Here is a 72,089-nt window from a genome sequence, read left to right as displayed (position 1 = left end):
TGTACTAGAATTGTAGTGCGCTAGCTCTAGCTCCATCCCGGATAGTCAAGTCCTCCCACCACAGGCCGTCGCTCTAAGCTGCCAAGCCCGCAACCCGAGTGGGGCTCTTCTGTGGGGAATTGTTGGCGGCACACAATTAACACAGCTGTGTACAGCTGCACACGGCGAGTCGTTGTTCGATCGCTTGCACGGGGTCTCGCCGGCGTACTCCGAAGAAACCTGTCTCCTACCCAGAGGGGGAGGGGGTGCGGTGTTCTGTAAGAGTCCACCTAGTGGACTGTCCATTTCGCCCGCTGCTGATTGGCTAGGGCCGCTCGTCTCCTCCTCTCTCGCACAACTGCACCCACTAGGTTCATCCAAAGTCCACTAGGTGGACTCTTACAGAATGCCCCCTCCCCCCAGGTGGCTTTGGGAATATAAACCCGCTGGAGCCACTAGGGCTGAAACCCCGCAACACGAAACCCGAATGCTACCGCTGCCTTGCCGTTGCTGCAGCCAGTCTTGATGCACATTCCCCTGACGTGACAACAGTTGCGTCCGCGGGGGTCATTCTTAAACAGCTGCTTGTCGTTTTATTCGAAATCCTGAATGTCTGCACACTCCCACTTTGTTACTGTCGCTGTTCGACCTTGCTTGCTTTGAGGCATGCCAAAATAAATTATGGGGTTTTACGTGCCAAAACCACTTTCTAATTATGAGGCATGCCGTAGTGGAGGACTCCGGAAATTTCGACCACCTGGGGTTCTTTAACGTGCACCTAAATCTAAGTACACGGGTGTTCTCGTATTTCGCCCCCATCGAAATGCGGCCGCCGTGGCCGGGATTCAATCCCGCGACCTCGTGCTCAGCAGCCCAACAACATAGCCACTGAGCAACCACGGCGGGTGAGGCATGCCTGTGCTTATAGCAATTCCAGCGGTAAATCTCGCAGATTAAATCCGTACACCGTGTTTCCGTTTAACAATCTCCTTCGAAAGAGCGATCGATGCGCAAATAGCAGCAAAAGTGCAAGAACTTCTATGCTTTCTGGTAGATGAAGCAGATTTCACCTCACCACCATGCAGAAAAGTATTGTGGTGTCTGGTTTGCTGCTGCAAAGGCGCTTGCAGTAACATGCGCTTTTTAGATTAGTGCATGCAAGGTATCTGATAACACACGCGCACGCACACACACACACACACACACATACACACACACACACACACACACACACACACACACACACACACGCACACACACGCACGCACACACACACACACGCACGCAACGCACGCACGCACGCACGCAACGCACGCACGCAACGCACGCACGCAACGCACGCAACGCACGCGCGTCTGTCTATGTACCGTTTGATTTAATGAGTTTGGGGGTCTGCTTCTATTCACGCGGCCCTGGTAATATACCACATTGTGTCTGCTCATTAATACTCCACCAACAAGAAGTTGGCGTGATAGAATACTATACCAGGAAAATTTTCTTGCGTGGCTTCATGTGAAAGTTCGGTGGCTGATGTGACAAAAGAACCAGTCACTTTTGCAAAACAGTGTTGAAGACAGCAGTTCACCGAACTAAAATTACATTTGGTATCGATCATGCGCACACTAAAGTTCATGGGTGCTTTAAGGAGTCGTGGGTGCAGTAAAGCAAATAAAGACATGAAAGAAATGGCCTGTGCGAACTTCAAACAACAAAAATTGTGCGTTCCCGCAACGATTGCGCGATCGCTACCATAAGGTACACTGCAGAATGACATCAAAATTCAATATGTCGTAGTGTATAATCCTGCCTCAGTATATATACGCAGCAAAAGGGTGTAGATATGACTCAACAGTTGAAATAAAGCACCATTCTAAGAGAGCACATGCGCAATTGGTCACAGTGCCTGCAGCGAAAGAACGCTGAACATGCCGCGGTGCGCGTCTCCGCCCCACTGCAGTGCGCTCGCAGCGCCCTCGCACCAATTTTCCTTCAAGCGGTGCCTCTGTGGGAGAGCGCTGTCTGGCCCACTCAACCTTATTCCAATACACTCTAGTTCATATATACAGGTCTGTGCATAATTCGCTTAAAGTGTTCGGGAAAATATTTTGCGCTTACCGCTGCGCTGTTCTTGTGCAAATTTAGCAGAAAGATTGAATTCGGTAGTATACGTCATTCACAGTAACACGTATGAAAAAGTTCCACGAAAGTTTATTCGGGAAGAAAGCAGCTTACATTCATTTCACCGACAGCACGTGCGAGCAACTATTCACCATTTTATGAAGTCGAACTATTCATCATTCAAAAGCACTCAAGAAATATCTACACAGTGTAACCCGAGTTGAAAGATCACATTGGCTTCCACAGTTTCGCGAGTCAGCCGGTCACGAAGCGTACAAGCAACAGTGCAGGCATCAAAAGGAGTCTTGCATCCGCAGCTTGTACAATGAAGCGCCAGCCAACCATCATGTGTATGTTTCACATTATTTGCATGCTCATGTAGGCGATCATTGAGGCAACGATTCCTCTGATCTGTGTACAGTTCATCACATGAACGTGATACCTCGTAAACCTGGTTGTAGATAGAAACCTAAAGTGGTCTTCTCTGCGCCGTGCAAACTAAGCCAGTAGTCCGTTTAAGAAACTGTTTTCATGGCAAGAGAATGACCCGCCGTGGTTGCTCACTGGCTATGGTGTTGGGCTGCTGAGCACGAGGTCGCGGGATCGAATCCCGGCCAGGGCGGCCGCATTTTGATGGGGGCGAAGTGCGAAAACACCCGTGTACTTACATTTAGGTGCACGGTAAAGAACCCCATTTCCGGAGTCCTCCACTACGGCATGCCTCATAATCAGAAAGTGGTTTTGGCACGTAAAACCCCATAATATTATATGGAAAGAGAATGTGTAATAAAAAATACACGGTGCAGGTTGTTAGTTGTATCTACAACGTGGTTTATAAGATACCGCTATCGTACGGTAAGCTGTATATAGCTCAAATGGGTCGTTGCCTGAATGATCGCCTCCGTGAGCAAACAAGCAATAGGAAAATGCATGTGATGGTTGTATGGCGCTTCAATGTACAAGACGCAATGCAAGCTGTCTTTTGATGCCGGTACTATTGTCCATAAGGTTCGTGACCGGATGACTCGAGAAATTATGGAAGCCAGTCTGATCTTAGAACTCGGACCAGATTGTGTAAGTACTTCTTCAGGGCTTTTTACTCATAAAGAAATCTACTTCCTGAAAAGCTGAATAGCTGCTGTCACTGCTGTCCCTGAAGTGTACATTAGCTGCTCTTTTAGCGAATAAAGTTGGTTGGAAGTAGGCGCCCTGTCTTTCGTTGTCATCTGCCCAGGTGCTCGCGCTATTCAAATTATTTTACCATGGTATACCAACAGGCCTAAATTTCTGCGGTTGTGAGTTTCATGGAGGGCTGCCAAGTCTTCCAGAGGAGCGGGCAACACACGGCAACCCTGACTGGCTGCTTTTTCCTCCTCCCGGCAGGTGGCACCACAAGTAGATGTTAACGCTCTCGTGGCAGGAGCTTACATCCCGAAAACGAAGGCAACATTGAACTCGTTTCTTTTAAATACAGGCAAATAACTGTGCCAAGTGTTACACTAAACCACGTAGACTCCAAAATGCGATCTATGAAAAATTTGAGCCCGAATGGTGCAGCGATAACCCAATATTATTTCATATCACCAAAGGTCTAAGTCAGCGGTTTTTTGCCCGTTGCTGTTCATGGTGTAGACGGTAAGGATGGAAACGGCGCCAGCAGGAATCAAATCGGGTTTAATATCTAATACAAATAGGCGGGCACAATAGAAAAGCAGCAGCTTCCAGGTTTGTTTCACGTGGATGATGGTGTGTTGCTCGCTAACAAGTGACATGTAATATGCAATGTCTGGATAAGGCCTGTGGACTGGAATGTGAGAATTTCGGATTAAAATTTTGCCTTAAAAATCAGGTTTTATGGTATTTAATGAAAACAGTAAACACACAGTGTCAATACAGGGCCAGGAAATACCTCGGGAAAAAAATACAACTGCCTTGGTGTTCGGATAAACCAATGTAATAGATATATGGAAACACAGAAAAAAGCACTAATGGCAAAGGAGAAGTGAAACACGGAACTTTATAAAAATACTGAGGGTAGCAGGTGCTCCAATGTAGGTAAAAAGGCATAATGGTTCCAGCACTTACATTTCGACATATGATTGCTTGATGGCAACCAAAGGTGAGCGGGACGCATCGCATTGTGCGCTCATAGGAAGTGTACAAATGAAGCTGTGCAGGGTGATATAGGCTGGACAAGTTTTGAAGTAAGGGAAGCTCAGACTAAAACTGATTTTGTTTGAAAAATGCCTGAGGAATGAGAAAGTAAAGGGGTTGTGAGAGTGTTCAGTATTTGTACAGGAAAACAGCTCAGTGCCCTTCCACTCGGTCAAGAAGGATGACCAGCGAAGCGGCGTATGTGGGCCCCTTAATAGTGAACTGGACCTCCGCCGCAGGCCGGCCCACCATCTAAATATCTTCAGGGATCGGCCCACGTATGGGGAGTGCTTAACGCCTACTTCGCTTGCGCCGCGGGTCGGCCCGGTATTGTAGTATGTTCGAGATCGGCCCACGTATGGGGAGTGCTTAACGCCTGCATCACTACCACCGCGGGTCGGCGCGGCATTGTACAATGTTCGGGATTTTTTTCTGCACGCGGAAACGATTGTGGGGAAAGTAGCCCTTATAGGGCCCCTCACCAGGCTATGTACCAAATTTCGAATATAAGCTGGAAGCTGTTACGTGTCCTCTTGTTCTGCCGCGAAAATGTTTGATATGAGCTATCAGCTGTAGCCGAGATAGAAATATTTCAGTGCTGCGAACCCATCATTTCAGGAGGCGAGCTCCACTGCCAAAGGGGACACTCTCTCCACTTGCGCCGTCTAGCTTCCGCAAGCGAAATTCCTTCTCTGCGTTCTCCCATACCGGACCTCGAGGATCGCGTGACGCATACGTCAGAGGCCCCACCTTCATTTTTTTTTCTCCTCGCATTTTTTGTGGCGCCGCGCACTTCCGCTGACGGTATTGCGCGCGAGCTTTTGTGATTGTCTCGTTTCGCGCAGAGCACGATTTTGCGCGCTGTGCACGTGGACACCTGACTAGAGGTATAAGTTTGTGCTACACGAACACTGAGGCAGACACAAATGAATCACAAAGCATGATGCCGGGCTGGAGCATGGTAGAGGATGACATAGTTTCGCTGTCTGCGCGCGCGACTGCACGACGTGCGAACAAGCAGACGAAACGGAAGTACATCTCTCTTGCTGTGGTGTGAAGTAAAATAAAAACATGCAAATAATCAGTTTGTTTGTTTTAATATGTCCCTAAGCTTTAATTCGTCTATTCTAGCAAAATGTTACACAAGTAACAGATGTTGGCTTGAATAATTCTCAATGTCAGGTGTCACCACGAGCGACGTCACAGCCCTAACGCGTGTATGTAGGCGCATTAGCATCTGTACGTCATCTTCCGGCAACGAGCGCGGCGGCGGCGAGAAGAGAAAACAGTTCGGTTTGAAATTGAAGACTTTTCCGCGACGCGTAGCAATGTAATACTTTGCAGACACGATGGTTATCACGCACTGTATGCTCTGTGCTTTTCAGCTCAGAATGGCCAGACCTGGTGAGGTGCCCTTTAACATCTTCGCTTAAAAAAAAAAAAAAAACCTTTGACTCACACTGGAGGAAGAGAACTAGGAAGCTTACCAACAAGTATATTATGCGAAGAGTATGGTAAGCAACATGGCAAGAAAGAATGTTAAACGCAAAATCTGAGAGGCTGAGACAATCTCAAGCAATGAAAAAGAAACCTGCTATGAGTAACTACCTCCGAGGAAAAAAAAACGAAATCAGGAAAATACAATTAATTATTGAAAACTCAAAGGGAATATCCTTACTTTTTGAAGCGAGATCAGAGTGCCAGAACGCGCGGGTATAACCCGAGGCACACCATGGAAAGGCGTGTGCTTGCTAAGGTAAAGATAGGGAAGCGATGGAACATGTTTTGCTAGAATATGACAATATCTGTCCATATTTATGTTTTGGCTCCTCTTGCCTCCATGAAGCCCTTGGATTTAGGAATAGCAGGGCGCAAGTAAACATCCCCGCAAAAGATATTAGGAAGAGGCGATCAGAGGTTTGGTGACATAAAAGTAGGGAGACCGCAAACAACGGAGGCGTACAAAAACAATGTTTCCAATAGTGGTTCAGAAAGTTTCATGCTGGGGATAATTTGTTTGTGTGGTTTTTTTTTCTAAGAGAGATGGGTAAGACATTAGGCAAAATAAGAACAAGAGCTTGGTTGCGCCACCCACCACCCCATTTTAAAGGGAGCGCTGATAGCATCCATCGATCTATGCACCATCGCGGCAGCAGCTTGCATCCCCGTAAAGGAAGGCAACTTTGCTTTTATTTCTTTCATATAAGGACAATGAACTGGGCTAAGTGTTAGGTTAAATGACGCAGGTTCCAAAACGCGATTTTCTTGCAAAATTCCAGCAAGAAGAGTGCAGCGGTAAGCAGGAATTATTTTTCGAACACTTTACGCGAAAAATGTAGATCTCTGCAGTTATTCGCGTTCATAATGAAAGGAAACATGCCTCTAAAATTTATATGCATGCTCGTCAGCCCTAGCCTGCCGTCTGTGTCGAGTTAATGAGCCTGTGAAGATTCTGTGCAGCCAAGGAGGTCGTGCAAGCAATGTTTCATAATGCAAAGAAGGGGTAAGGTGTGCAGACACGGACACAAAAGAAGAGAAGCGGACAACACGTACGCCGACTATCAACTGAAGGAAGCACTAAGGCGAAATAAGAAAGAAGACACAAAACTCATCTGCGCATGCTCTGGAATGGTAGCGCCAGGTGTAAATCGGGTACGCGTGCCCGATTTACGTGAGAGGTACCTATTCAGGTATTTCATCTCTTCCTTATATAAGCTAATCGAAGGCTGACTCACGCATGCACTTCCACCATTATTGATATGCCATGCCCCGACCATAAGACGCCTACCTTCATTCCTATGCATGAACAATTTCGCGCATTCATCTAACTTAGGCGTGCAGATAAAATCTTGGCAATGTAAGAAAAGGTTAAGAAGGCAATGCACCGGTTAATGACCTTTTATGTTCCATTAGCCTCTGATTAATAGACCGCCCCATTTGCCCTACGTAGAAATGGACACAGCTAAAGGGTACTTTATGTACCACACCCATACAACAGTCAGTAAAATTGTTGCTCTTGATGTGCTTTAATAATGGACAAATAGCTCTTCTTTTTCTGCCTTCCACCTGCTCCTTTTTCCTCTGCACGGCGGCGCATATCTTACCTAGCTTATTGAGAGCCGTGAAAACAACATTAACACCATATCTACTTGCAACATTTACAGCGAAGCTGTATACCTCCACCGTCTAAGGAAATTTTCGTGTCGTTGGCGTCATAAGTAAAAAAACTCCCCATACGTGGGCCGACCCGTAGATAGTGCAATACTGGCCCTACCCGCGGCGGAGGTGAAGCAGGCGTTAAACACTCCCTATACGTGGGCCCATCCCGAAGATAGGGCAATACCGGCCCGACCCACAGTGGAGGTGAAGCAGGCGTTAAGCAATCCCCATACGTGATCTGATCCCGAAGATGTGCAATGCCGGGACGACCCGCGGCGAAGGTGAAGCAGGCATTAGGCACTCCCCATACGTGGGCCGATCCCGAAGATAATGCAATGCCGGCCCGATCCGCGGCGGCGGTGAAGCAGGCTTTAAGCACTCCCCATAGGTGGGCCGATCCCGAAGTTAGTGCAATGCCGGCCCGACCCACGGCGGAGGTGAAGCAGGCGTTAAGCAATCCCCATACGTGATCTCATCCCGAAGATGTGCAATGCCGGGACGACCCGCGGCGAAGGTGAAGCAGGCATTAGGCACTCCCCATACGTGGGCCGATCCCGAAGATAATGCAATGCCGGCCCGATCCGCGGCGGCGGTGAAGCAGGCTTTAAGCACTCCCCATAGGTGGGCCGATCCCGAAGTTAGTGCAATGCCGGCCCGACCCGCGGCGGAGGTGAAGCAGGCGTTAAGCGCTCCACATACGTGCGTTGGTCCCGAATATAGTGCATTACCGGCTCGACCCGTGCCGGAGGTGAAGCAGGCGTTAAGCACTCCGTATACGTGGGCCGATCCCAAAGATAGTGCAATGCCGGGCCGATCCGCAGCGGTGGTGCTGTCTGTAATCACGTCCGTTCCCCTCGAAATCGACTTCTTTAGGTGTTCAGCCACCGTGGCCACCGCTACGCTAGGATACCCTGCTTCTAATAGGCGCCGTACCTGTGCATTAAAACTGGCGCTCATTTTGTGCATGCACGATCTCGTGAAAGAAGACTTCAAGCTCGGCATGGCAATTCCGTTTTTTACTACTGAGGAATGCTTCGATTGAAAGTATAACAATGGCTTCAAAGATCTAGGGGCTACTGCCAACACACTTGATTTTGTTCGAAGACTAAGGACATGTCTAGAAATTGTATTACGCGTCTCTGAGGAAATTCCTTTAACTTTAATACTCTTCTATCAAGTTCAAATTGCTCACTTAATGAGGTGGCAGCGGAATCAAATTCGTCCCTACTGCAGAAAATCAGGTAATCACAACGTACCAAAATACCTTAATAACACAATCGTCCAAGGCCTTCTCTAAGCAACAGTCAATCTTACTCAGGTAAATATCACTAAGAATAGGGACAACCTTTGAACCAATGCAGACTCCTGATTTCTGCAGAAATACGCCATCTCTCCACCCAACCAGCGTCGACTTTAGTACGTACATTGAAACAATTTCTAAAAAAGCACCCGTGGAAACACACCATCTATCTATAAAAGCCGACTCTCGCACTTGTTTTTTAATGCACTCATTTACGGAGTCATGCGGTAAGGTGTAATTGAACCCGTCATGTGGTAAGGTGTAATGCAAGTCTACGATATGCATACTAAAAGCTCTACAATCACCACAATTTTTCTTTGTCAAAAATTGAACTAATGCCTGAGAATTACGCAAGCTGAAGGGGTCTGAAAAAACTAGTGATGCTTAACACTTCTGTAGGTAACTAGCCACACAGACCTGCCATGTCCCTTGCTCTGACAGCATAGCACGAAAAGGAATCTCTTGCTTATCGGTCTTCGCCGAGAAAAACAGTTCTAAGGTGAGCGATTTTTCATTTTTCACAATAGAGACAATCTTATCGAGATGATGTCTTGACAGGAGGTCAACAGCACAGTTGCTTAACTGCCGAAGGCTTGAGTTTTCCTAGCTGAAAATTCTTTTCTATAGCTGTCATCGCTTTTACTGAAAACGTGTCATCATACATAATAACGAAATAACCTTCCTTGTTTGATATTACTGGTCTAAGTTTATGCTCCACTAGGTAATTAACCAACGGTTGTGCAGGGTCAGACGTCTAAGTATGAATATTCGTTTGTTTAATGTTTGCAATGCACTCTAAAATACAGCGCGAGCGTTCTTCCGGAACAAACCTGTATATGCAGCGCGGTAGGCTTAAAACGTCAACGGATTTATGTTAGACTTAAAACAGTGTTTAGGACCTAAAGCAAGAGTTTTGCAATGCGTGTCACTTATGACGGTGTCTCTGAGGACCAGTAGGTTATTTTACGGTGAATTATTAGAAAAGGGTTTCCTTTTACTTTGTTGAACGACTGGATGTTTCATCCTCCACAAGAAGTCCGCGTGCTGCTCGGCTAACCTTGGTACGGCCAGCGTACCAATCCTTACCAACCAGCTCAGCTTTCAGTCGTTCTAAGCAATGTTTGCTTGTGCAATCGAGGATGGCGCAAAAGCAGCGCACGGCCGTAAAATTTGCTGTTTGCTTCAAATACTGTGGAAAGCACGCAGCGATGACCATGAATATTCACGAAATGCTGGAAAAGATACCGATTTCGGCGTATGAGCAGCGTCGCATAACGCAAAGATCAGCTTGCCTGAGCTGCCGTTCTTCGCAAATGGCTCTCACTGCTGAGTTTGATGCAACGATGCAAAGAGTAGTTCAGTTGATATCGCTATGGCCAGCACTCAAATACGCGGAACGCGGGCGACCAAATCAGCGCCCGGTCACTCTGGCGTGACAGGGTATTGATCTCAGGCCCACAGGTAGCGAGCACGACCTCCTCGGCCGTAGGTAAGCTCTCCGCTGCGAATAATTTACACAGGCTCGATAGCCCAACATGGATGGCTCGCAAGGTCTGGCAATGATGCAGTTCAAGTTCAGAACTATTTTTGCGTTACTTTTGAGCACGGTTAAGTATACAGGGTGTTACAGCTAACTTTAGTCAGAGTTTAAAAATATGCGAATGCCACGCAGCTGAACAGAATCAAGGTAATGTTGTTCGCCATCGCTTGGAGATACTGCAATTACATTTTCATTCGGCCTAATTAGATATATAGCCTTATTTAATTAATGAACTTCTAAACTATTATATTTATACCAAAAGCGTCAATGAGAAAATTGTGGAGCGACATGAAAAATTCCCGATACAGCTTTCTGCTGCTCAATACGTGCCATGTAAAAGTATTTTTCCAAGCGTTAAAGAAGCCCGCCTATACACGCAAAGTGCCTCGAGCGGCCTGTCGCGCGGCAATTCTGCGTGTATTTGCGGGCTCCTTTCACGCTCGGAAAAACACTTTTATGTAGCACGTATTGAGCAGCAGAAAGCAGTATTAGGAGTTCTTGTGTGTTCTACAATTTTCTCCTTGACACTTGTCATCTAATTATAATACTTGAGAAGTTGATTTAATAAGCCTAATTATCTAATTAGGCGGAATGAGAAAAATAACTTCAGTATCTCTAAGCGACGGCAAACAACATCACCTCGGTTCTGTCCGGCTACGTGTCATTCGCATGTTTTTAAACGCTGGCTCAACTTAGGTGGGGCACCCGGTATAAGAAAGCGCAGCTGCGAGGGCAGTCGCGTTGTCTTTGCGATGTTTTCGCTCTGCAGCCGCTCTCACGAAGATTGGCCGAACGACAGCCGGCAGACTGGTTTTATCGTCGTCTACACCCTTGGAGCCTCTCACACTGCGACCACTTGCTGTCGTCGGTTGCATTCGCAGCGCTGTCGACCTACTGTGCTAATGCCTCTCAGCGACACAGTCTGCCAGCTAGTTGGCCGATTATCGGCGTCGGTGCCTCGTCGGGCTCTTATCGGCCTAGTGTGACAGGGCCTTTAGAGGCATCGACAGACAGTTAGGTAGGCAGAGAGACACTAAAAAGTGCGTGAAGTAACCTTAAAAATGTAACCACACTAAAATTATCTATAGTTTAACCCTCCATCCTCCCCCCCCCCAAAAAAAAATAATAAACACTAGGTTAATTGAGAACATGCTGCTCTTGTGCAAATATTGTGCTGCCAAACTACTCAGCCGCACGTCAGGTTTTTCAAAAAGACTCGGGCAAACCAGTGTGTAAATTCTACGGCGATTCTTATTACTCAGCAACTAGAACAGCAGATATTCTATGCGACAAAGTTTTCAGCGTGTTGTGGTAAAACGCTAACCAGACCTTAAAGCAAACGTATAAACAATGCATAATTACGCAGGTCAAATGAAGAACATAAAGGAGAAGAAAATTATATTTGTGCTCCATATTTTACCGGATAGGAAAAATCTGTACATGCTTTCGCACCATCAAGCGTCGTTCACTTCCCACCACAACATCTGGACAATGTAAACTGCAGTGCGCTTGCGACGCTTTAAAGGCCGTGGGGGACAATCGGCACCAAGGTAGAATGGGCCTACACGAGCCCAAGTGAAAGCAGTGTTTCCTTTTCAACGTGAACACCACCTTGTGTGCCCCAACTTTCTCGTGCATCGCCATAAATTGAAACATGAACAAAAAACAAAACACTGATCAGAATTCCTGTTACACGCAATTACACGAAAACGCGGCGTGTAATAACTGTAGCCAATTTATACGTTTGCACCAATGGAAGCTTTCGAAGTCGAAGTCCAGCAGCAGTTAGAAATGCAGGTGAACATTCAAGCGGAGCAGCGCAACGGAGATGTTTCTTGCTTGTTCGCATTTGACCCTTTGTCGACACAAAGGAAGGTAAGCGAAAGCTATTCTTAAGCTTGCAAATTCAACCGAAAGGATAGATGTAAGAGTGTAAATGACGACCTTGCGAAAGTCAAATGAAAACATCATTTATGAGACGCTATCGTCGATCATTCTACGCTTCGCTAGGGTTCACGAATGCTTCCTTAATCGCGCCGCTCTCTTTTTTTCTTTACGTAGAGGGTACGGTGTTGCGCATGCCGTCTGAACCATTAACTACCGAGTAAATGATCGGGGGACCATTAGGTTTTCCGACAGGAAGAGGCAGCTTCCCAACTACACAGACTCGTGGATTGGCTCGTCCTGCAAATTAATGACTACGGATTCTGTCATTCATTACGTTAACGAGATCGCCATTTTCTTAGGTTTTGTCATCTAATCAGAGTGGGTTAGACAAACAACTCACTATACGGTAACCATACTTTCGGCACGTGACGACGTTAATGACGCTAGATGAGCTGATCTTACGCAAAGTGTGCGCATACCATATTGACAGCCGTCTCTGTGTTGAGCTTTTCGGCACACTGGCGCAGCAGCTTCTGTTCTCTCATTAGGTTCTCGGCGTACCAATGAAACTGGCCACCCCATCCTCACAACATCGGCCCAACACAATTTAATAGATCGGCCCAACACAAGTACTTAATAGATCTGGGTGGATTTTCGATGTAGTACGAGTGCATCAGACCATTCGGTGTCAGATAGATCGTCCTCTATGCTCCGAGGTACAACGCCCTCCTCAGCGACGTGCTGAACCTTCTGTAATTGGCATTGACAAAGAATCATCTACTCATTCCGTAGAAATGAAGCACGTAACACTGGTTTAAACGCACCCGTAGGAAACTTTCTTTACATTTGTTTTCGCAGACGTTTCCACAAAATATTAATGTTCGACAGCAGCATTTCACGACGCTACACATCACGTGAGCTAAAATTACCCGTTGCCACGACAAACATTATCTACTCCTGCGCAACTCTTTGGTTTACTGCAAGCGGTACGTGAAGTCCATAACGCCCGCCGTGGATGCTCAGTGGCTATGGTGTTGGGCCGCTGAGCACGAGGTTGCGGGATCGAATCCCGGCCACGGCGGCCGCATTTCGATGGAGGCTAAATGCGAAAACATCCGTGTACCTAGATTTAGGCGCACGTTATTGAACCGCAGGTGGTCAAAATTTCCGGAGTCCCCCACTACGGCGTGCCTCATAATTTTAAAGTGGTTTTGGCACATAAAACGACATAATTAAAATTAAAGTCCATAAGGACCCGTTGCGGTAGTTAGTGGCTTTTGCGTTGTGCTGCTAAGCTCGAGGTCGCGTGTTCCGTCTCGGCCGCATTGGCCGAAATTTAAGGGACGCAATCGAATAAAAGCTCATATACATATATTTAGGTGCTCCTTAAAGTGTGCCGGGCAGTAGAAATTGATCCAACCTGCTGTGGTTGCTTAGTCTCTATTGTGTTGCGCTGCTACGCACAAGGTCGCGGGATTGAATCCCAGCCATGGCGGCCGCATTTCGATGGGGGCGGAATGCAAAAGCACCCGTGTAGTTATATTTTGGTGCACGTTAAAGGCCCCAGGTCGTCCAAATCGCTAGAGTTCGCAACTACGGCGTGCATCATGATCAGATGGTGGTTTTCGCACGTAAAACCTTATAATTTCAAACTTATCCGGAATAGCTAGTTACGGCGCGCCTTAATGAGGTCCTGGTTTTGGCTCGTACAAAGCCCAGAATTTTATTAATTAATTTTTAGATTGATATCGGAAAGCGAGAGAGAGAGCGATTTGTACTGAATCCTGTTCTGTAAATAATTCGCCGTTGCTTTTAACTGGACTGTTCTCGGCAGCATCGGCTGCCAACTATTTGTTATAAAATGTACAGGCGTCCTTAGTTCATTTACCAGCACCGCAATGACGCACCGTAATGTTTAGGGCAATTTCTCATAAGAGATACAGACGTATGTAGTTCGACGGCACCGCAAAAACACGCCGGCAGATTTTCAGGAATTTCCCTGTAACAGAATTGATAACTGGGCTAGTTAGTTTGCTTGCATCTTGAAACTGTAAAAGCGCACAAAGACGAGGACGAAGGGAGTGGACCGGACGAGGCGCTCACTCACAGATGAAAAATTTTTGTTGAAAGGAAACCAATATGTACACAAAAATGGAGTAGGACGGCTGCGCATGCGTGTAAATGATCACGGCTTAAAACATTTCAAAGGCCACGTTAAAAGTTACAGAAAGTCTAACTATCAAGAACATTGAATTCCTTATTATGTAGCAAGACGGAGGTATGGCATGTTGTTGCTGATTCAATACCAGTCTTTGAAAAGGGGTTGCCATCGCGTGCCTTGTTTCGTACGGCACGAGACGTTCCGCCAATCTGTGTAGCACCTTATTTTAGAGGTGTCATTAAATCAGTGTGTGGTAATAATTTGAAATAAATAAAAGCCAAAGAAGACAGTGAGATCACCCGGGAACATCGTCGTAAAAATAATAAAATAGCCGCTGTTCCGTACCTTCATAGACCATCACACGAGTATATATAGGCCCCAAGTCTAAGGTTACCCGCCGTGGTTACTCAGTGGCTATGGTGTTGGGCTGCTGAGCACAAGGTCGCGGGATCGAATCCCGGCCACGGCGGCCGCATTTCGATGGGGGCGAAATGCGAAAACACCCGTGTACTTAGATTTAGGTGCACGTTAAAGATCCCCAGGTGGTCGAAATTTCCGGAGTCCTCCACTACGGCGTGCCTCATAATCAGAAAGTGGTTTTGGCACGTTAAACCCCATAATTTAATTTTTTTTTTTGAGTCTAAGGTTGAAGTCCTTTTTCAGAGAAAAACAAACTTCATACAATTTGTTCGCGTATTCGCAGGAAGCCATCACAGTGCAATATTAAGCACATAAAAAAACTTTGTAAATTGTGCGATGGGCATAGTATATACGATACCGTTTAAGTGCGGTAAGGTTTACGTAGGCCAGTCTCGGCGTTGCGTCAACGTGAGAATAAAAGAGCACCTGGCGGCATAAAATTTATCAGGAGCGACGCATCTAGCCGTCCACTGTAGGGATTGCGGCTGTTATCCTGTTTTCGAAGACACTCAGGTTATCTTCAAAAGCACTGACCAGCTAACCCATTAAATGGCAGAGGCCTTTCACATAAAGCAAAGAGGAGATAACTGCGTCAGCCACCTCTCGGTCTTGCTACGTGATAAGGAATTCACTTTTCCTGATAGTTAGACTTTCTTTAAATTTTAACTTTGCCTTTGAAATGATTTAATCCATTATCCTTGACCCGTATGCGCAGCCGTCCTACGGCGCTTTTGTGGGCATATATTTGTTTTCTTTCAATAAAAGTTTTCAGTTTTGAGTAAGCGCCTTGTCCTGTCCACTCTCTTCGTTCCCGTCTGCGTGAGCTTTTAGAGCTTCAAGATGCAGGAATTTCTTGTAAAAGATAGAGACGTCTGTAATTTAATTCGATGGCACAGCAATAACAGACCGTCATATTCACAGCAACACCCGTAAAAAAACCTGCTTTCTGCAATTTTATTGCACGGCACCACAATGGCATGGCGTCACATATACCACAGTTAAAGAAGTTTTTCTGTAAATTCTCAAACTCTGCTTTTCGATAAAAAGCAACTTGCTACATTTATTTATCATCATCATTCAACTTTCTCGTTTACTGTGAAAGTATCCTTTATTGCCCTTATTCCTGCTTTACCAGGCACCAGTTACATTCTAGTTTACTAGCTATGCATTGCGTCTGCAGGAAGACAAATTGAAAAAGAAAAGCACTCTGAAAGAGGTGGCTGCCATGAAACCAAAGCAACAGCTGATGACAACATGAAAGTATGTTAGTCCTGATTTGAAGTATATTTGAAGTCACGGTATTCAACAAAGAAGACGGGAAACAGTCTAAACAAATAAAAAAGGCGAATCAATAGAAAGAATGATAACGACCAAGTGTGATGGTGTTAGCCTACAGTGCACCAGTAAATACTAATTTCTCTGATTGGCAAGCTATGTCCGAGTATGCATTTCAAACCATGTCGATTGTCCAATCAATAAACAGCAATCATGTAGTACAATAATGTCTTAACTTATTGCAATTTCTTGGCAATATATTTACATTTTTGAATCCTACAGTATACACAAGAGGAACAGTGGACAGCAAGCTTTTTGTATGTACGCCCTATATACTAAATGAAAGAAAGCATGAGCGTGGACGTTATTCTGTAATAATCCCGAGACAAATCTGCATCAGCAGAAATACTGCTGACTTAACCTACTACGTTAAATAATTAAGAAGGACGAAGGTAACTGGTTTATTATGCAACAAAGAATGTTGGAATTGCTGAATAAAAAATGCATTTGAGGCTATAGTTTCGAAATTGGTGAAGTAAACGCTGGGAAATGGCAAGATGCTTGAGCTGTCCGGCAGATAATGAGCGCGGAGTACAAGTTCGGGGCCATGAAAATTTTTGCGCAGTGCGCTATCACTACACCCTCAATCCGCTTTAATTTTGACACCTGAAAAAAGGCGTTCGATCTATAACAAAAAAACATGTCATACCAAGATGGTCAGTCGGCTTCTATGGTCCGGTGCTCACGGCTGAGCACCTTTCCAAGGCCTTGTGGTTTTGCCGTTGATGTTGTGTCACGAGCTGGGTTGGTCCCAAGGAGTATTCTGGAAGAACGTAAACAAAATACAAAAGAAACTAAGTCGAAGTTCCATTTTGCCTTACGTAACATTCGGCTACAATACCGCTCGACAAGAAACTACTGGAATGACACCATTCAGCTTGGCGCACGGTCGCGAAGCCACTACAACGCTGAATGCCGTGCTGCCGCTCGAGTTTGACGACCTACCTACCTACGTTGGCGAGTTTATTCAGCCTGCCGAAGAAGCCACAAAGCTTGTCCGCGCACGTGTCTGCATTCAGCAAGACCAAGATGCAAAACGGTACGATCTTCGGCACAGGTCCGCTTTCTACACTCGCGGCGGCAAAGTATTGGTCTGGATACCCATACGCCGTCGTGGACTCTCCGAAAATCTCCTAAGATGGTATATTGGGCCGTACAAAGTGATCCGCCGCCTGAGGAACGGGAATTACGAGGTCGTTCCTGACAGCGACAATGGCTACAGTCACCGCAAGCACTATATTTGTTCTTTAGGCTCAGCAACGTATTTTGTAGAGTTCCCGTTGGCATTCACAGAACGGGTTACGTATGACTTTTCAAAGTTTTCATAAAAGCGAGTAAGTTCATCATTCATTAGTTCAAAGTTTAGGTAGGTACCCGAAGTGGTGCATGCGGTACGGATGAAGTCGTACCTGTCGAACTAACCTTTGTTGTTTTTTTGTGTTTTTGTTTTGTTTGTGTGATTCTGTCCGGTTCTACTCTGTCCCTTTGTCCGGTTGTCCCGCTTAAATTGCGCATCGGGACGACGCTTCCTTCTGAGGGACGCAAATGCGGCGCCAGTACTCTGAGGAAGAAGAGGACACCGTGAGTGTGCACCAGCGTTTTTTCAAGGCGCAGTGAAGAAGTAGAAGAAATCGCAGCTGCGCTCGGTATGAAAAAGGCGGCCTGCCGCTGCGCCTGCTGAATAGCGCTTTACGGCCACTGTTTTTGACGTTGCGACAATATTTTAAGAGAGCGAATTAGATTAGAAATGTCATCCGGGTTTATTTCCACTTTAGGCATTGTTTTTGCCGTGAAGCTAGGTAAAGGTTCTATATTGCAGGGATTAGGGACGTGAAATTCGGACATCAAGAATTGATTTAGGGCTGCTGCGGAATTATTAGGGCTTATAAATTTATGATCTAAGTCAACGAGATTTATGTGGTTAGTTTGTTGTTTCCTGGAGATGAGAGGCCAGAATTTGTTTGCGTTGAGCGAAGCATTGTAATCAGGTCAACAGAGAAGAATTTGTCTTTGGCCTCGTTTAATCTCTTAATATTGCCGCGAATCTATGCAGTGCTTGCTCACTCTTCAAGTCTGCCGCCACGCGACGCAACGCAAGACGCGCTGCCGCCATGCGACGCTAGGCGCGCCCAGTTGAGACGCGCCACGCAACGCAAGACGCGCTGCCGCCATGCGACGCAAGACGCGCCCAGTTGAGACGCGCCAAGACGCGCTTTAAATTGAGCGCAGACGACAGCGGAGGGCATTCTGTTCGACGACCGCCGAGCACGCTGGTCGCCTCGCCGGCGCCGGGTAACTCAGGGCATTGTGGGCGCAAGTCAGCCCAATAAGCAGTCTTCTTTCGACGAACTTTTGCCCGTCCTCATTGTCCCTGCGACTGCCGTCACCACTACGTGACATCTGGTGGAGGCGCGGGGTAGCCTTCCATGTTCCGGACGCGTCCTTCAAGTCGTGAAGCCAGCCCTCAGCGCTTCGCGCCCGAGGACGAGCCAGCAGTTCAGCGAGCCAGCCGACGTCTCCAGGGAGAGGATCCTGAGTTCGGGACCTTACCGGACCGCACCAGAAACCGAAAAGACGCCGCTACGAGTACCGCAACCTCGCCGAAGATGTCGACACCGATCATACTGCAGCAGCCGCGGGGGCCGCCAACCTTCAATGGATCACTAGGCGAAAACCCCGAAGAATGGTTGGACCAATTTGAGCGCGTGGCATCGTCCAACAAGTGGGATGATGCGGCAAAAACTGGACAGGTATTCTTCTCATTGGAGGGCTCCGCACGAACGTGGTACGAAAACTACGAGTCGTCCCTAACGACATGGGAGCTATTCAAGAAGGAACTGTTGAAGGTATTCGGCAGTGTCATGAGGAAAGAAAGAGCCGAACGACTCCTCGAGTCCAGGATCCAGCTGCCAAATGAGCCCGTCCGTGGTTACGTCGAAGAAATGAAGCGCCTATTTCGCCGTGCCGACCCCGAGATGACCGAGGAAAAGAAAGTTCAGTTTTTAATGCGCGGCGTAAAAGAACAACTCTTTGGCAGCCTCGTCCGCCAGCCGCCAAAAGCAGTCGAGGAATTCATGCAAGAAGCCAGCACGATTGAGAAGACCCTCGACGTCCGGGCTCGGCAGTACAACCGCCCTTCCTCTGTTTGTGCAATCCGTCCGGACACGACGACCACCACCAGCGACAACTTGCGGGAAGTGATCCGCGAAATTGTTCGCGAGGAGCTACGCCGATTACTGCCATCTTTCGCACAGCCGCAAGCAGCAACTCTCATGGATGTGGTACGGGAAGAAGTGCAACAGGCACTTGGCACCCCGACGGCCACAGAACCCCAGGCCATGACGTACGCCGCTGTAGTACGCACTCCTCAGCCCCTAGCGACAACCGCTACATCCTGTCCGACATGAACAACTTGTTCCCGGACACCGCCTCCCTGCCCCCGCCCGCCCAGCCTACGAGCAACGCTCAAGCCCCAGGAAATGCGATGCCTGGAGGGCTTCCGACAACCGGCCGTTGTGCTTCCATTGCGGTGAGGCCGGCCATATTCTTCGTCACTGCCCGTACCGACGTATCGGCCTTCGAGGATTTGCCGTTGACGTCCCACGACCACGCTTCGGCCAACGTCCGCAGGAAATCGACGAGTACCTGCGTCGCGAGGAGTACACGCCGAACCGCCTTTCGCGCTCACCATCGCCGTCAACGTCGCGCTTTGCGTCGCCACGCCGCAGCTACGCAGCCGCGGTACGGGGAAGGTCACCGAGCCCCCGTAGGGGAAACTAAAGACGGCAACCTCTGGAGGTGAGGTTGCTCACGAACGAAACGCCGAAGATCCTCCACCGACAACGCTCCATGAAGACGCTACACCTGCTACGCAGCATGAAGAAGCCCCACTCGCTGCACCGACGCCGCAGAAAATGACAACCCCGACCACGACGCGAACTGCCTTCGAAACTACGCCTCCACCCAGAAACGCTTCGACGCTACGCCCCACCCGCGACTCGAATACGCGACGAAGCCGTAACCCGACGCGGAGGGCGACGTGCAATGCAAGAGCCAAGACATCCGACTTAGAAGTAGCTATCCACGGTAGGAAAGTCACTGCTCTAGTTGACACAGGAGCCGATTACTCAGTGATGAATGGAACATTCGCTGCGCAGCTGAGGAAAGTCACGACCGCTTGGGATGGCCCACAAATTCGCACCGCAGGTGGCCACCTCATTACGCCATCAGGACGATGCACAGCGCGAGTGACTGTCAAAGGACACACCTATCCTGCGACCTTTGTTGTGCTACCGCAATGCTCCCGCGAAGTGATCTTGGGCTTGGATTTCCTTAGTGAGCACCAGGCGATCATTGACCTGCGATCCAAGCTGATTACGCTTTCGACGAACGAGGCCATCCCTTCGATGATAACTCTGGGAAATCACTTTGTCCTGAGCATCCTGAAAGATGAAGTGAGCGTCCCACCCCGTTCAAGCGTTATCGTGACCGTAGGTGCCATGAAAGCCATTAACTCTGAAGGCATCATCGAGGGGAACAGCCAGTTGCTTCTCGACCGAGGAATCGGTATCGCAAGAGGCATCGCACATTTCCGCAACGGCCAGACCGAAGTACTGCTGACTAAATTCAGCGAAGAATACCGGCACATTAACAAAGGAACGGCGATTGCTTTCTTCGACGAAATATCCGACGTACGGGATTGCTTGGCCCTCTCTGACCCATCCGCAGAAGATTCGTCTGACCATGAGAACTCGCCCACTTTCGACATCAACCCAGCCCTGCCCCGGAACAGACAAGACCAGATCCGCAATCTGCTTCAAAGTTACAGCCAGTGTTTTTCGTCATCGCCAAAGGTCCGACAAACGCCAATTGCCAAGCATCGCATCATAACCGACCAGCACGCCCGACCTCTCCGTCAAAGCCCCTACCGTGTGTCGCCGCGAGAACGACAAGCCATCCGGAACCAAGTGGAAGAAATGCTTCGCGACGACGTCATCCAGCCATCAAACAGCCCATGGGCAGCACCGGTTGTTCTAGTAAAAAAGAAAGACGGCGCACTTCGATTCTGCGTTGATTACCGCCGCTTAAACAACATAACAAAGAAGGACGTCTACCCCCTCCCCCGCATCGACGACACACTGGGCCGGCTTTGCAACGCCAAGTATTTCTCATCGATGGACCTGAAGACCGGCTACTGGCAGATTGAGGTCGACGAAAGAGATCGCGAGAAGACAGCATTCATCACTCCTGATGGGCTCTTTGAGTTCAAGGTGATGCCATTTGGTCTCTGTTCCGCACCAGCGACGTTTCAGCGGGTGATGGATACAGTGCTCGCAGGCCTAAAGTGGCAAATTTGTCTGGTGTATTTAGATGACGTCGTTGTCTTCGCCTCGAACTTTCAAGAACACCTCAAAAGACTTCGGACAGTGCTCGATGCCATCAAGTCGTCTGGCCTAACCTTGAAAGCCCAGAAGTGCTACTTTGCTTATGCAGAGCTGCTGTTTCTAGGCCACATCGTTAGCAGGAAGGGAGTACGCCCAGACCCGCAGAAAACAGCCGCTATTGAACAGTTCCCACCACCGGCCGATAAGAAAGCTGTGCGCAGATTCCTCGGACTGTGCGCATATTACCGACGATTTGTGAAAAACTTTTCGCGCATCGCCGAGCCCCTGACCCAACTAACGAAGGCAAACGTGCCATTTAAATGGGAAGCGCCGCAAGCAGAACCCTTCAAAGAACTCCAGCGCCGTTTACAGTCTTCACCGATCCTCGCGCATTTTGATGAAAACGCTGATACTGAGGTGCATACTGACGCAAGCAGTGTGGGCCTAGGCGCCGTCCTCGTTCGAAAAAGCGATGGGCTGCAGAATGTCATCGCATACGCTAGCCGCTCCCTTTCCAAGGCCGAGGCTAACTATTCCACAACTGAGAGGGAGTGCCTTGCCATCACCTGGGCTACGTCGAAATTCCGCCTCTACCTGTACGGACGACCGTTCAAGGTGGTCCGCGCTGTGCTGGCTTGCCAATTTGAAGGACCCCTCTGGCCGCCTCGCTCGATGGAGTCTTCGCCTCCAGGAGTTTGACGTCACCGTGGTTTACAAGTCCGGACTCAAACACTCTGACGCCGATTGCCTCTCACGAGCCCCTGTAGATGCGCCGCCACCGGACGACGATGAGGACGCCTTCCTGGGACCCATCAGCTCCAGCTCTTTTGCCCAGCAGCAACGCTCGGACCCTGACCTAAAATGCCTTATAGAGTTCTTGGAAGGAAATGTTTCTTCGCCCCCTGCCTCATTCAAGCGAGGACTTTCTTCCTTCTGTGTAGAGAATGATCTCCTCATGAAGAAGAACTTCGCAGCGAACAAAACAGCCTACCTCCTTGTTGTACCTGCTTGTCTCCACGAAGAAGTTCTACAGGCTTCCCACGACGAGCCGACAGCGGGACATCTCGGGTTTACTCGCACTCTCCGCCGCAATAAAGAAAAGTATTACTGGGCCCGCCTTTCTTCCGATGTCGCACATTATGTGAAAACCTGCCGAGATTCTCAGCGACGAAAGACACCTCCCACCCGACCAGCAGGATTCCTGAACCCCATTGAACCCCCCGCAAGACCCTTTCAGCAGATCGGCATGGACTTGCTTGGCCCTTTCCCAAAGTCAACGTCTGGAAATAAGTGGATCATCGTAGCCACCGACTACCTGACTCGCTACGCCGAGGCAAAAAGCCCTACAGAACGGAACAGCAGCAGAAGCCGCCAAATTTTTCGTGGAATGCATTCTCCTGCGACACGGCGCCCCCGATGTACTCATCACGGACAGAGGAACAGCATTCACGGCGGAACTAACGCAAGCCATCCTGCGTTACAGCCAAACCACCCACCGGAGGACAACTGCATACCATCCGCAGACCAACGGACTGACCGAGCGCCTGAACAAAACCATCGCCGATATGCTCGCCATGTATGTCGATGCCGAACACAAGACCTGGGACGTCATCCTGCCATTCGTCGTCTTCGCCTACAACACCGCAGTGCAGGAGACCACCCAGATGACGCCTTTTAGGCTCGTCCACGGCAGGGAGGCCACGACCACGCTAGACGCCATGCTGCCCAATGTTACAGAAGAAGAGAACGTCGATGTCGCCGCCTACCTTCAACGCGCAGAAGAAGCTCGAAGGCTTGTCCGATTACGAATCAAAGACCAGCAACGAACCGACACCAGACGCTACAACCTACGAAGACGCAACGCTGAATACAAGCCAGGAGACCAAGTCTGGGTTTGGACGCCCGTTCGGCGCCGTGGATTGAGTGAAAAGCTTTTGAGCCGCTATTTAGACCCATACAAGGTTCTTCGTCGGCTAGGTGAACTGGATTATGAAGTCATCCCTGACTTTGACTGCATCCCAGCGACGCCGCGTACGACCAGAAGTTGTTCATGTCGTCCGCCTGAAGCCCTATTATACGCGCTAAAGGACGCTGCATTTTTACACTCTGTCTTTATTTTCGCACGGTTCGTTTTATTTGTTGCTAGTGGCATTATTTCTATTTATGCATCGGGTCGATGCCTCTTTGAGGGGGGAGTAATGCCGCGAATCTATGCAGTGCTTGCTCACTCTTCAAGTCTGCCGCCACGCCACGCAACGCAAGACGCGCTGCCGCCATGGGACGCAAGACGCGCCCAGTTGAGACGCGCCAAGACGCGCTTTAAATTGAGCGCAGACGACAGCGGCGGGCATTCTGTTCGACGACCGCCGAGCACGCTGGTCGCCTCGCCGCCGCCGGGTAACTCGGGGCATTGTGGGCGCAAGCCCAATAAACAGTCTTCTTTCCACGAACTTTTGTCCGTCCTCATTGTCCCTGCGACTGCCGTCACCACTACGTGAGAATATATTCAGTCTCACAGAGGTGGTTCCGTTCCCATGCTTCTGGACTATTTTTAGTGTTCGCGGTCCTGTAAAGGCGTTTTTTCTGGTTAAACAGTGATTTTCAATCCCGGTCACGGCGGCCGCATTTCAATGGGGGCGAAATGCGAAAACACCCGTGTACTTAGGTTTAGGTGCACATTAAAGAACCCCTGGTGGTCTAAATTTCCGGAGTCCCCCACTATGGCGTGCCTCATAATCAGCACTGTGATTTTGGCACGTAAAACCCCATAATAAAAAAAAAGCTGTGATTTTTAGTGCTCTTTAAACCATGGGTTGTTTGAGTCGGACTTTACAATGATTGTAGGTATGTATTTGTTCTTTAGGCTCAGCAACGTGTTTTGTAGAGTTCCCAATTGGCATTCACAGAACGGGTTGCGTATGACTGGTCAAAGTTTCATAAAAGCGAGTAAGTTCATCATTGATTCGTTCAAAGTTTCCTCTATTATAGTCCGTGGTTAATTTCTTCATAGGTGATCTACTTTTTAGTGCTATAGAGAGGGATACATAGAGAAGGTTGTGGTCACTAGTTCCGGGCAGTATTGTCACACTTGATATGTCATCAGGGCAGCAGGTGAGTAAAGATTGTGTTATTGCCTCTAGTGGGGCTGGTTATTGTTTGATGGAGGGTAAAGTCTAGCACCATGTCTAGGAATTGCTTGGATTCCTTCAATGACGATTGATTAGTTACTCAAAGGAGGGCCCAAATGATGTGATGGTATAGTTGAAATCACCGAAAAGAAAAATAGGCGCATCGGGGAATTTATCTTTTACGTGTTTAAGGGAACTGCGAAGGTGGTCACAAAAAAGCGGATGGCTGTCTGGTGGTCTATAGCAAATGCCGTATACTGATTTAACCGAGCAATTATCTACAGAAATCCATGTTCGTTCTAAGTTGAAGTCATGGCAGATGAGTGAGGACGATAGGTTGTTATTGACTGCTGCAAGGACGCCGCCTCCTCTCCTATCTTTTCGATCATGATGGTATAGCGTGAAATTCTGGTTCAAGGGGAAAACTTCACAATATTTCATGTTGTCAGTCAGCCATGCCTCGGTGAGAAGAATTAGGTCTGCGTCGATGTTTCCGATAAAAATGTGTAGGTGCTCACGTTTCAGAATTACACTTCTGATGTTCGTGAAACCAATGTTTACATCTACTGACAGAGATAAACGGTTCCTTGAACGACCTTGGTTGCTTAGTCTGCGTCATTCGGTGCATGTCTCAGCACTGTCACGCGACTGATGAGTGGTAGGTACTAATGCAGGGAAGTTTGCGCATTCCATAACAGCATCGTTTGCACTGTCATAAAATATTACTCATTTCCTACGTGAAGTTTGTCAACGGAAAGCTTAAAGGCATATTTTTGAGTGCGTATGAACTGGATTAACTTGGAGCGCGCGTGGCGAGTAGTGAGGGTAAAATCTTCTCTGACAGCGCAGTCAGTTTCTTTCAGTTGGTGGCCGCAAGCTAGAATGTTTTCTTTAGTCTTGAAGTTATTTAACTTTGCAATAATTGGTCTCTTTTTTTCGTTACCATATTTGCCTAAGCGGTGCGCACGTTCAATGGCGTATCCGTCTAATTGCAGTTTCAAAGTGTCAGCGCAAATATTTTTTTTTCAGACTCTTGCCAAGTTTCTTTTTCTGTGTCATCAAAACCAAGAAATACAAGATTATTCCGGCGTATTTACTTCTTAGTGTCGTTGCTAGCCGCTTTCAGGACCGCGATGTCACGCTTGACTTGAATTGCGTCGTAGACAGCTGGGTCCGGATTGATTTTCGGGTGTGTGATTTCCAGTGTGGCTAGCCGGTTGCTAATTTCTGTGAGCACTTTGTCCTGTGCTAATTGAGCGGTTTTTAGGTCATTTAGTTCGGTCCGTGTAGTATCTTAGCATTCTTTGAATTTACTTATGGCAGCCAGAATTTCTTTGGTAGGACCAGGGTTTAGCTCAACGTCACCGGAAAGAATCAATAACAGGTGGCATAGTAAACTGAGGGCATCAACATCTGTACACACGCGAATAGCACGACCCCAATCGGGGTCGTAGGGGCACGGCACCGCAACAGGAAAACGTTTGTCACTCCGGCACTCGGTTGAGTAGTGGAGGTAACTAACCTGAGGAAATAGACGGGGTGTGAGTATGGTGTTGCATGAGGTGTCGTGCCCCAAGCGGTCGATTGATTGCCGTGCCTTAGGTAGCCTGTGCTCGGAATGCGTAGTCGGTGACGTAGTCGATGACAGGGGTTACCAGCCCAGAAGAATCCTGGCTGGGTCTCGGTTTTCCGGGGGTGTCGGCGGGTCCGTAGACAATCCAACGATGCAGTAACCTGCCTGGTGAAAGCACAGGGCGGTGGGCTGAAGTGGAAGGTCAAGGGAATGGCACGAGCCGGGCGATAAGCAGCACATCAGTATCTGTGGAAACAGACGCGGGGTGAGCATGGTGTGGCATGCAGTGTCGTGACCCAAGTGGTCGATTGACTGCCGCGCCTTAAGTAGCTTGTGCTCGGAATGCGTAGTCGATGACGTAGTCGATGATAGGGGTTGCCAGGCCAGGAGGAGAATCCGGGCATAACACGATATTCCCCCAAAACATGAAATAGGGCAGTTCAATTATTCTAGAGGGTCTTTTTCTCAATCGTTTGACCCTTGTATTTTACCAGAAGACTGGAAAATAGGTAAAATTCTGCCAATTTTCAAATCAGGTAAACGAAATAGTCCATTAAACTTCCGACCTGTTTCACTCACGTCAGTTCCATGTAGAATTTTTGAACAAGTCATTTTCATACGTCTTGACAAGTATCTAGAGGCTAATAGTTGTTTTGTCGACTTCGCAACATGGATTCCATAAGTTTTTCTCCTATGAAATCCAACTTATCACAGTCACAATTAACTTACATGCGTATATTGGCTCTGGCTTTACTATAGATTGTATATTTCTAGATTTCGCCAAGGCTTTCAATAAAGTTAATAACTTCTTGCTGTTACATACACTAAGTGCGTTAAATGTTGACCAGCAAGTATTTGATTGGATTCGGGAATTTCTTTCCATGTCCAGATGTTACATCTAACGGCTGCGATTCCCCATTGGCTCCATTCGATTCCGGCATACCTCAAGGGTCAATCCTTGGCCCCCTTTTTTCTCATCTACATAAACGATTGAACTGCTAACATTTCTTACCAAGCTTGCTTATTCGCCGACGACTGCTTCATTTACTGGAAAATAGCCAACGATTCAGACGTAACACACCCTAAATATCGTAACAGAGGGGGCCACACGTCGCGCATGGAATTAAAGGTTGCTAAATGCAAAAGCATGCGCGTAACTAGGCGTGACGTTATCTCTTCGTCCTACCTTCTTAACAACAACTCCCAGAAAGCACAGCTTCCTATCGTTATCTTGGTGTTTACATATGCAATGATTTTATTGCTTAATAACTAAAGCGAACCAAACTGTAGGTTACTTCAAAAGAAACTTCTACTTTGCCCCGCTGTCATTCAAACTGTTACTTCATACTACCTACGTCCCGCCCTATATAGAATACGCTTCATATGTGTGGGATCCACATCACTCTGCATTGATACAGGGCATTGAGGCAGTGCAAAATCGCTACGCTCGCTTTATTTCAGCTAACTACAATGGCAATGTCAAAGTCACAGAAATAAAAGCTACTCTTGGCTTCCTTCCCTAGCCAACCATAGCAAGCAGTCATGCATTTGTCTTTTTCACAAGATGTACTACCACAACCCCGCTCTTCGATCCTTGTTCATCCTACAAGCGCTATTTCGCTCACACCGGCTTGATCATCCCCCATATGATTAACATACCGTGTTTTTCGACTACTGCAGGCTCGTTATAATTTGTCCCCAGAACCACAAGGATGTGGAATCACTTACCTGCCTTCATTTCGGACATAGCTGATTCAAATGCCTTTAAAATGCCCTGTCAAACTTATTGAAGTGCCATACATTACTTCCTCGTGTCTAGTTTACTCTACGGCTGTATGTAATTATTCTGTATAATGCTTCGTATATGCTGTATAATACTTTCAATAATTATTCTATATAGTACTTCGCTCCTTCATCCCATTATTATAATTTTTTGTGTTCACTTTTACCATGTATGCCCTTCCCCTCTTTTACATAAATATACGCTAACGGCATTGCAAATAAATGAAAATAAATAAATTGTTCTCTTTGTTACAGGCACCTTTAAAATGTTTTGAAAGTGTTCGCTGAAATACCCGGTATATTGGTATGTATGTATGTATGTATGTATGTATGTATGTATGTATGTATGTATGTATGTATGTATGTATGTATGTATGTATGTATGTATGTATGTATGTATGTATGTATGTATGTATGTATGTATGTATATATGTATGTATGGATGTATTTAGTACGCAACCGTTCAACAAGAGACAGGCACTACCCCTCCTGGTTGTAGTTGCACCTAGTTCCTTTTCTTCTCTCTGTACTTGCTTTCATGTACACAAACGTTACACTAAGACAAACATTATTAACAATTCCTTTCCTGCTATGATAAAACACCGTGATGATTTCGTGTATGTGCTAGGTATTACAAATCCAGCAACAGAAGCACTACTACGCGTGCGTCGGCGCAGCCGTCACCTGGCGGGGGCCCCCGCCTTCTCCAGCAGACATGACGAAAGATTACGATTTCTTGCGAGCAATTCATGCCAGTTGCTGAGTGCACTATTGAGAGTGAGGATAGTACAGTCGGTGAGAATATAGCGCAATCTTTAGCAAGAGCCATCATATACACTTTCCGTATATGTTGGCCAGGGTCTATACCAGAGTCTTATATTTCCTGTTTACCTCACTCATCGTAGCAGGAGTGATTTCTGCTGAAGGTTGAATAACATTATTTACAGCCCCGCCTTGCAGTATCTCGGATGATTTATGCTTCCAACATATTATATGCCACGTCTGTGAAGGTTGACAACGCAGTAGGGTAATAGCAAATACCCGGTAATCTGGAGCTGCATCTAGCTTGTGTTTTTTTTTACTGGTTGATGTGAGTGGTCTTGAGGGAAAATCCGTTCGATGCTTCTAACGTGGTTTTCGCAATTGATTCCACAGGATCGCCACATAGTAATCTCAAACAACTAATCCAAATTCACAAGCCCGGCATATAGCAGGGCTCACGTCTTTAGTTTCTCTTTAAATTCTCTCTCTCTCTCATCGTATCTCAAGACTGTTTGTTAGATGTGTTTGCATGACAAGTCCGCCAGCCGCTCACACCGGCCGAGGCAGGGCGCACCAGAATTAGAAGGCAGACGCCTGTATGCGTGTGTGGTTTTACAAAATCCCAACGACAGTTCGTTTCAGTGACGTATCACAAAGTACATTAATACCGCAAGATCAAGTCATTGGCATGGCCGCTAGTGCGTTTCAGTTAGCAATGTCAGTTTCTCTGTTGCCTCAAAGAAACACCTATGACAGATTAATGGCCCAGGTTTGGTGTCCCCTCAAGGGCGTCTGCGTCGGCAGGGGTTTGGTGTGTTGCGACATGATGGACCTCAGCACACGAGAGTTGGACCCTCCCGCGTGCAGCCGTGTGTGGCTTAGCCGTGTCCGGGGAAAAAGGAATCCTGTAGGGTTGAGCCGATGCTGAATGCTTGGACCTTTATTAACCCTCGGCGAAGGCAACACACCCTTTGGCCCTCTGCTTCACGTAGAAGGCAACCTCGGACAGACACACCCGGGAGACATTGGTAGGTACCTTTTTCCTATCCCCTCCAATCTTCGTATTTCTCTCACACTTTGAATCTTTCCTGTATTCTCCTATCTTCTTTTTCCGAGCGTTAACCTGGTGTACTCTATCCAACTTTGGGTATTTTATGTTTCGTTATAGTAGCAAAGTACAGCTGGTGTCTGCGTTTCTTTCTGGTTTCCTAAATTCCTAGTGTCTGCTTGTTGGGCTCAGTGGTGGGCGGCTTGCTTAGCAGCCGAAATCAAACTCTGTGTGGCTAAGAGGCCGTTCCTTCCAATTCCTGATCGTCCTCTTTCTAAAAGTAAGATGCACCGAAGAAACCTTCCAACTGTTAGCGAGATGAAGAAACATTCCCACGCGTCCATATTATACATAGTCAATATGCACGAAATCCCGTAAGAACCATTTCACCATTCACTGTGGATAACTGTCTAACTGAAACACTCGGTGCTAGCTACAAAGTGTCGAAAATGAGCAGCACTGAAGTCCTTGAGGTGCGGGATACTCAAGGCCACAGTAACCTAACGAAGTTCGTAGCATTTTGCAATGTACCAATCACTGTGACACTATATTGATGATTTAACACAAATAAAGAAGGCCCTCTCGGATCCGCGGAAGTAGCGAGGAACCAAGCCCTCGAGGAACACAATGCACGAGATTGACGTAGTGGCCGCGTCGCGGTAAAAGCTTGTCCTCCCTGCGTGGAGGGAGCCTAACCGACTCTGCAGGCATTTTCACTAAAGTTGTTCTCTCTCTCTCTCTCTCGATAATGATCTTTTGATACGGAGCGAGGAAGAGTTTCTGGAAGGGTGGAAAGAACACCGTATGATTCAAGTAAAAAGGATGAAGATCAAGCGGGACAACCAGGATATTCCAACTAAAAACATCTGGTACTCACCTTTATATTGAGTGTGCTACCGGGAACCATATAAAAAGGATGCACAAAAATTCCAGTCAAACCTTACATTCGAAATCTCCGAATATGTTTCAAGTGTCAGAGATATGACCATGCTTCACAACGCTGCCAAGGCCGACTGACCTGTGGAAAATGTGGGGAACCCGAACACGTATCCGACTACTCTAGTGGCACGCTCCACTGTCTCGATTGTGACGATCGACGCCCAGCATACACTCGAACTTGGATAACATGGAAACAAAGAGAGACATAATTACATCGAAAATAAAGGAAATATTTTGTTTCAAGAAGCGTGGAAACTTGTTCTTTTTTCCATACCGAAGGGTATGCTGATCCAACGCGCAAGGGCCCGACGTCACTGTAGACTCCGGCATTGGCCCGTAACACAGAGTGTGGCTGCGTCTGTGCCCCCAGCCCCATTGGCGACAGCAGCCAGCGCTCCTTCACCGTCCGCGACTGAGGCCCATCCGACTCCGGGTCAGGTGGGCTCCAGGATCTCGTCTCTCGAGGTGAGGCTCACAAAGCAAACACACCGCTCATAAGAGCGCGTGTCCAGTGCCACACAAGAAGCGACGGTCATAGAACCCATTCAGACGGTGCAGTCAGCGCATAAGGAGCCGTGGAGTTCTTTCGACCACTCAAAAAAAAAAGAAGACATACCTCGCGTCACAGCAACTGAAAAGGACCCTGTGAGCTAATCTTCGCCTCAAATAGACAGAAGAAATCATTTTCTCATTGGAGAGACACAAATACTGCAATGGAATGTTAGAGGACTTCTTCATAACCTCGACATTTGATACTCCTATGCAAACATAAACCAAAATTGCTGTCTGTTCAAGAGACACATCTGAAACCTACAAAGGTCAACTTTCTTCGTCAATACACCACCTTCCGAAAAGACTATGACAAGGCTAACACCTCTGGCGGTGTAGCGATAGTCGGGACCAAGTCTGTAGCTTTTCAACCCGTCGCACTTCAGACGCTCCTTGAGACAGTATCTGTTAGGGCAATTCTTTTTAAATAAATTTTTCACTGCATGTTCCATATACAAACCTTCAAATTATCATCTAAAAAAACAATTTCCATAATCTCATTGATTCACTTCCGAACTCCTACATACTCGTGCAACTTTAACGCCCAGAACGCAATGGGAGGAGACTCGCGATGCTCAGAGAGAGGTCCATTCAATGAAAGCGTTCTTGTCGATGGGCGTTGCTTCTCTTTTTCCTGACTTGGAGTGTAATGAAAAACTCCATTTGCAATTGACCACTTCCAAGTAACTTTAAGCTTTGTAACCTAGCATGACTCCTCCGCTTATGGCTCACTGGAAATTAGCTTCGTCTAATTAAAGAGATTTAAATGAATCCACTTATTTCTCACGAGATTTTATAAGCAGTTGAAATACAGATGAAGCCGCGTCATATTTGAGCGCATTTATCATTGACGCCGCTAAAAAGTTCATTCCTGAAACAAATGTCAGTCGAAGGAAAAACACGTGTGCCTTGGCAGAATGATTATTTATGGAATGATTAAATTATTTCTCCTGAAGATGCGCGCACGATACATAATAAAGCGTGGAGCAAACTGCATCAATGTCTTACCGCTGAAAATCTTATCGAATGCATGCATATTAAACCTCAGGGAAGAACGACATGGTGACAGGGAAGGAAGACATGCTTGCAGAGGTTCCTCTCTCGGTGTAAATGTGTAATATGAGAAGGCAAAGTATGAAACAGGGGAAAAAGGCTAAAGAGACAAGAAATTCATCAGCTGCCCCTAGTGAATGACGAAGCGAATAGCTTGGAAGACCAGACGCACGCTTTTGGTGCACACATTGAGCCCGTATCCAGTTCCAGTCATCATTCCGAAGCATTTCTAAGGCACGCATGAATAGCAGAACGAAAGGCAATTGAGCGCAAATGCAGACAGAACGAATATTATAACTTTCGTTATAGCATAGCCGAGCTGAAAGCTTCCATGACTGCATGTCAGAGCTCTCCACCCGGAACTGACAGAACCATATACGGCATGATTAAACTGCTCCACAGTGGCACTTAAATAACTCTACTAGGATTTTTCGCTGCTATATAGGCGACCGGGTGCCTTCCATCTGCATGGAAACAATACGTTGTCGTTTGAATGCTGAAGTAACCTACAGACTCAACATTGGTAACAAGTTACCACCCAATCGCCCTCAGAAATTGTATTTGCGAACTCTTTAAAAAAATGATATACTGCCGCATGTTGCATTTCCTTGAGTCAAACGGAAATTAATGATCGATATCAGTATGGCTTTAGACAGGGGTGGTCTATGACCGACCATCTCATCCGCTTCGAAGCAAACATTCTTGATGCGTTCGTACATATACAGTTCTTTTCCTTATTTTTCGATAACGAAGAGGCACACGAGACAACGTGATGATACGGAATCCGGCGAGATCTGTCGGCAACGGGCATCCACGGTGATATGCTAAACATTACAGAAAGCTACTTGCACAACCGTTCATTCTGGGTGAAAATAGGTAGTGCACTGTCGCATGCATTCATAGATGAAACCGGGGCACCTCAGGGAGGTGTGCTAAGTTTCATCCTTTTTATCGTTGCGATGAATTCACTTGGAGCATCATTACCTTCAACCATTGTTTATTCAGTGTACGTGGACGATGTATGGACTGGTTACAAATCATGTAACCCCCCAGTATGCGAGCGACAAATGCAGCAAGGCCTCAACAAAGAGTCAAATTGGGCAGAACAAAATGGCTTTAAACTTAACCCCAAAAAAACTTCTTGTGTTCTTTTTTCAAGAAATAGAGGGCTCGTCCCAGAGCATATTATTGAATGGCACGGCCGACAAATACGCCTTAAGAAAGCACACATTTTTAGGCATTATGCTTGATTGAATACTAACCTTTACCTCCATATTAAAGACCTTAAGCGAAAATGCCTAAAAACGATGAACCTTCTCAAAATTTTGTCGACATGAAGTAGCGACAGAAAGAGCCTCATGAACCTTTACAACAGCCTTATACGTACAGGTTTGGACTATGGCGCTTTGGTATATCAATCTGCTACACCAAGTTCCTTGAACATCCTGGATCGTGTTCACAATTTAGGTAACCGCCTAAGGACGGGTGCCTCCCGAACAAGTCCTATACTGAGCCTGTACGCTGCGTCTAATGTGTGTTCTCTACATCTGCAGAGGACGTGTTCAAGTTATAGCTATTTTCTAAATGTACAATCAAATTGCGAACATCCTTCATATCCCACAATAAATGACACATCGTCTGCCGTACTTTTCATAACCTACCTCTACGAGAGAGCCGTTTTCTCTACGTGTGAAAACTCAGCCAAAAAAAAAGAACATAGGAGCACGACTCTTCCATTTTCATCTAATGGCTTCAGCCAAGCTGCCTCTACCGTGGGAGGGGCAATTGTAGAGTGTGACGCGTCGTTTGTTCTAATCCCAATCAGACGCATTTCTGGTTAACACTCCTGCTTTTTCTTTTTCTTTCCTGCTCCTCCTTTTTTCCTTGTTGAGGTCACTGAGCTCGATCCGGGTTTACACATATAAATTGCTCTTTTTAGAACTTGACACTACAATTGCAGAGACTTCTACAAAGATGCATAGAAGTTGCACACCGGCATCTCACATAAAACGATAGCTCCAACATTTTAAGAATGCAACGTCCTGCATCCGAAAACCACAATATTCACAGTAGAAATCTATTAAGTGACGGCGGCTGCCAAGCATATTAGGAAAACGTAGTCTTGTCATGAATGATTCAAGCATAAATCAAACATAAAGGTCCTGTAATCAACGATCTTTATTCGCTGCTATGCACAACTTATTCATCTAAGCAACATGTAATATGCTGGGTGCCTGGTCACAGAGTAATCGAGGGCAATGTTCTTGCAGATGAAATGGCTACTTCCATAAGAACAAAAGCTACCAATCTGTCCATTCCTGCGATAGCTACAGACCTGAAGCCATTCCTACGTAACAAACTGAGGAATTACTAGCAACTATTATGCGACGCGGAAATATCAATTGTGCTTCAGTAATTAAGTCACACTTGGAGAATTGGGCATCAGTAACAAACTGAAGATGATGTGATGTCTTGTGTCGAATGAGAATAGGGCACACAAATAGTACCTACTCTTGCCTTTTGCATGGCGCTAAGCCTGCCGTCTATGGTATATGTGGCGAAAGGCTGGCCTTCCTGTGCGCGCTACGGGACTGTTGGGAAGAAGATGCTGAAAGAAGAGAGCACTTTAAACTAGCTTACGGACAGCATATGCCTCTTCATCGACCACTGTTTCTCGGTAATGAACCATTATTCAACACAAAAATTAATTTAAGCATTTTAAATGAATCTCCACACAACATATATCAGCCCGAAAATTCGTAGTACGGTCTCTGTTGAGAGGCCACTCCTGCATTGGCAGCGTTTCGGATTGCGCATGTCTCTAGCCCTTACGTTCCAAGGGCTTAGTGAGACAGTAGCACGATTCCCATTGACATATTTAAGCCTATCACCCTTTTGTAGCATATTTACTACGTCCATCTTACGAATCAGTCTACACCTTAAACATCGCTGTCAGAGTTTTAATACATATAGACCTTACGCACTTTACAACAAATGTTTCTGGGCCACTATACACTCATGTTGCATATGCCCTTTGTCATTGACTACACCATCGACTTTTTCATACCATTTCATGGCGTTCTTTGGTCTTTACTGGCCCTTGCACCACAATACCTATACATCATCACTATCACCATCATCATCATCAGGGTTGGTGTAGTATTATATTCTTTATAAATGCCCGAAACCAGTCTTCCGTTTCTGTTAAGCTTCTCTCAAAACTTAGCCAGTCTGCACCAAAGCACATGAGACTGAAATTGCAAAAAGATTGACCCTGTCAGCCCTAATTCTTCTCGTGAAAGGTACTATCTCTCTCCTATGAAAGGTGACGACTACTGAAGTTTCATATGCTTTTTGCGCCACCAACGTGTGCTTCGCAAAGACACACCCGTGTATCAAAAACAGATAACTGAGCGCTATATTTAACTATCGTAGCTAAGCATGAGTGGTAAATATACTTATTCCTCAGGGGATATAGATAATAAAAAGTTTTAAAGCATGACAGGCTTACCATTCTTTAAGTCTGAAGCTGAAAATTAAATTCTGGGGCTTTACGTGCCAAGACCACGATCTTCTTATGAGAAACATCATAATCAGGCACTCCAGGTTAATCTTTATCACCTTGGATTCTTTAACTTACACTCAATACATGGTATACGGACGTTTTCTTTTTTCTTTTTGCATTTCGCCCCCATAGAAAAGTGGGCAGCCGGTATCAAAATTTGATGCCGCGGTCTTGTGCTTAGCAGGCAACGCCGTTGTCCCTATAGGCCACTACGGTGGGGGCTATGTCCGAGGTTTTGAAGATAAACTTTTCAGCAACGCACATCAGACTGTACGTATTTTCTTTTTCCTTTAGAAGGGCAGCAGACTAAAAGGGACTCGATACTGTCTATTGGATGGTCGGTCGCTGTCCAATGTGCTTTGATTTTCTGTTACATTAGGTTTACATAAATTGCTTACAGATAACTTCAGAGTCTCTGAAAGAGACTTTTCTCTAGAAGGAAGGACAAACCAAAAAAATACTTTTGGATGCCTTTTGCTAATAAATTTATTCATGTTGGAAAGACAGGGAAATTTTACCGTTGAACAAGGCAAATACAGGGACATTTCTCCTCGAAACGTGGGGACAGTACACTTGACAAACTTGCAACGCTGGTTCTTCGCATTCGTTAACACACCTTGCAGTCACTTGCTCCTTAACGGCTGGCAGGCACACCACCAATCTTATTTTCGGAAGCTGGGAAAAGTATGAGGGGGGAAATCAGCTGTTCCTCGCGTCAGGGAAACCATCCCACACAGTTGACCAATAGGAATGGCGAAGGCGCTTAATAACCTACAAACGTTTGACAAAATCTGTTCCTTGCAGTAGCGGAGCATTGACGCTGCACTTGGCGGACCAACTCTAGCGTTTTTTTTTTTTTTTTTGAGATGGCAGCGCAAACAGGCCAGGTTTTTCGATTATTTTGTATTGTGTATAGCAGAGTTCTTTAAATGTCATGTCAAAATGTACCTTTCATTGAATTTATAGCCGTGGACACTTATTTTCCTGCCTGTGGTTACAGTCAGCGCCAGCAAGGTGTAAAAAGAACTGCAAGATGCGGCCCTTAAGATTCACGTGGTCGACACACATTCCGGCCTGTAATCGTCTTGACGCCCAACCAGTGTCAGCATATAGGACAGTACTGACAGAGACTAGGGGTGCTATCACGTAAAACTATTCCAATTCTGCAATCAGCCATCCGCGATTGGTAAAAACTTTTTTTCGGCCACCCCAACTTTACCTGCCTGTCACGGGACGTCACCAAAACCACGATAGCTCCCCATCTGATATGACGTGTATGCACTGATTATGCATGATTTGACCGAACAAATGAAAAATAGTTATTTCTGATTCGACGCCTTTTCGCCATTAGCCCTCGGATATTGGTCAAAAGTTTTCAGGCTGCACCCACTTCACCTGCCTGTCATGCGACGTCACAAAACCGCAAAACCTCCCCGCGTCAATGTGACGTGTACGGGTTAAAGGTGCAATAATATGCCAAACAAAACTGAATTTTCTTCTGAATAGCCGTAGGCTGCCCCCGTTCCGAAAGGAATAAAAGATGGCTGCCGCCGATTGCTGAGGCACTGGCTGCTCGTCCCTGCTGGAGAGCGTGGGTTTATTTGAGCATAATAAAGCTTTTTTGCATAGCATCCTAACGTTTTCGAGCACTTTCGGAACGTTTACGACCACGTTTTGCCAACTCTTCTTTGCTGAGGATCTCTTTTAGCGTCATTCTTAAGCTTCCGTTGTATGCTTCCGCGATTTTTGACCAGCCACCGCCAGCTAAGTAAGGGAAAGTGGTCCAATCGCAGACGCCGGCACCCCCCTTTTCATCCGGTTATCGATATTCATTGCAGTGGTTCGGCCCCATCGAATCCCTCTCCAATTGAGCGTGCACTTCGCCTCTTGTCAGCCTATTAGATCATAAAAGCCGCTCAGTGTAGGCAATGTTATTCGTTTTTCAAGCAAACAAAAGAGACCTCCTATGAAAATGAAGGCATTTGATCGGTCTATTTAGATAACCCTGTGGGTCACCGCCCGATGCTTGCGTCAGCGGTTACGCAAATTTGATGTCAGCAGATTGGAATAAAAACATATTGGAATAGTTTTGCGTTGTAAGTCCCTAGGCATTTCTTCGCCGCTATAAAGTAATGGTGGTATGCTCTCCACTTCCTTGAGATCACCAATCCAGAGCCTTTAAAGACACCCTTTCCTATAAGCAATCAAGTTTGGTTGCCGTTGCGACAGACTGGTGCAAACGAAAGATCGTTCCAGACAAAGGTCTGAACACTCGCTGAATGATTAAATCGGTAGTGTGTATGGCCTGTCTCGGCGACGGGCGCCAACCTAATTAACGCGAGCTTACAACTAGGCCTGCTGGGAATCTTGCTGAAGCATATTAATTGCTATTCGCTATGCCAAGAAAAAGGTTCCACGGATTTCCCGAACTTTTGAGGAAACGACAAAAAATGCGTTGGTGCCTTCGCTGTAGCGCGTAGGAGACCTCCCACATCTAAGTGCATCAGACGCCTGTCATTGCCTTCGTGTGACAAGGAAGCTTTTGTTTCTCTGTAAATATTGTAGGCTTCTAGGATTCCCGCTCCTGTTTCGTTGCCTGAAGCATCGTTTCCTGTCAGAATTACCTAGGCAAGTCTCTTCACGAAGTGAGAGTGGTCGCTTCCCACCAATCATGCAATCAGGAAGGAATTCTGACTCTGTCAGAGTAATGTCATTTCCGTAAACACTTTACCGTACTAAGTCAGTTTAGCCGTCGGTTCTATCATATGCCCTCCTGTCATCATCATCATCATCATCAGCCTAGTTACGCCCACTGCAGGGCAAAGGCCTCTCCCATACTTCTCCAACTACCCCGGTCATGTACTAATTGTGGCCATGTTGTCCCTGCAAACGTCTTAATGTCATCCGCCCACCTAACTTTCTGCCGCCCCCTACTACGCTTTCCTTCCCTTGGAATCCAGTCCGTAACCCTTAATGACCATCGGTTATCTTCCCTCCTCATTACATGTCCGGCCCATGCCCATTTCTTTTTCTTGATTTCAACTAAGATGTCATTTACCCGCGTTTGTTCCCTCACCCAATCTGCTCTTTTCTTATCCCTTAACGTTACACCTATCATTCTTCTTTCCATGGCTCGTTGCGTCGTCCTCAATTTCAGCAGAACCCTTTTCGTAAGCCTCCAGGTTTCTGGCCATAGGTGAGTACTGGTAAGACACAGCTGTTATACACTTTCCTCTTGAGGGATAGTGGCAACCTGCTGTTCATGATTTGAGAATGCATGCCAAACGCACCCCAGCCCATTCTTATTCTTCTGGTTATTTCACTCTCATGATCCGGATCCGTGGTCACTACCTGCCCTAAGTAGATGTATTCCCTTACCACTTCCAGTGCCTCGCTACCTATCGTAAACTGCTGTTCTCTTCCGAGACTGTTAAACATTACTTTAGTTTTCTGTAGATTAATTTTCAGACCCACCCTTCTGCTTTGCCTCTCCAGGTCAGTGAGCATGCATTGCAATTGGTCTCCTGAGTTACTAAGCAAGGCAATATCATCAGCGAATCGCAAGTTGCTAAGGTATTCTCGATCAACTTTTATCCCCAATTCTTCCCACTCCAGGTCTCTGAATACCTCCTGTAAACACGCTGTGAATAGCATTGGGGATATCGTATCTCCCTGTCTGACGCCTTTCTTTATTGGGATTTTGTTGCTTTCTTTGTGGAGGATTACGGTGGCTGTGGAACCGCTATAGATAGCTTCCAGTATCTTTACATATGGCTCATCTACACCCTGATTCCGTAGTGCCTCCATGACTGCTGAGGTTTCGACTGAATCAAATGCTTTTTCGTAATCAATGAAGGCTATATATAAGGGTTGGTTATATTCCGCACATTTCTCTATCACCTGATTGATAGTGTGAATATGGTCTATTGTTGAGTAGCCTTTACGGAATCCTGCCTGGTCCTTTGGTTGACAGAAGTCTAAGGTATTCCTGATTCTATTTGCGATTACCTTAGTAAATACTTTGTAGGCAACGGACAGTAAGCTGATCGGTCTATAATTTTTCAAGTCTTTGGCGTCCCCTTTCTTATGGATTAGGATTATGTTAGCGTTCTTCCAAGATTCCGGTACGTTCGAGGTCATGAGGCATTGTGTATATAGGGCGGCCAACCTTTCTAGGACAGTGTTCCCACCATCCTTCAACAAATCTGCTGTTACCTGATCCTCCCCAGCTGCCTTCCCCCTTTGCATAGCTCCCAAGGCGTTCTTTACCTCTTGCGGTGTTACTTGTGGGATTTCAAGTTCCTCTAGACTATTCTCTCTCACCTTATCGTCGTGGGTGTTACTGGTACTGTATAAATCTCTATAAAACTCTTCAGCCACTTGAACTATCTCATCCATATTAGTAACGATATTGCCGGTTTGTCTCTTAACGCACACATCTGATTCTTGCCTAATCCTAGTTTCTTCTTTACTGCTTTTAGGCTTCCTCCGTTCCTGAGAGCCTGTTCAATTCTATCCATATTATAGTTCCTTATGTCCGCTGTCTTACGCTTGTTGATTAACTTAGAAAGTTCTGCCAGTTCTATTCTAGCTGTAGGGTTAGAGGCTTTCATACATTGGCGTTTCTTGATCAGATCTTTCGTCTCCTGCGATAGCTTACTGGTTTCCTGTTTAACGGCGTTACCACCGACTTCTATTGAGCACTCCTTAATGATGCCCATAAGATTGTCGTTCATTGCTTCAACACTATGGTCCTCTTAGTGGGTTAAAGCCGAATACCTGTTCTGTAGCTTGATCCAGAATTCCTCTAGTTTCCCTCTTACCGCTAACTCACTGATTGGTTTCTTATGTACCAGTTTCTTCCGTTCCCTCCTCAAGTCAAGGCTAATTCGAGTTCTATGGTCACTGCAGCGCACCTTGCCGAGCACGTCTACATCTTGTATGATGCCAGGGTTCGCGCAGAGTATAAAGTTGATTTCATTTCTAGTCTCACCATTCGGGCTCCTCCACGTCCACTTTCGGCTAACCCGCTTGCGGAAAAAGGTATTCATTATCCGCATATTATTCTGTTCTGCAAACTCTACTAATAACTCTCCTCTGCTATTCCTAGAGCCTATGCCATATTCCCCCACTGACTTGTCTCCGGCCTGCTTCTTGCCTACCCTGGCATTGAAATCGCCCATCAGTATACTGTATTTTGTTTTTACTTTACCCATCGTCGATTCCACGTCTTCATAGAAGCTTTCGACTTCCTGGTCATCATGACTAGATGTAGGGGCGTAGACCTGTACAACCTACATTTTGTACCTCTTATTAAGTTTCATAACAAGACATGCCACCCTCTCGTTAATGCTATAGAATTCCTGTATGTTACCAGCTATGTTCTTATTAATCAGGAATCCGACTCCTAGTTCTCGTCTCTCTGCTAAGCCCCGGTAGCACAAGACGTGCCCGCTTTTTAGCACTGTATATGCTTCTTTTGGCCTCCTAACTTCACTGAGCCCTATTATATCCCATTTACTGCCCTCTAATTCCTCCAATAGCACTGCTAGACTCGCCTCACTAGATAACGTTCTAGCGTTAAACGTTGCCAGGTTCATATTTCAATGGCGGCCTGTCCGGAGCCAGGCATTCTTAGCACCCTCTGCAGCGTCGCAGGTCTGACCGCCGCCGTGGTCAGTTGCTTCGCAGCTGCTGGGGACTGAGGGCCGAGGTTTGATTGTTGTGTTCATATAGGAGGTTGTGGCCAAGTACTGCACCAGGGTGGCCAATCCTGCTCTGGTGAGAGAGTGCGTTACCGGTTCTGGTCACCGGGATCAGGCCGCACTCCAGGCCTGTTTGTGCAATTTTCTCAACACACGGTTGTTGTTTTTTTATGGTATTTTCCTGTGGAGAATTGTGCGGCCCGGGATTTGAATCGCGGTCCTCTTGCACAGGAGGCGGATACTGTACCGTACCCGCAGGAGTTAAATTTAAAAATAAATTGTGGGATTTTACGTGACAAAACCACTTTCTGATTATGAGGCACGCCGTAGTGGAGGACTCCGGAAATTTTGACCGCCTGGGGTTCTTTAACGTGCACCTAAATCTAAGTACACGGGTGTTTTCGCATTTCGCCCCCATCGAAATGCGGCCGCCGTGGCCGGGATCCGATCCCGCGACCTCGTGCTCAGCAGTCTAACACCATAGCCACTGAGTAATCACGGCGGGTCCCGCAGGAGTTGTACGCCTCATTTAATATACAGTTGTGCCCTATTTGATCAGTCAAGGTGGACCAATCTGAGCTCGGTTATACCGCACGGATGGCACTCGGCTAGAGAACCTGGTATTTATGACCTGCACATTTGAGGCCATACATATTTGAAGATATATATCTTTCTTTTTTTTTATTTTAGGAGGGTTCCCATACAGTGATAAAATAAAGGAAAAGACATTAAAAGAAAGAAAAAAAGAAAGAAAAAGGGGCTAAAAAAAAGGAACACAACAGGTGATTTGAACTCGTGACCCTTCGATGTTGCCCGGAAAGATAGCTGAGTCGGTTGGTTCGTCAGGCCCCAGGCTACTTTCAAGCGCCACAGCTCCTGCTCCGAGCCTCACACTTACGTGGAAAGGGACTCATGTTGTCTGCGATAGTAGGTTTTTGGGATCGCATGCGCGCGCTGTTGCTTTGTCTCTGCGTGTAGTAGTTAAGAGAGCCAGTTTAAGGGCGGAGAAGAAGGAAGGAAAGGAAAGCAAAAACTGCAGCGCCGTGGTTTTAAAGCGCACCCGTGGTAGAGAAACGGAAGGCGATATAAGCGTGCGTAGCCATGGTACGCACCCGACAAAGTGCCTTAAAATATTTAGACTTGAGGGAAAGCTTCGTTAACAAACGATAGCACGGCAATCAGCACTCGAATATAATTATAACCCTAATAATAATTGTAAATATTCATCTCATCTATGGGATCTAATGCGCGCGCTGTTGCTTTGTCTCTGCGTGTAGTAGTTGAGAGAGCCAGTTTAAGGGAGGCGAAGAAGGAAGGAAAGGAAAGTCTCTGAAGCAAAATTGCAGCGCCGTGGTTTTAAAGCGCACCCGTGGTAGAGAAACGGAAGGCGATATAAGCGTACGTGGCCATGGTACGCACCCGACAAACTGCCTTAAAATATTTAGACTTGAGGGAAAGCTTCGTTAACAAACTATAACACGGCAATCAGAACTCGAATACGACGAGAGGAATTATTGAGACGTGGAAACTTTCCTTGAAATAAATATGGTTTGCGAGACAAATGCTTGTGAGTATTGAACCTCTTAAAAGATGAGGGGAAATTTGCGCTCACCGAGAGGGCATCGTCCGTACGAGACCACCACCAGGCACCTTACTGAGACGTGGAGAGCTTTGCGGCCGGAACAAAGCCTCCCGTCCCCGCCGGCCAAGAGGGGGAAACGCGCTTTCCGATCGCTCAAGGTTGCGCGGACATAGTATAACGCTAGCGTCTAGGAGAAGCTTAACCAGGTGCGATGGCGGCACGCATAGCGTGGGAAGCTAGCCGCCAGAATAGCAATCTCAAGGACTGCTGCTGACGAGGGCGAAATACCTTCGTGTAATTATAATAACCCTAATAGGACTACTTTCGAAAGAAAAAAAAAGGAAACAGCCCAGAGGGCTATACTACGAGAGCTATGACTGATAGTTTTCTATATATATATATATATATATATATATATATATATATATATATATTCATCTCATCTATGGGATCGCATGCGCGCGCTGTTGCTTTGTCTCTGCGTGTAGTAGTTAAGAGAGCCAGTTTAAGGGCGGAGGAGAAGGAAGGAAAGGAAAGCAAAAACTGCAGCGCCGTGGTTTTAAAGCGCACCCGTGGTAGAGAAACGGAAGGCGATATACCCTCCTGTAAGGCGATAGGCCCTCCTGTAAACCCAATCAATTTAAACATTGAAAAGCATACTGGTCCTGGAAGGAAACTAGCTTCATGTTCGGTAATTTGGCTGACGAGTTTGCTTAGTAAGCCCGCTACTAACAGATATTGTCTTTTCAAACCAAAAATATATTCTAGTTGTAAATCATACTCCCACTACATGTTTGCATAGTTCTAACTTCTAAGGAATTAATTTTTCAACAACCGCACACGAACGCGCTTTGTGCACTAAAAAATATCGCATTATCATGTGGGCACCATATATTTGAAATGCATGGTTCTTAACACAGAACCAACATACATGTGCCATGTTAAGGAACTCACGTGCCCCGTGCTTCGTAACCTGTAATTTGCTTCATCAGCCAAGATAGGATAAAACACGAATCTCTATACGGTGCTGCTTTTATTGCTAACATGCCTGAACCCCTAACAAGTTGCTGAGCTTACTTTCATTCCATATTATGTTTTATTACTAAGATTTTGAAGTACGAAAGGCATTGTGAGGGAAGCCACCCTTCGGCGTAGCACATTTGGGAGAGTATTGCTTGTGTCACGCGGACGTTGTTGGTTTGGCTCCCACTGGCAGCAACGCTGTCCTTTTACCACATTCAATTCCTGTTTTCTTTCCGTGGCTGCAGTGTATATCGTAATAAGAAGCGAACAACGAGCGGTGGCAGCGCTGCTGAAGAACAGGGCACCTGATTTAGCCTGGCCATATTACTAGCTCGCCAGAGAAAACGCAACTCACCCGACCAGAGCTGCAAATCTTACCACTCCAAGGGCTCTATAGGTAGCATTGCAGACCGGTTGCATAACCGGCGGTCGCGACGGTTTCCACGTCGGGCCGCCTCCATAAAATAAAGCTAAAGAGGCTTCCAGCTATTACGTTTGGGTATCAGAAAACACCATCTAGGCACAGTTGTCGAGTTAGAGCGCCACTGAATGTCAGATTCACTCGCACACCTGTAGACCTGTGGGGGCCGTTTCAAGATAGCTGCGCTAAATACTCTCAAAATTCAAGGGTAAGGGATCGAATAAGTTTGTTCGAACGTGAGTGCCCTCTTTTAATGTGACATACGTCAGCATCGCCTTCCATTGGAATACTCCGTACAAGGAGACCGCTAATAAGGCATGCAGACGATATATTTTTATGGTAACAAGATTGACAAAACCGTAGTACATAGACGAGAACACGGCACTAGAACAACAGCAGCATCGGCTCCTCCTTTCTAATTGCATATTTATGAATCACCTAACCTTTCACAAAACATACGCGGCGATGCAGAAACAACATACGCACGAACACAGAACCGCAGAAGACGTGACACACCTTATTAGATAATGAGAAGACCGGAGGGCAGCTGCGCGTTAACGTAACCATCAAAGCGCTTGTAAAAATACGCTTTTCTTAACAACGTGCATTTCATCTGTATTTACAAAGATTCTCGGAAGGCACACCATAGACGTACAGCGAAGCGCTCATTAGCTCACGAGCGAGAATAAAAAAAAATTAGAAATTTTTCTCAGTTATTCCTGTCGCGACGGAAATAGCCTTGTTAGTCACAGGATTCTGTTGAGTGTGTGAGGGGCGGGGGGGGGGGGGGGGGGTGAGCGCGTTTGAAGCTTGCGGGCTGTTTTCCTACACTCGTCCATGAAATGTACTACGTAGAAGCATCTCACGCACCATCCCAAAGTATACCATGGCAATAGTAGGACCCTCTTCAACTACTTCGAAGTGCTTACTTTGAAACTCAGGCCATAGCAAACGCTATTTATTATAATGAACACCCGACAGAAGTCATCACCATTATATCCGATATTTAAGCTTCATTTATTTCCTTCGCGCTCAAAATGGTCGCAAACGACATTCGAACCACTCTCGATCCCTCTATGTGCTCTAGCCCACAACTCCGTGTCGTATCGAGTCATCAAGAGATGCAGGACAATGAACAGGTTCATCTTGCCCGAGCTCGCGAGAGGTGAACGCCGACAGAACACTTAAAATGGCCAGAGGCTCACGACCTGAAATCCATCAGAGCCGAGCACTACAAACGCGCCCGGATCATGGAATTGCGCGCATTTCCTCTCCTACCTCCTCCCTCAGTCTTACGCTCTGGCAGTGATCTTCTAACTAGCATAAATAATCACTTTGTCAAAGGATGTCATCAACTGTCACTGGAACATGAGTCAGTTCTACCTGCATCCCAGATCTATGGGCACGATCCACACGCCTTCAATGCTTGCTTATACCGGCCTCTGGCTTTCTCAGCAGTCTATACATAGTCAAGCACTACCCCGATCCATCTTCAATTTCGAAGAACAACTTACAAATAGCGCCATTTGTCTGTCGTCTTCGTCTGTACTCACCAAGAATCAGGCGGAAACCCTGCCCCTATGCAACTACAAAGCCTTAGTGCCTGCAATACCATGGACAATTCGAACTAAAAAACTTCATCAGCTCTACCACTCGGTGAAGGAGGACGAGCAGGGAAGCTGTGGTGTGTGTTACCTCAAGCGGCGCAACTATGCTATATAGGTGTTATTATTATTATTATTTTATGATACGTGTTGTGATACTATCTTTACTTATTTATTTTAGTTTTATTTCTTTAGTTGGACATTTAGTTTGTTTGTAATAAGGTTACATACTGCATTGCCCTGACTGCCAGGTTTATGCCATACAAGCCCACAGAAGGCTTCGGCAGACCTAGCAAAAATATATGTACAAATTGATTATTTGTAATAAAGATTATTATTATTAGATTATTATTATTAGGCAGTTGGCGGCGATACCCTCGGCCAAGGCTGATACCTCGTTTTTAACAGATTACAGATGCGCCGCGGGAACGTGTTGGGGCTGCACTGCAACTGGTTTGCCGATTCTTCAAGCCACCGCCCCCGCTTCTATTCCTGATTTCCGGGATTCTCGTCAAGCGTCGTAGGACCGGTCCATCATTTTGCTACACCAGGACTGGGTTGCTAGTCTCTGGATTCAGCGACATTCATCTACTCACCTGGAAACTCTGGCAGAGGGGCGCCTATATATTTTGGCCGGACGCCCACGATTCCTTGCAGTTGGCGGCGATACCCTCGGCCAAGGCTGATACCTCGTTTTTAACAGATTACAGATGCGCCGCGGGAACGTGTTGGGGCTGCACTGCAACTGGTTTGCCGATTCTTCAAGCCACCGCCTCCGCTGCTATTCCTGATTTCCGGGATTCTCGTCAAGCGTCGTAGGACCGGTCCATCATTTTGCTACACCAGGACTGGGTTGCTAGTCTCTGGATTCAGCGACATTCGTCTACTCACCTGGAAACTCTGGCAGAGGGGCGCCTATATATTTTGGCCGGACGCCCACGATTCCTTGGAGTTGGCGGCGATACCCTCGGCCAAGGCTGATACCTCGTTTTTAACAGGTAGAGTGTTGCGACACTAATACTTTTTTTTGTTGTTGGTTGTATCGCCGCCGACTGCAATTTTTGGTTGTTGATTGCAATTTTGTTGCTACCTCGTGAAATCAGCATGTCGGGCGATGATGAAAATTGCATTTTGTGTCACAAACAGCTGCCCACGGATGGAAAGTTAATGAAGTGTTCAGGCTGTAACCATTCCTATCACTTAGGCCAATCTTGCTCTGGTATTGCCCAAATTACGTTCACCACAATGGGTTTGTCTAAAAGAGAAGCTTGGATTTGCAAAACCTGTAGAATTACAAAGAGCCGGGCTGCTTCCACTTCACAGTCTGACATTTCTCAAGTAGCCGATAACACGATCCCGAGTGGGTCACTGGCGGCTGAGCTCAAGGACATAAAAGAGAGTCTTCTCTGCTTACCATTCCTGACTCAAAAAGTGGAGATACTTCTAGGCCTCAAAGAAGATTTTTCGAAATTAACTGAGTCCGTTGACCATCTGGAGGAAGCGGTGGTATTTATGACGAATATGTACGACTCGGTTGTCACTCAGCTAAACGAAATCAGGACTCAAAATGCAAAGTACGAATCAGAGATTGCCGCTCTATCTTCTACAGTCAAAATGCAGGCAGAACAGCTTTAGCGTCTGCACGATGTTCAAAATGACAGTGAGCAATACAGCCGCAATGCTAATCTGGAAATTCATGGCCTTCCTCAAGAAGATCACGAAGACTTGAAGCAGACGTTGGGGCAGCTCGCTGATAAACTGGGATTGGCGGATTTCACCCTATCAGATGTGGTGGCTGTTCATCGCTTACAAGGAAAACGCGATTCGATTCCCACAGTCCTGGTGCGCTCCACATCTGTTACGGCTAAGGAAAGATGGTTCCAGGTTCGTGGCAAGTTGCGGGAGCTCCATCACTCTCATAAGTTGCCAAAACTATTTTTCAGTGAAAATTTAACCAAGCAAAATCAAGAATTGTTTTGGCGAGTAAGGGCAGTAGCCAAAGAAAAGGGATACAAGTTCACTTGGGTCAAAGCCGGAAAAATTTTCGCAAAGAAAGATGAATCCTCGACTCTCATTCGAATCAACATGCTAGCCGACGTTGAAAAGATTGTCTAACATAATGGCAAGCACATGCGAAGAGTTTCCCGATTTTCAGTCTTTCTGTGACAGCTGCAGTCACAAGTCGAAAGGTGACTTCATAATTATTAATCTGAACATTAGATGCTTACGGAAATACTGCGACGAATTTAAAATGATTGTCACTTCACTTAGTTTTGTGGATTTGTTTGTTATAACAGAAATTAACGTCGCAGATACAGGCCTGGATACGTTTGTTCTACACGGTTAACAACCACACTTTGTAACACGATCACATCGGCGAGGAGGAGGGATTGCTATTTTCGTCAAAAACGTGTATGGCGTGTCACACATCGATGTTTCACTCACTTTTGCGGAATGTCTTGCTATCAAAGTGGCTCAGGGGCGGTTCCTGCTATCTGTATTCGCGTTTTATCGTCCTCCATCAAAAGTGTCAGTCGCTTTTTAATAGAATTGGAAGCCTTCTTACAACGATTCAACCCGGTGGATGAAATATGCCTAGTTGGAGACTTCAACATAAACGCTCTTTGTCACACAAAGGGTGCGGTATGCGACTACTTATCCCTTTTAGCTTCCCACGGGATTGAAAATACGATAAACATTTCAACCAGAGAAGACCTGGTAAATGGGCATGTAGTCAGTTCATGCATAGATCATATTTTGGTTCGTACTTCAAATCATTCTTTAGATTCATGTGTCATAAAACAGCGTTTGGCAGATCATTATTTAGTGGCTTGCCACTTTGTGTCGTCAACCCCATTAACAACACGCGCTTGCGCAGAGGACTCGCCTAGCAGCGTTCAGATTTCTATAATAGACCAGCGTAAGCTCGATGACCTAATCAGGGCATTTGATTGGTCTACATTAGTGAACAGAAAGGCTGCACATGTCTACGACTGTTTTTGTGAACAAATACAAACATTTGAAAACTTGGCAAAAAAAACTGTAACAAGGAAACGCCGAAAAAATCATAACTGGATAAATGCTAACGTAATTCATGCTATAGCGGAAAGAGATGTCTTGTGGAAACGTTCGAAACGTTCCCCCCAAAATGTAACACTTCGCGCTGAGTACACAGCAGCTAGAAACAGGGTAGTTGCCCTCATTAGATCGGCAAAACGGCTGTATTTTCTACATCAATTTAATCTAGCTTTGAAAAACCCAGCAAAGACTTGGTCTTTAATAAATCACCTTCGAGGAAAAGCAGACTCGAGATCTGCCATTCATTCGTTTTCGAACGACCCCGCAACAACGGCTAATCTATTTAACCGTCATTTTGCACGTTCGTCTGACGGAGCTAGTCAAGGCCATGCTCTGGACTGCACGCTTCAAAAATCTATATCTGCCTCAGCCTTCCTGCCGAAGTTGTCGGAACTTGACTTACGTAGGATTATTTTCAGCTTCAGACAGAACAAACCACCCGGTCTTGATGGCCTTTCAACGCGCATGCTCCAAAGAAACTTTGAAACCCTGTCGGGCATTCTTCTTTTTATGCTTAACGGGTTTCTGGACGATTCTTCTATCCCTGAAAAACTCAAAACTGCTTTAGTCAAGCCACTTCACAAACGAGGAAAAAAGGATGTAATTGAAAACTATAGACCCATATCCATTTTGCCTATATTGTCCCAAGTGTTAGAAAAGTTTCTTTTGGAAATAATGCTTTCCTTCATTAATAAGTTCTCGATTTTGTCCCCTCATCAGTTTGGTTTTGTCGCTGGTAAAGGTACTACCTTACTTTTAGAATCCTTTTCGGATGAAATTGTTTCCGCTTTAGTCCAAAATTTGTTTAGCATTGCATTATTCCTAGATATTAGTAAAGCCTTTGAAACAGTTAACCACGACATTTTGTTAAACAAATTACATTTATTGGGCTTCCGGGGGCCATTTCATGACATCCTGAAAAATTATCTATCGAACAAATCGCAAACAGTAGTATTAGGCAGTCACTCTAGCTCTATTTCGCCTATTAAAGCTGGAGTCCCTCAAGGGTCCATCATAGCCCCGCTACTCTTTAATATTTTCATGAATGACCTTGCGTCCACTGTTTCAAAATGCACAATTTTTCAATACGCCGATGACACCGTTCTGCTAGCAAAGCATTTATGCTACAAATCAGCAATCAATATGTTACAAAAAGATGTCTATAACGTAATTGATTGGTTTTCTAAAAATTGTCTTGTAATCAACAATTCAAAAACAAAGTTGATTTGCTTCAGAAATTCCTTAAAGATGACGTTGATAGATGAACATATCTTTTTGCACAATAAGTCATGTTCGCATTGTAGCTGTACTCCAGTGGAATATATGTGCAGTCTATAAAATACATGGGCGTATTTTTTTACTCAAACCTGTCGTGGGAATCGCATTTAGCGTATTTATGCAGTAAACTCCGAAGCGTTGCCTGGATACTCTATCACTGCAAAAGTATAGTTCCTTTTTCAGTAAAAAAAAACAATTGTGAACGCTCTTGCGTACGGGATATTAAGGTATGGCATCACAATTTTCGCCTTCTGTACTGCGCCTTGGGAGAGCCGGGTGGACGCTCTTTTAAAAACATGCTCCAAAATGTAGCGTATAATTCGCCTCTGCTTTCTTCTCGAAACATATTTACCGCCGTAAGTTTTCCTACGTTCCGCTCATTGTTTGTTGAAACAGTGGTATTACGTCATTTTTAGAACTCAGATTTCAAAGTTGAGCATAAACCTGTGCGCATTCTCCGTTCGGGCTTACGTTTCACTGTGCCTCGTTCCGCAACGAGATACGGTGAGACCCGGCGATGTGTGTACGTTCCTAATCTGTTTAACAATCTACGAGGGGGCATTTTCACAGCAACATCGAAAACATCACTGAAAAAGATGATACGTGCTCTGTAGGTTAAACATGTTCCATATTCACATTGCTTTGCCTTCTTATCTCAGGTAACATTTATGTGGAAATTGTTTCAGATTCGAATTCTTGCATGTTGTGTTGTCTGTTTTGTTCGTTTTATGTAAGCTTGAACTCTAGGTACTGCTATAATAAATTTTCGCAGCCAAATGTAATGTCGCGCGCTTTATGCAACAGCGTCATTATTTTCTTTTGTATGTGATTATTTTCCTATTTCAATGTATTGCCTTGCCAATTCTGCAGGGCCATGTCTCACAAGCCCTTGTAGGCTTAGACAGGCCTGATTATAATGCTGTATACGTGTTATGGCAATAAAGATATTATTATTATTATTATTATTATTATTATTTTCTGTGCTTTTCAACAACGTCCCAAAGAAGTGGCTGATGCTTTCAACAGGCACTTTGTTAAAGCTTCCCAAAGGGCCGTCTCTCCATATACAAGCGCTCCGCCGTTAGGGCATCCCGTATCTGCGTCGGCTTTTCTTCCGAGAATTTTGAAGGGTGATCTAGAAGAAATTATTTTCAGTTTCCGTCCTAACAAGCCCACTGGATATGATGGAATTTCTTTACACACCATCAGAAGGAATTTCAATGCGTTGTCAAATATTATCCTGCATATACTGAATGGTTTTTTGGAAGGCGACGAAATTCCAGAATGCTTAAAAACTGCAGTTGCTGTACCACTACACAAGTCAGGGAAGAAAGACAGTATTGAAAACTATCGGTCAATTTCGATATTACCAATCATTGCTCAGGTCCTAGAAAAATTTCTTTTCCACACTATGTCTTCTTTTCTTAACAAATTTTCTATCCTGACCAATTGACAGTTTGGCTTTATTTCAGGGCGTGGTACTGTGGCACTGCTTGAGAAATGTTCAGATGAACTGTTCTCGGCATTCGATCAGAATCTTTTCATACGTGCGCTATTTTTAGATGTAGCGAAAGCTTTTGACATCCTCAATCATCAAATCTTGTTGAGTAAACTGCATTTTTGGGGATTTCGTGGGCCTTTTTACAAAGTTCTCGAAAATTACTTGAGCAACAGATTTCAGGTGGTCTCTACCGATGATAAGGGCGTATTTAGTTCTAAGCTGTCGGTAAAAGCTGGAGTTCCTCAGGGGTCCATCTAGTCACCATTGTTGTTTAATATCTTCGTTAACGACTTCCCTTTGGCAATTTCGAAATGTTCAGTATTCCAGTATGCTGACGACACTGTATTATTAGCGAAACACCTTTCTTATAAAAAGTCCACTGAAATGTTGCAAAATGACGTTTACAATGCAATGCTTTGGTTCTCTAATAATGGAATTGTTGTAAATGCCCAAAAAAACAAAACTTGTTTGTTTTCGCTGCCCACTTAAGACTACTGTTATTAACATGCCTCTGTACTTGCATGAATCAGACTGTTTTCACTGTAAATGTGCGCCTATTCCATACGTGGATTGTGTGAAATATCTCGGAATCTATTTCGATAGTAATTTATCTTGGCAACATCACTTATCACTTATCTGTTCTAAACTGAGGTCAGTAGCATGGCTGTTGTTTAATATCAAAAGTATTGCACCCTTGTCTGTAAAAAAGATTATAGCACATGCACTAGGTTACAGTGTGTTGAGGTACGGCATTACAGTCTTTGGCTTTTGTTCTGATCGTTGGAGATGCAGGGTAGACCGGATTATAAAAAACATCCTTAAAAATGTTGCATATGATTCCCCAATAGTAACATGTGCAAATATCTTCCGTGAACTTGGTCTACCGAACTTCCATTCATTACTTATGGAAACAGTTGTCGTTAAACATTTCTGGAATTCCGCTTTCAAACAAAAAAGTGCCGCCGCAAGGGAGCTTAGAAAACATGTCCGTTATGTAGTTCCGCGTTCAGCCACAAGGTATGGCGCGGCCAGACGCTGTGCTTATGTGCCTGACATATTTAATAAATTACCAGAAGAAATTTTTAGCGCGACATCAAAAAGCACGCTTAAACACTTCTTAAAGCAGCTACAGTAAAATTAACCTCTTGTACATTTTTTTTGCATCGCAATATTTACCTCTTCAACTTTTGTTATATGTAGATAACCAAATGTTATCTTGTTCTTTTCAATTTTTTGCCATTCGTTTCATTTTTTTATTTTTTTCTTCATGTCTCATCAATTTATGTATATTTTTTTTGCCTTGTCTATCATATTCATTGGCATGGTCCTACAAGCCAACTAAGGCTTAGACCGGCCTGCTTGTGTTGTTTTGTATATTGTGTGGCAATATACATTATTATTATTATTATTATTATTATTATTATTATTATTTCATTTGAAAGAAACCTTGTATCTTGCGCAGTTTTTAGATGCTGCAAAAGCGTTTGACGTGGTGTGCCATGCCATATTGCTAGATAAACTAGAATTTAGGTTCTCGTGCTACTTTCTTTTTAAATTATTGAGCAATTTCCTTGCACATCGTTCCCAGCTTGTTTCCATTTCAACATTTGCAGCTCCCATGTTTTTCTGAGGGCCTGTGTGCCACAAGGTTCCATATTGTCTCTCTTACTTTTTAATGTGTACGTTAAGGACACGGGCAATGAGCTGTCCACTTGCAAATTATTTCAATATGCAGACGATACTGCAGCTGTAGCCACACGCAAATTTTTAAATGGATTATCAATGGTTCAGAATGACGTTGGAAAATAATGGACTGGTTTGATATAAATGTGATTGATATTAACCAGTCTACATGAAGGTTGGTTTGCTTCCATCCCCCCTGCAGAGTGTCTAACTTCCTTACTCACTTTATTTGCACACTACATCATCAGCTGTTCTTGTCTTCCAATAAATGTTTCTTATTAAAAATTATTGGGTTTTACGTGCCAAAACCACTTTCTGATTATGAGGCACACCGTAGTGGAGGACTCCGGAAATTTCGACCACCTGGGGTTCTTTAACGTGCACCTAAATGTAAGCACACAGGTGTTTTTGCATTTCGCCCCCATCGAAATGCGGCCGCCGTGGCCGGGATTCGATCCCGCGACCTCTTGCTCAGCAGCCTAACACCATAGCCACTGAGCAACCACGGCGGGTGTGTTTCTTATTCAGTAAGGTATTTGGGTATATGGCTTGATTCCGGTCTTCTTTTTTTCAATTCGCTCACCTTACATATGCGGCCAATTCCGTAAAATTGTCTGTATTGCATCATAATGTTCTTGCCTCTGTCTGTCAGAAAACGTTTTGTTTACTCGTTAGCCTACAGTGTATTCAGGTATGGAATTACAACATTTGTTCATTTTTCTGGTACTTGGCATCAGCGTGTAAATAGGTTAATAAACTGTATGTTAAAGAGTGTTACTTATGACGTATGTAGCCCCCAAGATGTAAACCTTTTTCACATGCTAAGATTGCCAAATTTACGATCACTTTTCTTTGAAACAGTGTCACTAAAACACTTCTGGACCGATACATTTGAAGTACCCACTGTGTCTTGCCGTCCTTTACGTCATGCACCTGCTTCTTCAGCTCCTCACACACGTACTAGATTTGGTAGACATATTTGAGCCTATTAAGCTTCTGGCATACTCAATGCTCTTCCCTTTGAAATTATTTCTCGTGAATCATAACGCGTTATTCGTAAATACTTACATGCATTAAACGCGGAATGATTAAGGGCGTCATATTTTCCTATTTGCGTCATTTATAAATTGTGTCTTCGGTTTCTGCCTGTTTATGTGTCTTCTATTTTATCGTCCACAAATAGGTCTCAGTGTCACTCTTTTTCTCTTCTTTTTCTTTTTCTTTTTTTTTGTGAAGTAGTCCGTTCTTGTGGCTAAGTCTTGCTGCTGACTCAGGTTTCGCGTGACGAGACACTGTGATGGCCTAGGCGAACCTGATTTGTGTAATTGTAATTGCAAGATTTTTTAATTATTATTATTGTTGTTGTTGAAGGACACAGACACCGAATACATATTTTGACTGTGAAGTGATTTATTCTTATTCTCTCATGAAGTAGTGATGTGTGCAAGTACCGCCGCCAGGAAGACGGGAATTCCCCAATGTTTACAACTTCACGGTGAAGTACGTATTTAAGAAAAGTAGATGAAACGCACCGTAATGTTAGGGTCATTTTAGCCACTAACTGTCCTATAACATTTTTGAGAGTAGTTTTGATAAAGCAAGAGTTGCAGCCACTTTCTGTAAGCATACTCCCTCAGCAGACGGCCATGCATTGACGACAGACGCGAATTCTGTAACGTTTACAACTTCACTCATCATCATCATCATCATCAGCCTGGTTACGCCCACTGCAGGGCAAAGGCCTCTCCCATACTTCTCCAACAACCCCGGTCATGTACTAATTGCGGCCATGCCGTCCCTGCAAACTTCTTAATCTCATCCGCCCACCTAACTTTCTGCCGCCCCCTGCTACGCTTCCCTTCCCTTGGGATCCAGTCCGTAACCCTTAATGACCATCGGTTATCTTCCCTCCTCATTACATGTCCTGCCCATGCCCATTTCTTTTTCTTGATTTCAACTAAGATGTCATTAACTCGCGTTTGTTCCCTCACCCAATCTGCTCTTTTCTTATCCCTTAACGTTACACCTATCATTCTTCTTTCCATAGCTCGTTGCGTCGTCCTCAATTTGAGTAGAACCCTTTTCGTAAGCCTCCAGGTTTCTGCCCCGTAGGTGAGTACTGGTAAGACACAGCTATTATACACTTTTCTCTTGAGGGATAATGGCAACCTGCTGTTCATGATCTGAGAATGCCTGCCAAACGCACCCCAGCCCATTCTTATTCTTCTGATTATTTCCGTCTCATGATCCGGAACCGCCGTCACTACCTGCCCTAAGTAGATGTATTCCCTTACGACTTCCAGTGCCTCGCTGCCTATTGTAAATTGCTGTTCTCTTCCGAGACTGTTAAACATTACTTTAGTTTTCTGCAGATTAATTTTTAGACCCACTCTTCTGCTTTGCCTCTCCAGGTCAGTGAGCATGCATTGCAATTGGTCCCCTGAGTTACTAAGCAAGGCAATATCATCAGCGAATCGCAAGTTACTAAGGTATTCTCCATTAATTTTTATCCCCAATTCTTCCCAATCCAGGTCTCTGAATACCTCCTGTAAACACGCTGTGAATAGCATTGGAGAGATCGTATCTCCCTGCCTGACGCCTTTCTTTATTGGGATTTTGTTGCTTTCTTTATGGAGGACTACGGTGGCTGTGGAGCCGCTATAGATATTTTTCAGTATTTTTACATACGGCTCGTCTACACCCTGATTCCTTAATGCCTCCATGACTGCTGAGGTTTCGACAGAATCAAACGCTTTCTCATAATCAATGAAAGCTATATATAAGGGTTGGTTATATTCCGCACATTTCTCTATCACCTGATTGATAGTGTGAATATGATCTATTGTTGAGTAGCCTTTACGGAATCCTGCCTGGTCCTTTGCTTGACAGAAGTCTAAGGTGTTCCTGATTCTATTTGCGATTACCTTAGTAAATATTTTGTAGGCAACGGACAGTAAGCTGATCGGTCTATAATTTTTCAAGTCTTTGGCGTCCCCTTTCTTATGGATTAGGATTATGTTAGCGTTCTTCCAAGATTCCGGTACGCTCGACGTCATGAGGCATTGCGTATACAGGGTGGCCAGTTTCTCTAGAACAATCTGCCCACCATCCTTCAACAAATCTGCTGTTACCTGATCCTCCCCAGCTGCCTTCCCCCTTTGCATTTCTCCCAAGGCTTTCTTTACTTCTTCCGGCGTTACCTTTGGGACTTCGAATTCCTCTAGACTATTTTCTCTTCCATTATCGTCGTGGGTGCCACTGGTACTGTATAAATCTCTATAGAACTCCTCAGCCACTTGAACTATCTCATCCATATTAGTAATGATATTGCCGGCTTTGTCTCTTAACGCATACATCTGATTCTTGCCAATTCCTAGTTTCTTCTTCACTGTTTTTAGGCTTCCGCCGTTCCTGAGAGCATGTTCAATTCTATCCATATTATACTTCCTTATGTCAGCTGTCTTACGCTTGTTGATTAACTTCGAAAGTTCTGCCAGTTCTATTCTAGCTGTAGGGTTAGAGGCTTTCATACATTGGCGTTTCTTGATCAGATCTTTCGTCGCCTGCGATAGTTTACTGGTATCCTGCCTAATCGAGTTACCACCGACTTCCATTGCACACTTCTTAATGATGCCCACAAGATTGTCGTTCATTGCTTCAACACTAAGGTCCTCTTCCTGAGTTAAAGCCGAATACCTGTTCTGTAGCTTGATCTGGAATTCCTCTATTTTCCCTCTTACCGCTAACTCATTGATCGGCTTCTTATGTACCAGTTTCTTCCGTTCCCTCCTCAGGTCTAGGCTAATTCGAGTTCTTACCATCCTGTGGTCACTGCAGCGCACCTTGCCGAGCACGTCCACATCTTGTATGATGCCAGGGTTAGCGCAGAGTATGAAGTCTATTTCATTTCTAGTCTCGCCGTTCGGGCTCCTCCACGTCCACTTTCGGCTATCCCGCTTGCGGAAGAAAGTATTCATTATCTTCATATTATTCTGTTCCGCAAACTCGACTAATAACTCCCCCCTGCTATTCCTAGTGCCTATGCCATATTCCCCCACTGCCTTGTCTCCAGCCTGCTTCTTGCCTACCTTGGCATTAAAGTCGCCCATTAGTATAGTGTATTTGGTTTTCACTCTACCCATCGCCGATTCCACGTCTTCATAGAAGCATTCGACTTCCTGGTCATCATGACTGGATGTAGGGGCGTAGACCTGTACAATCTTCATTTTGTACCTCTTATTAAGTTTAACAACAAGACCTGCCACCCTCTCGTTAATGCTATAGAATTCCTGTATGTTACCAGCTATATTCTTATTAATCAGGAATCCGACTCCTAGTTCTCTTCTTTCCTCTAGGCCGCGGTAGCACAGGACGTGCCCGCTTTTTAGCACTGTATATGCTTCTTTTGGCCTCCTAACTTCACTGAGCCCTATTATATCCCATTTACTGCCCTCTAATTCCTCCAATAGCACTGCTAGACTCGCCTCACTAGATAACGTTCTAGCGTTAAACGTTGCCAGGTTCATATTCCAATGGCGGCCTGTCCGGAGCCAGTGATTCTTAGCACCCTCTGCAGCGTCGCACGTCTGACCGCCGCCGTGGTCAGTAGCTTCGCAGCTGCTGGGGACTGAGGGCCGGGGTTTGATTGTTGTGTTCATATAGGAGGTTCACTGTGAATTAACTAAATACAAGCGAATGAGGCTCGGCGTAATGATAGAGTCGTCTTAGCGGCCAATTTCAGTATATTTTTTTTCCAAGGGACCTACATTAGATTCGGAGCTGCAGAGCATTCGCGAGAAATCGGATATGAATTTTTTTTCGTGTTGACGCGACGCATTGACGGACGGACATCGACCACCGTGGAAGAGTACCTATATACAGCTTCGCTGTAAGATGTCTGAAATGTTTGCAGAAGGTCAACGTCACTGACAAACTTGGTGCAGTTTTGAATGAGATGCGTTGGAAACCCCCGTGGCTTCCATAGTATTTCAATCAATAACCGCACACTTCAATCAAACTTATTTTATCTTGTTAGCGGAGAGCAAAAAAGGATACCCGAAAGTCGTACGTCTTTACAACAGTCTTGACATGGTGCAACAACCTTTGCATACATGGTATTAGATACACTGTCGTATATTTACGGAAGCATTTTCTTACACTTTTCTTGATATTTTCACCTTAGATACTTTCAGAGACGCTGAAAATCGGCAGAAGCAGACCCGCAAACTCAGATTCCAGCAGTTTGTCAACCTTGGCTTTGAACCACGTCTGCTGAAAAGTGCGAACGTCCCTTTAAGATATCACAGTTACGCTGTTTAAGTTCAATAATTGTGTGAATTTATGTGAGCCTTTTGCTTCACTTCGGATAAGTACACAAGTTGGGCTACGTCATTTCCGGCAACCGCCCCCAAATCGTCCTAACCTATCCCCTCCCAAATACTAATTCATGAACGTCTTGCTCTGCTAACGGGCATATATTGACTTCCTATTTATTGAAGACTCTTTAGTAATCTGCAGGTATTTTCACCACCTCGAATGGGGATCTTTAGCTCGCTATCTTCGAAAGATGGAACAAGGGAAAACTCAGCGTTAACAGTTTTGCTGGATTAATTGACTTTCAACTGTTTTCGAGAAGCGAGCTGCAAGCGAAAACTGGCGCACTCTGCCGTATGGGAGCTAATACGAGAGCAAATCAGAAAATCTTTGTCCTTATTTTTTAGCTAAATTACGGCTGTAAATGCGAAGTCAGCATATCCATTCACAGCGATGGACCTTTCTTGTACCGGCCTGACCTTATATGCCGGTAGTTCCGCGGCATGGCGCTGTTGTCAGTTGTCCAACTTGGCGGTTGTCCTTCACACGTCCACGGCGTACGAGCAACGAAGTGTGGTTCGTTTTCTATGGAGCAAGGGACGAACACTCATTGAAATCCGCAGGAAAATGCAAACCACGTACGGGTAAAGGTGTCTCGCTTTGGGAAGCGTGAGGTGCTGGTGTTGTGAGTTCGCAAAGGGCCGTGAAGACTTGCATGACAACGAGTGTACGGGGAGGCAGCGTGAGTCGCTGACTGACGACACAGGGGCATTTCAAATGTAGTGCTGCGAGGGGACAAATGTCTTAACGGGTGTTGGGACTAGCTACGAGTAAAAATAGTGTAAGGTACGTAGAATAGTACATATATTTGTAATTACCTATATGTACCTTATTTTGGGTAATATAAAATAGGAGCAAATACTTTCTCATTCACCCGCGTATTCCTCGTTCGCACTGCCTGCTGCGTTGTGTGGAAATGAGCAGGAACAAGCGCGTCGCTGGCATTTTCATTTATTTCTTCTAACTTAGCTATGTTGTTTTAACTGCGTAACTGTTGTTCAGTCATATTTGTTGTGATAACGTCCTAAACTGTTTTTCGACCAGCTGCCTTCGTTTCTTACTAACTGCTCCCAAAACAGCAATGTCTGATCCCCTTAAACCAATTAACATCCCCCTCAGATGCAAGCTCTTAAGAAATACAGACTGGAGCCGTTAGCTAAGCAAGGAATTCGCACTGAATGTCTTCGATTTATTTTCGCTGCGCTGCAATTCTAAAAGCGAAGCAGTTGTAGTTGCCAATATCTCTCTTTGAGGCCACGACAACTACTGGAACTGTTCGCTATGTCTCAAGTTCGAATTTTGCAGTTGCGTACAGTTTTCTTCTCCGCATTTAGCCTCACCTCGGCCCACAATATAATGCTCGCCCTGCAAAACAGTAGAACTTTTCATAGTTATAAAGTTGGTTTACCGCAAGGCTGTTTAGCTATTGGCGACGCAAGCATTTTTTTTTTTTTTTTGCAATCTGCACATAAGATTACAGTTTACGTTTCTGGTGACATGAAAAATATAGGTGTGGCTCTTACAATGAGCCCATGCTCAAAAGAGAAGCGCCAGCCATTTGTTGCTTGAAAAACCACCGCGTAGCCTTCGCGGTGGTTCAATTTTCGGTAGCGTTCCCAGAGGGATGGACCGCAAAAAGCTCTCCTGTACTTATTAGCTTCAGAGGCACGTTAAAAAGTACCAGACGATCGAAATGAATCCGGAGCTCTGTCACTACCGCATCAAACATTATCCACTGTCCCATTGTCCCATTCGATGACGGAAAAGTGCAGTTTTTATTAACTGCTAAATATGCTGTATGTGTACTCGGCTCAGTGAGGTTGTTTGCTAGTTAGGGAACTCACAACTATGGCATTCTCACATGGATCTTTGTAGTCAACGCTGATCACCTGGCCGTGTTTCATGTGCCCAATGAAAAGTCCACTTATAAATAAAATAATTTAAGGTCCAGAAGCTTCCAATTTATACATAAGGCACAGAGTGCTGGAGGGCTTCTGGATTAATTACGACTGCCTGTTTTATTTAGGTACAATGATCATTTTTACTTTTCAATCTCGATCGTGATGCCGTCGGCGCAGCCAGGAGTCGAAACCGAGGCCCGAGCTCAGCAGCATAAAGACAGAGCTACGGCGCCCCAGCGGCCGGTGAAAACCTGGCTTGAAGTCTAGTAATCTTAGTCTGAGATGGGGAAAGCCACCTGTAGTTCGGGGACATATACAGACTGCACAACAGACGACGGTATAAGCTGATTAAGTGAGTTCACTTTTACAATGAAAAGTGTCGTGCTCAAAAAACAGCCTCGCGGAACGCCATATGCTTGTGTAAACACATGAGACAATACTGTGCTGAGACGTACCTGAAATGTTATTTTAGACATGAAATCGGCTAGGCAGTTTAGAATTTTACCACCGTTCCCGTGGTCAGCCAGGTCCCTCAAAATTCCATACCTCTACATGGTGTCCTAATCTCTTTCTTAATCAAAGAAAAATACTACGCAGTGTTACCTGTTCAAAAATACGTATCGAATTTCATATTCTAGTCGGATATAATGGTCAGTGCTTGAGCAACCCTTTTTATATCCGCACTGCCTGATGAGTGCCTATTAGGTTTCTTGATTTTAAAATAAATTAGAGCCTTGTCAGAGCAGTGAGTCTGTAGCTGCTTGCGGATGTTGGGAACTTATCAGCTTTCATAAATGGAACTACTATTGCTTTTTCCACAGTTCTGGCATTATCCCATATTCCCAGATTTTGTTGAAGAATTCAAGGAGAGCCTCTACAGATATTTCGAATAGATGTGCCGGCATGAAGTAGCGAATACCGTTGTCAGTTACCGCTGTTATTTTTTGCCTGCCGAAAGGACACACTAATACCGGCAGTATAAGGGGGGTATGATAAGGTCTATTTGATGCGCGAGTAGAAGGCAGCTTCTGTTCTTCAGTGGATATTTAGTATTTAAAAAATTCCTTTGGGTATTTCATTGCGCTGCAGACGTTATAAAAGTGTTCGGCGAGTATGTCAGCCTCTTCTTGTAGCCCTGTATTGTGTGTCTGGGCTTGACAGCATCAATGGTGTCTAAGATGAGAAATCTCACCGAAACTTTCCCACGTGTTCCAACATTCATTTAGATGTGACTGAACTGTTTATTGAAGATATGTATTTCATCCACGATCACTCTTCCGCCTGTTTTCGGAAAAATCCTGCTTTGGCTATGGCCTGTTTAAAGCGTTAGAAGTTGATATAGGTGGGGTATCTTTGTGAGATTCCCCAGGCGTTATTTTGATGGATTTTTGCTTCTGTGCACTCAGGAGTCCACTAGGGATATATTTTTCTGCGCACAAGGCTAGATGTTTGAGGTATTGCCTTTTCTGCCACTGAAATTAAAACCGGAGTAAACTTTCAATTACTTTCGTTAATGCTTACCTCATTTGAAAAGTCTTGTTCAAATTTTGCATGTTACATAAAAAGCGCCCAATCACCAAGATGTGATTTCCAGCGATGCTGTTTAAAATTTATAATGGGTAGTGGTGATGCGAGTGTGATGATAGCAGGTAAATGATCGCTTGGAAATGTGGTGTCCCGGACTTCCCCTGTAAAGTTAGTAAAAACAAATGGTGAGCAAGGGCTTAATCCAGGCAACTATTATTGCTGGAAGTAGGCTAGGAATAGCTTGGCGCACCTGAGATTAAAATACCAATGTTATTAGATAAAATGAGATCTTCAGTGAGGTGCCCTATTGGCCAGTTCTGTCGCTGCCCCATAAGGTACAATGAGCATGAAAAGCTCCTACTAAGAAAAAGATTCTGGGAACTCGTGTGTTAGATTTTCCAAGTGTCTAGTAGTAAAATGAGTATGAGGTGGAATGTACAGCGAACAAATGGTGATGGTTTTATCCGATGGAACGGTCACGGCTACAGCCTCGATAGAGATATTCGTGAATCGTAAGGTATTATGTGCCAAAACCACGATTTCATATTGAAGCATGCCGTATAGTGGGGGACTCGGGATTAATTAGGATTACTAGGGATGCTTTAGCCTACCCTCAATGCACGGCACACGGGCGTTTTCGCATGTCGTCCCAATGGAAATGCGGCTGCCGCGGCCGCGATTTCATCCCGCGACTTCGTGCTCAGGAAAGACGTATATAACTGAAAATTTCGGGCTGGAGTGTAGCCCTGCACAACTATGGCGACTCGCCCTGACAAACGGCTAGAGTGTTCGCGGACCCTTCAGACAACGGTAAAACCTCTAAGAAGTTGACTATTCTTGGGCCATAGGTTTGTTTCTTGAAGACAGAATGCCACCGGCGAGAACTTATTTATGATGCCTTTGATGTCACCTATACAATTGGATCAGGACTCTAGAATTGGAATGTATGGTGAAAGCAGTTTTAAAGGAATTATAACTGCTTACTTACGCGTGTGCGAGCTAAAAAGTTACAGGTGACACGTAATGAAAAGGTCACTATTGTAATTAAGGACGGTAACTGTTCAGGTTACCTGTCCCTTTTCCGGCGCAGTTACAAGAAGTTTGTCATTGGCATGCTTCAAAGAGCGCGGATCTTAAGATGATGATGACGATATTAACGCGACAGCATTAAAAAGCTCGTGTTACAGAAAATCCGGTGTCGTCGGCGTCGGCGGCTTTGGCCGTGAGCAAAGAAATCCCGGAAGGGAAGTCATAAATAAAAACAACTTGCAAGATGGGCGGGGTGCGAATCGAACCAGGGTCTCCGGAGTGTGAGACGGAGACGCTACCACTCAGCCATGAGTTCTTTTTTTTTTCTTTATCACCGGCATGGCAACATACAAAACAAGACATTTTAACAATACACAAGAGTCACGACAAAATCTCTGCCATTGGTTGGCGGTCACAGGGTTAAAAACGCTTGAAATTCGCTAGCTCAGTCATCACACTGAGCCATGTTGGTTTTTCTTTTTACAAATTATACATTTCCTTAATATGACAAATGCTCCGCTTCGTCTAGTTTGAGCGCATTGGGGCCGTGCGGGGACATGTGCGAGGATGCCCCAATACCCTTGCGTTTAATAAGTTTTCTCGCTCTCTCCCCTTCCAACTTCCAGCGTGCGTCACTCGAACCCTCGTATTTTGGCGACGCGGCTCCTCTTTCCGCTCACAGCGCGATTTCTAGGTGCAGCGTCCGATGTGGGACGCCTCTGGCGTGATCGCTGCGCCGTAGCGCGTCTGGTGGGAAATCGTCCCCTGCGATGTCTGCCGTGCTACTGGCGAGGAGTCATGCGTCTGCGTGGTGCTCCCAAGCGAGATAGAGGACGATCCCATCGAGGCGTCACCCCCATGATCACGTCCACCTTCATGGTGCATCGCGGCCCGGCTGTCCGTGCCGATCACGACCTTTGGCTCGCGTAGATCGTTTCTCCCTCCGAAACACCGAGTTCTTTGGTTCATTCCGCTTCCTCAGGCGCACGTTTCGTCTTTGTGTGACTCAATAGCATGCCGAGCGAATGAGTGGGCGGTGCGAACGGGGTGCGATAACGCTATCGCATTCCACTCTTGAAGGCGAAGCTTAAGCGTCCTCCAATTTTTTGGTGTTTTCTGGTGCAAGAGCCAGTCATCGCCAAAGAGCGTCAAGCATTGATGTTATGGACTCGATGATACAAATAATGACAAAGGGTAACGTGGCTGACTTTGGCGATGTAACACGGCAGTATAGAGGTCTGATACCAGTACCACATATAATCGTTTAAAATAAAGACAATGACTTGCGAGATGTGCTATGAGCCCGAAAGATATAATTTGAAGGAGAGAAATACTAAAAACGTATATATATAGCAGTAGCCCTACTACCTCGACGCGGTCCGAAAGTACAAGCTCTTGGAGGCATGTGCTCTACAAAGCGCTACTGCCGCAGCAGGAGCCCCTGACGAGAAGCCGTGCTACAAAACTTGTGAGCCTATCATTTGTAATGCGGCAATATCCTGTAAAAAGTTACAAACTGATCTGTGAGAAAACGGGTGAGTACCTAGGGACATTCCTGGATAAAAAGGAATATGCTGTTGGTAAGCTAGGGCGAAATCAGTTTTCCTTTCAGATGCCACTTCCCGACACTCCAGCGACATGTGGAGGACGGTCAGTGTCTCGCCACATTTACAGCAGGTAGGAGGTTCGCTACCGGTCAACAGATAAGAGTTTGTGCCATAGGTATGGACTATCCTAAGTCGGCAGAAAATTACCTCAGTTCGCCGCATTTTTGTAACTGGTAGGAAATATTCTTAGTGCGGCTTGATTAAATGAACTTTATTGTAAGTTTTAGTGTCTTAAATCTGTTAGCAATGTCTTCTATGATTTTTTTTTTTGCACAGAAATGGCTTTAGGTCTGTGGCTGGGATACCTATGGAAGAGTTGCCAGCTTTCGTTGCACGGACCGTGGGAATTTCGTCTGCCAGAATGTAGCCCTCAAAGCCTTTGTGCTCAGGCACCCAACATATTAAGATGTGCTGATTAGACGTACATACGTTGCACAAGAGTGAATATAGCTCAATGAGTACATGATTTTTGTGGTACTTCAGTGTCACCAGAGATTTTACGACAGATAAGGAGCCTGGATATAGTGGCTTTCTGTAGCTTTGTTTTCTTGATTTGTTTAACGACAGACAGCATTGCGTAAGCCTCTGCTCTGAAGATGCTTATTTTCGGGTGCAGGACGTTGGATTCCGAATACTATTGGCCGATGGCTGCATGCGAAACGCCGGTGTGTGACTTTCAAACGTCAATGTAAAATTCTTGGTACGGGCACTTGGACGGGATTCATAGTAAGGTTTGTTACAGCGCAACACAAGACAAAGGCAAAAGAAGGTATAAAACGATGACACGGCGCTGACTCTCAACTGATATTTTATTGAAGATATGTCTAACATATATATAGGTGCCATTTGATAACCATGACATGCACGAGATACAAAGATTCATCGAGGCAACTGTGACAAACTGACGCATAATCAAAATTGACATATGTAATGAAGTTCCTTGTCATGAAGAGTGATAGACAGTTCACTGATACACGCTGGCCAGCGTAAAGAAAGCAAAAATTATGGACCTACAGCTTTTCTTTACTGCGAAATCGCACAAGGATCACATTCCATTCCGGGCCATTGTCTCGGAAAAGGACAGCTGGCAGTTAAGCGTGTCGCGATTTCTACTGAGGAAATTTGGGAGCTTAACAATAGTTGTCCATTTCCGGATAGCCAATTCGGCTAATGTGTGCAAGTACCTGGAAGCCAATTCGTTGAATACCCGGTGTGCCTTCAGCGTAGATGTGGAAAACCTATATTACTCCCTTCCACATGCCCAGGTTATGAAATGTGTTAAAGACTGCATACACTCTAACAACTAGAGAGGGTATCGCAGGAGTGAAGCGGCTGGTTTCCTCTTCAAAGCGCTGTTTTACTCTCTCAATGAAATGCATTGTTCACTCCGTCACCAATGAGAGAGTGAAATGTGCCTTTCACTCTCCCCTTCAGAGAGACAGTAGAATGCCCGTTCTACTCTTGTGGCAATAGAGAACAAAACGTAGCGTAATCTTCTGCTTCAACTGTAGGAGGCTGGCCCCGAACATGGCGATGTATCAGTCACGCGCGCTGAGCAAAGAACACACCGTTTTGCTTCTAAGAGAACAGGCAGCCACAGTTCAAAGGAACGCGTAGCGAGCGCTCTACCTTTACGAACTCGGTGAATTTTCAAGCAGAGAGTTATGCATCGGCATAGAATATAACGGCTGCTGTGTGTAATTACAATTGCAGGGGCGTTTTGTATAGGCCCATTGTTTTGAACATGCTTGTGCATTTGCTAATATGAGTTGGCGTTTCAGAGTTCTGTCATATGAACAGCTAAATCACCCTTCCGCTGTAGATTACAAGCGTAATATGTGCATCTTGATACTGCATGGCAGATCAAAATGTGTTTATCACTTTAATATCTTTAGCAGAGAAATAAAGTATCAAAATAAAACATTGCTTTAATTCTGTATTACCAGTCGCCTTTCGTAAACAAAAAAAGAGTTGGTGTAATAAACTAATATCTGCGGTCTATAACAGCAACATTTACATGCCTTCAAGAATGCAAAATGCTAGATTTCAAACTGCAGCAGTAGTCTAGTCTGTCAAAATGAACTCCATTGCGCACCTCGTAAATGAAAATAAGTGCATGCCTTTTAGTAAGCTTAGATCCAAGCCGCAGTGAACTTTGTAGTTAGTATTGAAATGTGGGTAAGCTTGCCATAGCAAGCCTTGTTGCCCTTTATTATAGGCACGTTCAGTCATATCCATTGAACTGGAGGACCATATTTTCATCCCTACTGAGCATCATGTATGCAGATATTATCCTCAAATTATGGCTTGAGCAGCGGCACAACCAGAGATGGTGCGGGGGGCACACTGGGCACGTGCTTAGGATGTGTCACAAGTGGTGTTTGCGACACACACTAATGACAGGCCTATGACATCTGACAATGACCAATATTCTATTGATTAGCAGGAGTATATTAACATTGGTGCCGAAGGAGGATGAACTGTCCGTTATTTTTTTTTATTTAAAAATTGAAGTTAGTTTAGCACTTGACTGTTGCAGTCATTTAGATGTTTCGCATGTATTTCAGTAGGATGACTAAGAGCTAAGACTTTCTTTTAGCGCCATGACCTTGACTGTCTTGATGTTGTTTAGTCCATGTGCTCCATGTGTTTACTCCACACGATATTTTTGAGGAACCCGCTTTATACAACGCAAGAAGGCAGCTGCAAGGAGACAAGGATGCCAAAGCGCCAGCCCAGCGCGACTTCACGCAGTGCAGAGGAGCGCACGCCAAAGAATCAACACATTGCCATGCAATTTGGACAAGAAAACTAGAATGTGGGTATATTGGGTGTACCATTTGACTAAATGTCAACAAAATCAAAATACAGTATGTCACACCAAGATGAAAATTCTTACGTGCTCTAGCCAGTCATCTTAACATGGTATATTCGTGTAATGTCTCATGACAAAGTCAAAATCAAGTATGCTCTATGGAGACAAACACATAGTTTAGTAAGTGCGATTGAAAAGTTAGAAATGTGTTTGAAAAGAAGCTGATTAGTTGTGAGAAGTGACTGCCTTTTGTCTTGCCTCTCGACAGATATATACACGTGATAAAAAATAGTGGTACAATGAAATCGCATATTTGCTTAGTGACGTGACACATACTTGTAAAGAGCACGGTACCTGTGTTCACTGTAAAAAGCAACAGCTCATGCTTAGTTAGATGCTTAAATATATATAAAATTGGCAATTTTTGCAGTCACATCGCATCTTTGGTTTGCCGTAAACGCAATTTGAAGGAGTGGATCGCACAATGTGTCTTTGAGAAAAAACTTTGATTGATGCCGTCTAGCTGAGCTTGGCAGGAAAAAATAATTGTCCTCAAAATTCTACAAAATTTTTGGCAAGGAAAAATAAACGTGAAGGATGAGTTTTGAACTCCAACAAACATGTGGAAATTTTTTCAGCTGTATCTGTGATGGTCGAAAAAACGCTGGTTCATTTGGTGTGGAATGACACTCATCTAGTGCAGAAAACGGATAGTAACACAGAGCTAACACAATTACTGACAGCTGGATAAATGGTCACCACCACTTGCAGCATCAAATAGTCGAGAAATACTCATGATAAAGCATGTGAAAACGTTCCAATGGCTGAACAGCCAGATTGGTGAGCTAGGAAAAAACGCAAATAAACGCAGATACGAAACAGCATTTACCTCACTTGCACAGATATAATGTGAATAAAATGCCACCAGAATTTCCCTCTATAAAATATATAAAAGTTGGGACAAAGCTGTAACTGAAAGGCAGAGGGAGTTAGGGCACCTGTGTTGCGAAAAAGTAGAACGAAAGCAATATGCATGCACACTTAAGCTCATGACAAATTTTTCTACAGGATATACAAAAAGAACACATGCGCTTACCGCATAAAGAAGCTTCCTGCGCCTGGAGAATGCAGCAGAGTACAAATCAGCGTCATGAGAACCGAAAAGTAGAGCATAGTGTGTTTAAAAACTAGGAACACTTGCGTACCTATTATCAGGTATGTGACATGTCATACCTTGCATGGATGAAACTGATAAAGCTTACACACATATGTAGTTATCAGCAGTCTTATTGGCTCCCTCACCGGACTCCTTCACATTGAATTACAAAAATGTACAGCAATGCTAAAACAAACAGATGAGAACCGATAGCGTTCTTGCAGAGATAAGCAATGCAAATAACTTCATTTATCGATTCTAGTGACATTTACGTAATTTTGTGCACGTGCATACTTAATAAGCCACCCACGCTGAGACAAGAACAATGAAATAAGGTAGGAACACACGAACGCTCACTCGACTAGATGTTTATTCACGAACACAAACATTTTAAACACACTAGGCAACTTTACAAAGAAAAAACCGTTCATGATCGCTAGCAACAGCCCGGTGCGACAAGAAAAAGAAATAAGGAAGCACATGTCCTGTACAATAAACAGGTGCGTAAGAAACAAGAAAAAACACAGAAAAACTGAAAGATTCCGTCGTATAAGTGATACAACCTAACGTGTTATGCTGCTCCAACTCTGTCCCACTAAGGGTAACAGAAGGCTTGTTTATTCATTTGTCTCCTTCGTGATCAATAAATAATGATTCTATAATTCCTCTTGTGCTCTGTTCTTTGTAATAAAACAGTCATCCTTTCTGCCCCTTTAAGCAGAAAAAACAATTTCGTTTCATCACAAGGACCAAAACCCAAAAGGAATTATGAAATCATTTTTTGTTGATCGTCAAGAAGACAAATGCATAAGCAAGCCTTCGGTTACCCTTAGTGAGAAAGAGTTGCAGTTCTTAATAGAGGATTTCTCGTTACGTTGCATCATTTATAGGACAAATGTCTCAGTTTTCGTTTTTGACGCACGTTTATTCCACATCACATGGCTTTTCTTCCAATTCTTTTTTTCTTGTCGCACCTGGCTGTTTCTGCATGCAAGTCTTTTATCTTAGTCCAGTTGAGCAATGTGTTTGACACATCTGTCTTCACAAACAAACTTCTAGTTGAGTCGGCGCTTGTGCGTGTGTTCGTACTTATTTCATCGTCCTCGTCTGTTTGCGCTGTTGTTTCAAGTACGCAAGCATCACTTTGCTAGGCTGATAACCATTCTCACAAGAAAAACGAAAAAAATTGGAGGACGCTTAAGCTTCGCCTTCAAGAGTGGAACGCGATGGCGTTATCGCACCCCGTTCGCACCGCTTACTCAAACGCGCTACGCCAGCCAAACGTCGCGATCGGCACAGATAGCCGGGCCCCGACACGCCATGAAGGCGGACGTGATCATGGGGCGAGTGGCGCGCCACGTGTCGGGGCAGCGCCGTACATTGCGAGGAGGGGGTCTTCTGTGTTTGCCGCAAGATGGCTCTGCGTGGGCGCAGAGCGCAGAAGAAATGTAGCGGAAACGTACTTCGCTACTCGTGAAACTGCGACTTCTGTAAGTTACATGGTCATAATTACCGATATATACTGCAGTACAACTTTCGAAGGCACGTTTCTAAGGCAACACCGCATTCACTAGAGGCGATTTTGTCCTGTTTTGAAGGAACGAACTCGTGACTGAGTGGTAGCGTCTCCGTCCTACACTCCGGAGACCCTGGTTCGATTCCCACCAGCCCATCTTGCAAGATGTTCATTTATTTATGAAGTGCCTTCTGGGATTTATCGCTCACGGCCAGCGCCGCTGACGCCGACACCGACGCCGACGACACCGGCTTTTCTGAGACACGAGCTCCTTAACGCTGTCGCGTTAATACCTCGACTCAACAGGTAGCCTATCCTTTACAGCTAAAAGAGAGCAAATCGAAAGTAAGCCTTCACAACGTCCATTTGGCATCTGTCGCCCCATAGAGCAGCACAAAATATAGTTAAAAATTCCACTTCACGGATAGTGGCGACAGAGGTGGAGCTTCCCAGTGAATCAGCCGCGGATCAATGGAGGTCTCTTCGCAAGAAACGACGCCAAGCTGTTCCTAATGTACAACACGTCATCATTTCGGCATTTGCTGCATGTGTAACCTGCGAGAAGTGAATGCAGACAGAAAATGAGATTATGCAGATTAAAAATCTGCCACACACTACACATAACAACGCCCTAAATAGTAGTAAACAGTATACTGACAGGTGAAAATTTGTGTTTCTTTACGAAGACCGTCGTGATAAGGAAGAAATGGGTTGCTACACTAAGTGTTACCTTAGATCTATAAGCACAATGTTTGATTCACAGCAGTGAAATATATTCATTGCTCTCTCGCGAAACCAAAGACCATGCCATAGTGTATACAGCCGATACAAAGCAGGAATCCGAATCTTTCGGTAGAAGTCCAGCAGCAGGGCAGACATAAATATACGCCGAGAGTGATGCCCGCGTGAGCGTGCTTGTAGGACGAGTAAGAACCGGCACCGTTTCTTTGAAGATGAGCAATCGCTGCCGCATGGCTCCGATCATTCCGCGCGATTTGTATGCAGAGCGTTGCGTACACGTCCTTGTGCGCATTGCGCTCTAGCGTCTTTGCAATGAGCTGTCTTCATGCACGCGCGATTACTCGCCACGCAAACGGTACTCGAATGCGGCGCTTAGCTTGAGGCGCCAACACGCCGGTAAGCGCTCCTTTCGTTTCTGCAAGCCACGCACATTCGGCTGAATCTAGCTCAAAGAGGCAGCAGAGAACAGCAGAACGTTTGGGTTGTCACCTATTAAAAGCGTGCAGCACGCCTTCGACGGCAACGCGCCACGTTTGATGAAGATGCCTCCTGCGGTAGGTTTGGCGGTGGTAGGTATTAAGGCTAGCCCGTTGGCGGCTGTGTTCTTTTCCGACGTCGTCACCATGCCTCTGTTCATTTGCGACGTGTATCCGTCTAGTGTTACCGCGCCGAAGCAGGTCTTATCGGTATGCCGTTCTCCGCGTATACCGAAA

This window comes from Dermacentor andersoni, chromosome 1, assembly GCF_023375885.2.
Source record: "Dermacentor andersoni chromosome 1, qqDerAnde1_hic_scaffold, whole genome shotgun sequence".
Taxonomy (NCBI): domain Eukaryota; kingdom Metazoa; phylum Arthropoda; class Arachnida; order Ixodida; family Ixodidae; genus Dermacentor; species Dermacentor andersoni.
Note: the sequence above shows the minus strand (reverse complement) of the source record.